Source organism: Apis laboriosa, unplaced genomic scaffold (assembly GCF_014066325.1).
Source record: "Apis laboriosa isolate Shangri-la unplaced genomic scaffold, ASM1406632v1 scaffold18_cov149, whole genome shotgun sequence".
In the NCBI taxonomy this organism is placed as follows: Eukaryota; Metazoa; Arthropoda; class Insecta; order Hymenoptera; family Apidae; genus Apis; species Apis laboriosa.
This window is the reverse complement of record NW_025222233.1, coordinates 1,100,162-1,171,776: the sequence shown is the minus strand read 5'-3', so window position 1 is coordinate 1,171,776 and position 71,615 is coordinate 1,100,162. Positions and strand designations below refer to the sequence as shown.

General features: G+C 51.3%; 1 protein-coding gene across 1 annotated transcript; it reads right to left on the bottom strand.

Moving 5' to 3' along the window:
* Positions 1–44,614: 44,614 nt before the first annotated feature.
* Positions 44,615–69,685, bottom strand: LOC122712006 (POU domain protein CF1A). Its single transcript, XM_043931280.1, has 2 exons — positions 65,138–69,685; positions 44,615–44,802 (listed from the first exon to the last, which is right to left on the bottom strand). The coding sequence occupies exon 1, from the start codon at positions 68,403–68,405 to the stop codon at positions 67,023–67,025; it is 1,383 nt and encodes a 460-aa protein (XP_043787215.1). The 5' UTR covers positions 68,406–69,685; the 3' UTR covers positions 44,615–44,802; positions 65,138–67,022.
* Between the last annotated feature and the right edge of the window lie 1,930 nt (positions 69,686–71,615).

Below are 71,615 nucleotides of genomic sequence, written 5' to 3'. Positions count from 1 at the left end.
CCGCTCCCAGAATCCGGAATTAGCGGCTCGTCATTAGCGGCCACGATTAACAGGATGACAGTTTCTCGCCAACCTTTCGAGTAACGAAAAACTCGTTGCTGATTAATAACCTCGGGGCAAGGAAAAAAGGAAAAGAAAAAAAAAAAAAAAGAAAGACGACGCCGTTCCTCCGAAGAATTCTGTGAATTCCTTTCCTTTTTCTCCTCCCCTTCTTCTTCTTCTTCTTCTTCTTCCTCTTCTTCTTCTTCTAAGATCGATCGAATAATTAAATTTTATGGAACGAATAATTAAACGCGAGAAATATTATAATAATAATAATAATAATAAGAAGCGACAGGGGGCGAGATCCAACATCCCTTTCGGCGAATTTGGCGGAGGAGAATAACCGGAGGCGGGAGCTCGATTATCCCAAGAATCACGTAGAATCCCGAATTACAAGTTGATCAAGTGGGTAACAACGCGTTATCGGGCAAGTTGATCAGCATCGGCAGGGATCCCGTGAAAGCGCGCACAAGGTCGACATACCTACCCACTGGCATAGGAAACGCAGCAGAGAGGGGGTTGGTTCCAGCCGCCCCCGGGATGGGTGTTGCGCGTAGAACGCGGCATAAATATGTAAGAGCTACCCCCCTTCGGGCCGTTAGCCCCCCTTGGTGCCCTCTACCTCCGCTTCCTGTTTCCACCGCTTCCACCACCACCCAGACCTTGCGCAACCCCCGTGAGAGAAGCGTGGGTGACGTCAGAGAGCCCACGTCACCGGCTGCGTGCAACGTCAGTGATCGAAGCCAGCTGAACGGACAACCGCCAACTTCCTTCCCTCCCTCTTTCCCTTTAACTCTCTCCCCTTTTCAAAAGAAAAAAAGCATTTCCTCCAGATATCTGTTTATCTACCGCGACAAAGAATTTTCTCGCGAAACTCCAGCGTCGATTCTTCTCTGCCCGTACGATCTTCTCTCCCTCCCCGATCGATCACCGGCCACGCTCGATGGCCGAGGGAGAGAGATCGATCAGCTGACGGGGATGAGCGGGGATGGTTTCGTGCCATCCACTTGAATGGAGAGCGGAGGAAAGGAACAGGACGAGGCAAGGTGCTCATTGTGATGAAGCATGAGTCTGACCTAGTCGGGTAGTGGGGCAGGTCGCAGCGGATGATACATACATATTTATGTCGTGCACCGCGTACCACCACCACCACCGCCACCGCCGCCGCCGACGTCGCTTCCACCGTACTACCGACAACCCCTCCGTCTCTCTCCCCCTCTACCCCCGCTTCGAACACTCTCACTCTCGCCTCGTTTCGCCTCCTTTTCTCTTTCCACCCCCGTTCTTGGGCCGCGTCTCGGCTCTCCTCTCTCGTTCCTCGTCGCCTCGAGTCGGAGGGCCAGGAAAGGCAGGGGTGCCATTGGCCTTCGTCGCTAATCAGGACGCGAAAGGTGCGCCTTCGTCCCGGGCACGCGCCGTCCCCGCGGCGGCGGCGGTTCAAAAACCGACCACGAGGGGGCGACGAGGGGAGACGACGCGCCACGTGAGACGAAAGCGTGAGGATCCCCCTCGGCGCGAAAGTGGGACGAGTCTCCGCCTCGACCTTTCGCCCAAACTTTCGCCGCGAGACTTGCAACTCCGCGCCCCAACGTTTCGATTTCTTCTCTCCTAGACCGGTTTACCAGCGCTCTCCTAGACCGGTGCACTACCTCCATCCACGCAAGTATGTAACGATAAACGAAATAGGTGTCGAGCCTGGATCCGTGTCATTTGCATACCCTTTCCTTTCGACGCTTTTATTGCATCCCTCACCGCGACACGATCTTCACGGCCGAGATCTTCGATCCGATCGGTGTTTTACGCTTTCTCGGAACGACACCTCGCTCTTACTTCGCGTGCTCTCGTTCGGTGATCCTGTCATTAACCCCCTCTCTCTCTCTCTCTCTCTCTCTCTCGCTTCGTTATAGCAGCCTCGCTCGCTCTTCGTAGAAAAATAATCTTAATCTTCGTCGATGAGGAGAGAGAGAGAGGGAGAGAGCTCGTAACGGAGCATAATAACAGAGTTGTTGAGATCGGTTGCTGGAAGCTTACGAGGAGGATTTGTATGAATTTACGAGGACGGTTGCGCACGAGAAGGAGGAGGAGGAGAAAGAGGGGAGAGGCGCGCGTCGTCACGGATTACCCAGGATGCGCGTGTCTTCCCTTTGCCAGCTCTTGTCCATCCCGATGGAAATCGCCCAAGAAAAAAGAAACACGTCGGTTACGTAAAGGATTGTCGCGTACCTGGCAATGAGATCCCCTGGATTCGTTCCGAGATCGTACGAGATAGGATTCCTCCGCTTCCTTCGATTAACCAAAACGTTGTTATCGTACGTGCGCAAGAGAATAACTGTGGCCAGTGAGAAGATAAATAAGATGTACGAGTTCTAGCCGAATGAATGTATTTTGCGCGTTATGTCTGTTTACGAAACATTCGAAGTGAGCACGTAGCATCGAAGAGAAACGAATAACAATCGTGAAATAGTGGTTGAATGTTGGTGGCGGCATTCGATAATAACGAAACCCGATGACAAAAGGGTTTAAAACAATAAATAATCGAGGGAAAAATTGCGACTCAATTCTCTCTCTTCATCGAAATTCAAACTTGACGCTTCTCTCCGAGGATCGAGTGGAAATTCGAAGAGAAAGGAAAGAAGAGGAGCGAGAAGGGAAGGGAAGGGGACAACATCCTTGGACACGCGGCGCCGCGATGCATTCGAAATATCGTGTCACCGGGTCAAGTGTCGCCGGCGAGTACAAGTTAATTAAGAGCAGCAACGGAGCAAAGGCGGTGAAGAGACGATATAACCGCATTATGCCGCGCAATATACAAGCAATGTACAAGTTCCTTGCATCCCTCTCGTGGCTCGTTGTTAAAAGAAAAGAATAAAAGAAAGGATACGATAAAAATCGTGTGAACGAACGAATTTTCGTCCCTTAAAACTTAACCGTGAGCGATTAGAGAAAAGTGCTGACGCCCGCGAGTCAGCTACCAGATACAACTTGCGACCTTCCACCGACAGGATCTAACAAACGTCCCCCACTCGAAGTTGACTACCCCCGAAAGGAGAAAGAAGAGGTACAAAAACCTCCTCGTCCTTTTTCGAAAAGACGGGGCAACGCTCCATTTGCAGCGATATTCGAACGTTGTACAGCCGATTTCCGGCCGAAATATCCCTCTCCTTCGCCGTAGTCGAAACGAGCGCTCGTTTGTTAACCGACTCTTATCGAGCGACCAAGAAAAACTAACGCGGAGAAGTTTCCCTTCGAGAAGAGAGTGAGCGAGGGAGGGAAGGGGGGGAGTGCAATTTTTCTCGCTACATACGTGACGGGAGTGGAAACGACTGGAGGAGAGAAGAAAGAGAGGGGGGGGGGGGGGAAAAAGAAATTTTCGTCGCGAATATTCGCGGCCATCCGAGAGAGGAGTGTTTCGCGTATTTGCCTCTCGAGATACGAGATTCTCCACGAGCGTTTTAATCGGCGTTGCGGGGAGAAACACCGTTTCTGAGGAGGGGTGAGTCGTAATCTTCGATTCGGGAGAGTAAATCGGAAACTATCGGTTCTATCGGAATTCGCATTAGATCGGTAAAGGCTGATTCGCATTGACACGTATCGTGCCTCTGGGGCGGAAAATATGATCGCTTCTCGTCTGGATGGATAAGCAGCGGGGCTCGGATTAATGCCACCCTCGGGGATTCCCCTGGCTTTTCCACCACCTTCGTTTACTCCAACGCCTCTTCTTTCCCCTTTTTCCTTTCTTTTTAACAAGATTCTCGATAAGCAAGCAACCGTTGGAGAAGAAAAAAAAAAAAAAAATAAGGAAAAAATCGGAGAGAACGATCCTTTAGTAGAGCACGATTCAAAAGTGTACCCCCTAGCGGAGGGAGGGAGAAGGGTTCTGGTTCTAATCCGGTTGGCAAAACAACGAAACAGCATCGGTGGTCGGGCGGAGAGGAGAGAAACACGTGCGATTTATATAAAAGTTGGACGATCGATAGCGGACGTCATGGTCGGGAAGTTATCGTGGGATCGATAAAAAGTCTGGCAATAAGCTATCGATACGGAGGCAGCGTCGTTTTATTGTGTCACGTGCGAGGCCGTGCCCGTGCAACCCCTCCGCGTCTATATATCAGTCGCGTCAGAGGGGAGACGTCGATATCCCTCGATCAATCATTAATAAGGCCTGAAACCCCAAATACATACCGTATAGAGAGAGAGAGAGAGAGAGAGAGAGAGAGAGAGCCGAGAATCCAGAAAAATTGTATATCGGCAACTGTTTTCGTGCCGTGCGCGCCGCGAATTGATGGAATTTTATATCTTCCCGGCGGTGATTTCTTACTTCTCTCCGCATCCCCTTCTCTCGCAACGTTTCCAACCGCCGGGACCGTCACGTTTTCGCTTTTGCCCGCCACTTGCTTTACCTCCACAGGAACCGACTTTCCGCTTACTCGCCGATTTATGGCGGCGAGCATCGCGACACGATTTTCAACTTATCGTCCAACAACGCGCTCCCCCCTCTTCTCCCTCTCTCTCTCTCTCTTTTTTAAAAATAAAGTCGATCGCTTTATTATATCCCCCCTCTTTTCTTTCTCTCTCTCTTCAATTCGCGTCGCGAATTTAACTCGTATGTATATGTATTATACGAAAGAAGGAATTTCTTTGGAGAAGGGGAGAAGTGGAGTCTCGAGAGTTTTAACTCGGAAAGGTTGCTCCCTTCCTTTCGGTCTGATTTTCAAATTTTCGCGTCATCCGAACACGAGTTACTCCCCAGAAACGGCGTTTCCATCCGGAATCCCCGGGGGAAGGGAGGAGGGGGAGGGGATTGGTCGTTACGATCCAGGAACAAGAGGGGAGTGGATACAGAGTTGCGGTTTAAAACTCTCTCTCTCTCTTCCTTTGCTCTCGCCCTCTCTCTCCTCTCCTCTCCTCTCTCGATCGGCAACGACCCCATCAGGAACTCGGGATTCAGCACAGGCTGATCAGCAGAAACGCGCCAGCCCTTGCCTTCACTTGCACTCACGAGAGCGACCCTCGAGTACGAGTCGATGTCTTTACAGTAGATGACTACCCTCCTCTCTCTTGGCTCTGCCGAAAGGGAGGAACGATGACAGAGGAAACAGTGGAATTCGCTTTTTGACATTACGCGCACACACACGCGCGCGTATATACTTCGATTCCACTTGGAGGAAGGGGGGAGGACAAACGGTATTACGAACGATTCGACGCGGGTTAAACTCGTTGGAAAGATACAACGAAGAGAAGATTCGATCGAAGAGATTAAACGGAGATGGTTGGAAACTTGTCGATCTCGGCGTGGCGTCACCTCGTCACGGAAGCAAAGTCGATATAGCACGGCTATAAACTTCCCGAAGGAAGACAAACGCGGCCTCGATGCCGAACGTTGCATCATTGATGCGCGCTATTCCCCAAACGGCGCTGCACGCGGCGCTAAGGTCGTGGTTTATCTGGCAATAACCGTGAAATATCTGCGGCTGAGACGCGCCTCGTCGTGGCCGATTGCCGCCGACCATTTCCATCCCGTTAAATCTCCTTCCCCTCTTCGCTCCCCCCCCGATCTCCACTCTCGAGCCACCACCGACCGAATCGTCATCGTCTGAATCGTCACATCGGCAGATCACATCCTCGATCGAAGCGGGGATCGTATAAATCGAACAGGACGGCGACCGAAGAAAGAAAGAAAGAAAGGAAGAAAGAAAGAAAGAAAGAAAGGAAGAAAGAAAGGAGACCGTGGCGGCCCTTATAGGGGCCAGACGGCGGCTATAAGGCCCTTGGCCAGTAACAATGCGGCCTGGCTTCGCGGTGTGTCTCGTAAATATAAATGATGCCGCGACGCGAGGGTTATATAGCCCTGCTACCGTGCGCTCCTCCGACCACGAATTCCTCCTCGTCTCCGTCCTCCTTCCTCTCCCTCCTCACCCGAGACGAGACGTATAAACGCGATTCCCGTATAAACGCTCGATGCAATTCGCAACTGATCCAAGTGACACGAGGTCAGGAGCGTAGCCTCTCGTTGTCGCTCGACGAATCGAGAGAGAATCGAGAGAGAGAGAGGGATAACGGTCGATCGGTTTCGAAGGGGTCGGTCGAGTTAAAAGGGGCGAAGAGAGGAAAAGGGAGGAGGAGGAGGAGGAGAAGATAAGGTGGAGAGAGAGAGAGAGAGAGAGAGAGAGAGAGAGAGGAGGGCGGGGACGGTCCATTAGGCGGTATCGGGACCATCGCACGGTAGCACCGACGCTCTCTGCATCTCAATGCCCTCGCTCGCCCCCTAACCCCCGAACAGGCGAGCGAGGCGGAGGGCCTCGATTTTTCGCTCCTCGCTTCCCAACCTCCTCGCTTGCCGGCCCCTCGGAACCGGGACACGGCCCATGCCGAATCGACGCGAGGAGGCCGAGGAAAAAGCTGCCGACCCAACACCGGTAGCCTGAAACCGCTCCTATCTCTCTCTCTCTGTCTCCGTCTCCTCCTCGAGTTCGCCGCGATTTCGGATCATAGGAAATGGTGTATCTTGGCGTCTCTGAAAAATTAGTGGAAGGAAGGAAGGAAGGAAGTGCTTGTGTTGGAATAATACGAAACGTTTCTCGAAGTTGGAAGAGGAGGCAAAAAGCGATGGCGTGTAAACTCGCTATCTTTTTACCGGATTCCGAAACGCCTCGAAATGTTAATTCGAGGAGAGGAGGCGCGGTTTTGCGGGGAATAAAAATAAATCTTGCCGCATTCCCGGGGAATAGCCAGACACAGATTCTTACCTCACCGATCACCTTTTTTTCTCCACGTACGATCTTCTCCTCGCTCTCTCTCTCTCTCTCTCTCTCTCTCTCTCTCTCTCTCTCTCGAAGGCATCGCTCGACATCGTCGATTTCGTCGAGCGAAATCGATCTCCCTCTTATCCTTCCTCGTAAACACGAGGGACATATCGTCGCGGATCTCCCTTTTTCTTCGAAGGAACGCCGCGCTCCGCTTCTCGAAAAGTCGACGAACAGAAGCGTACGCTAGATCTCGCGCGAGACTCCTCCCTTCCCTTTCGAAAACGAAAAAAAGGAAAAAGAAAAACGAACGATAGGAAGAACGACTCTCGCACCTTCTTCGTAGTAAAGAATAAAGAATAAAAGATTGTAAGATATTTCGATGATAATTCGAGCGAGGAGAGAGAGAGAGAGAGAGAGAGAGAGAGAGACGTTCCACGGGTGGACGAGAGTCGCACACGCGATCGTGAAAGTGGAATGGGGAGGATAAATAAAGAAAGAGCGCGGTTCGCGAGGGGGTAAATAATCGACGAGCGAACAGTTGGACGGAAGGATCGTGGAGCGCGATGTACGGCGGGGAGATAAAGCGAAACGGCTGCGCCTTTTAATTGGAGCTTCTGACGCGTTTCTGGCATTAAGTATGATGTTGCGTTGACTTCAATTAAAATGGAAATCGGGGATGGCCTCTCCGTCTCCCCTCCTGTCTCCTCCTCCTCTCCTTCTTCTACTTCTTCTTCTTCTTCTTCTTCTTCTTCTTCTTCTTCTTTCGCACACGTATCTCCGGTGCGCGCCGCTACACAACAACAACGAAACCCTCCTCCGCTTTCCGTTTCTCTCCCCGTTCCCCCTCGTCCTCGAGGAGGAGCAGCATTCGTGTGTCCCGATCTGAAAATAGTTCGGTGCTCGTCGGGGCCCCTAATGAACCCGAGATTAGAAGTGAGCCCCGGGTCTCGAACGGTAGATACGGGGCGCAATTAACACTGAAATATCATCGGTGTGGGTCCGTTAGGGACGGTATACGACACGGTGCGCGTCTCAGGTGGGGCTTCCAAGGAGAAAGAGGGATCTGGGCTCGAGACAAGGGACCAAAGGACCGGCCAATTTTATGGACTCCTAAATTAGCCGATCCCCGCTCGCCGATTCGCGCCAACTACCCGTCAAGGAGCTACTCGTTACGCGGCAACGTCCATCGAGCTCCCTCTCTTTCTTCCTTCGATCCTCTTTACTTCCTTCGCTTCTCGCTACGACGCGAAATTCCGCCCGAATTTAATTTTTCCAACGAGGACGCGCCTCATCTTTGGACGATCATCGACGAAAATCGTAAATCGAGCAGGGGGAGGTGGAGGAGGAGGAGGAGGAGGAGGAGGAGGAAAAGGAGGAGGAGGAGGAGGATCGTGAACCCCGGTGGGTGTCTAATAGAAGGTAAAGTGGCCGGGGCCCGCCACCGTGCGTGCTCCACGGATGGTAGAGGCTTAATAAGACATCGTGACTCGGCGTAACGTCAGTCCCTTAAGTGATCGGTTAATTGTACATTAAACCGTGGATAATAGAATTATCGGCACCGAAAGGGGGGAACGGAAGCGAGCGATAAAGAAAAAAAGTCGAAACCTTTTCCTTCCTTTCTTTCTTTCATTCTTTCCTTCTTTTCTTTCATTCCTCTTTCTCTCCCCTTCCGCGAAATTCGAACGCTCCTCCCTCCACGTGATCGTTCAATCGTTCAACGGGGGTAATTGGATTTAGATGCACAAGAAGAGGATGATCATTACGATGATTTCATTCCCCTCTATTAATTATCGGCCGATGCACGATCTAGCCACGCGGATCGAAATAAAAATACCGATACCGATCGCTTAAAAGTTAAAAAAGAAAAAAGAAAGAAGAAGATACATATATATATATATATATATATATATATATATATGGGGCCCGAGTAATTAATGAAGCGATCCGCGATACCATTTTAACGAAACGCGCACGAGGCACGACGACTGGTTCCCCTCCCCCTCCCCCGTCGGATCGCATGCGCCGTGTTTCGCCACCACGATCCGATTTAAATAACCAGAATCCGCCACTGCCTCCGATCGTTTCCTTTCGAAACGTCAACTACGTCCTTCCTCCTCTCGGGGAAGGGTAACGGAAGGAGGATGAAACGAATCAATTGGAGGAACATTGGAGGAGGAGGTTGAAAGCGTGGACACGAAGAATCGTGCGGGCCATCGAACCAAGAACAAGAAGAACAAGAAGAAGAAGAGGAGGAGGAGGTAGTAGTAGACAGGTTGCGAGAGATTGCGCGATTGGTACCCGGAGCTAAATGCGTTAACCACGAAGAGCTCGTTGGGGAAATATGCGGGTCTTGGCCGTAACCCGTGTACCCGATCCCCGGGTAGAAAGAGCACGCGCTTCTTCGCTTCGTTTATTAACCTGGTGGGTTAATTCGCCGTTTAGAGGCCGCGGCGGCCGCCACTGCCGCCGCTTGCATTATAAAGCGAAACGATTCCCCCGCGATAGGGATTCATTAACCATCGTTAATTAAGACATTATCACGTCATAACGATCTCGAGCCGAGATCCTTTAATGAATGAACGAAACACGCCTCATAAATAATTAATCCGCCGATCGGCCAGCTCTACGACCACCGCTCGCGCCTCCTGTTCGACCACGCGAAAACCGCTCCGCTATACCATCCTATACATGTGTATATATATATATATAATCTTTATCTATGTCCTTTTCTCGAAATCTTTTCACTCTTCCATTCGAGAGAAAAGGCGCAACGCGAAGGAAGGGGTCGATCGTTAAAACGCGGCGGTGTCTCGGTCACGTGACGCGAGGAGAAGGATTTATTCACCATCTTCAGTTAATCAAACACCCGATTGCTACCGAATCGTGTACCGCGTGTACCCCAGCCGACAACCGACGGTAGGTCCACGAGAGAGAGAGAGAGAGAGAGAGAGAGAGAGAGAGAGGGGGGGTGGTTTCGATAAAATCGATCGACCAAGTTTTGCAAATTACGGCCGAGCACGGACGTAACAGCAGCGACGACAACGACGACAACAACAACAACAACAACAACAGCAGCAGCAGCAGCAGCGACGAGTCGAGTTCTCGAGATCGTTCTAGGTTGACACTTGCCCCCAGGGGGGAGGGGAGGGGAGCAGGGGCCGGTTGGCGGCGTGTAAAATCGCGCGAGGACAAGAGCCGCTTAATTCAAAACGCGTATCGCGAAAAGTCACGAGCACGTATATACCGTAGCGTAGCTATACCGGCTTCCTGCGCCGTACCTGTTCCCCCGTCCCGGTTCGCTCGAGCACGCTTAGTTACGTCTAGATATACCGGAAAATCCGGTATGTGACACGACCTGCCCTTCCCGTTTCGTTAAGTCTCTCTTCTTTTTTTCCTCTCTCTTTTCTTTTCCTCTCCTCTCCTTTCTTTTCTTTTTCGTCGCTTCGTCCTTTCAACCGCGAGAAACGCCAACGTAAGCAAACCAGTTTCCCCGGGCCCGGTAGTAACGTACTGCCCTCGCCACCGTTGGAGGAAAAAAATCCCGCGAAAATCGTACGTACGCGGTGGAAAAAAATCTTTATTTTTCTTCCATCTTGAAAATTCGCGTTACGATCCATTCTTGGTTTTCTTTCTTTCTTTCTTTTTTTTTTTTTTTGGAACGAAGAGCGATAATCGAGATTTATATTTATATACGCGGTATCGTCGAGTCTCGATTCTCGATCTCGCCGATTATTTACGTTTCATAGGAGAGGCGTGTAGAGAGAGAGAGAGAGAGAGAGAGAACGTTTAACACGAGTCTGATACCTGATCGAGAAAAACACGAGGCGCGTGATAAACGCGAAGCGAGAGAGAGAGAGAGAGAGAGAGAGAGAAACGTCGTAAATCGTATTCTCGTCGGCGGATAACAGGATTATAATCGGTGGCAGTCGGGTCGATGCGGGTGTGCAAATGCTGTTCTTTTTTCTTTTTCTCTTTTTTTCTCATCAAGCGCATTGTTCCCGCGCGTTGGTCATTCTCGTCGAACGAATCGAAAAAAATTCCCATCGTTCGCTTTTCGGATCATTCTTTTTTCAAGATCCCTTTCAATTCCCTTCCCCTCCCTCCTTTTTCTCCGAGGTGCAACGCGACACAAGTTGCGCTCGTCTTGCGGCACGCGATTACCATACGATCTGCATATCCTCCTCCCTCCCCCTCGACTACTACTTCCCTGTAATACCCGCGAATAGTCGTCCCCTAGACCGAGATCGAGAGAGAGAGAAACAAGAGAAAAAAAGAAACGTAAAATTTTCACTTTCTCGTCCTCGTTCCTCTTCAAACACTTTTCGAACAAGAGTATCCCAGATATTACTATACCGTAGAAGGAGATATATATATATATATATATATATACGTTTCTATTTAACGGAGCGTTAATGATATTCGAAACGGCGCGCTGCAATAGAGAGTGGCGAGAGCCGGCGATACCGAGTCTCGAAGCGCGAACGGTGCAATTACGGGCGTGAGCGAGAGCCGTACGTTACATCCAAAGCGCTACCAATTACACGCGTGTCGAAGATACGAAAGTCAAAGGATAAGATATTAACGATACGATAATGGGCGTGCTTAACGTTGGAAATTGCGGCAGGCGTGTATCGCGTACGTACAGCCGCGCTACGATGCTGATCGATGCTCTTAACGTGTCACGTGCGTGTCAAGGTTAAATTGCCGGTTAAATCCACGTACGACGGAGGCGCGACAAAGACGAATTTCGAGAGTTCGTCTCTTCGCCGTTCCGGTCGAAATTTTCTGGAAAATCGGAACGGTTCGACGGCCGATGTTTCGAAAGTTTCTGCGTTTCCCCAGAACGGGGGGGAGGGGGGAAACGGGACACACCTCCCGATTTGACGAATACTGGTTTACCGGTGGCTTACCGGGTGCGCGTAAGTTGCGCGCGGTTAAAGTGAACGGTGTCGCGCGATATTGAACGGCGGTATTGCGCGCGCCTGTGTGCGAGTCCCCGCGATAGGTGAGTTACACAGGTGTCGCGCGAGCCTCGTACGCACGCGTGTATGCACACGGAGCACGCCCAACGCTCACCGTGCCATCGAGGCCTCCTTCGAGCGTGAACTCGTTTCGCCGCCGATAAAACGTGCCATTTAAATTTATGCATTATTTTCCACGTGGTGGTGGTCAAAGGTCGCGTTTATTTATCCCTCGTTGCGATCATGATCCTTCTACTTTTCTTCTTTCTGTAATTCAATCTCGGTTTCCGAACCGAGCGAATTTCACTTCCCTCGAAAGATAGAGAGAGAGAGAGAATACCCTAGGACATTCGAGAGTTTTTTCACATCTATCGCGATTCGTCCAATTTCGTTCCATTCCCGCGCGCTCCATTTGCATCGGCCTTAGAAGGAGAGAGAGAGAGAGAGAGAGAAAAAGGGAAAAAATGCAATCGTGCGACGTATTGCGCCGTTGGAAAAGGAAAAAAAGAAAAAAAAAGAAAGAAAGAGGAAAAAAATGTAACCGGTTCGCGATACGCAAAGCGTATGCAAACATTACGACGAGCGTTTTCGTGGCGTTAAACCGTACGAGGACAGCCTTCGTCGTCGTTTCTTCCACTTTCCGACCCCGCCTCGACCGAATTCGCGTCCCAAATTCGTCCCGAAGCGGCAACTTGGAAACCTTGCGTCGACGCAAGGTCGCGACGCGAGCCTCGTCACCTGCCTCTCCTCCCCCTCCTCGCCACCGATACCTCCTCCTCTCTATCTCATCTTCGATCTCGCGCACTTCGGTACACCGTGTCGGCTAATTAGCCCCTCGGCCAGAAAATATATATATATATATATACATATATATATCGGACACGCGTGTATTCCTCCGACCCCGTCGCTTTTACACGGGCCGCTTCTTCTCCTCTTCCGTTCCCTCCCTCCGCGATGCGGCACCTGGCGCGATAATCGGTGCTCGATTTCGTTTTATCGTATGCGTATACGTATGTACACACATATATATATATATATATATAAACGGGTGGAGGAGAGAAGAGGCACACGGCCGACTAAAAGGTCAACGTCGTCCCCGAGGAACGGGCGATCGCCTCAAATTTTCGACAAGTCGAGTTGGCGACGCGTGGCAAATAATTCCTCTCCTCCCCCTCCTCCTCCTCCTCCTCCTCCTCCTCCTCCGTAGAAAATTAAAAGCGAATCCCGAGGATCGCCCGTCGACGTCCACCACTCGAGCGGGGTCCAATCAGGGTCAGCGAGATCGACTTTCTTGCGAGATTTACTGCCGCCGGTAAGATTCCACTACAAACTCGACGACCCGACGACAACGACGACGACGACGACGACGACGACGACGCTCCCGTTCCTCGCTCAAAACTTGCCTCCGCTCCGACAAATTCCAAATTCGAGATCTCGTCTCGAATATCGTGTATATATGTATATATATATATGTATAAATACAACTTTCTTCCTTAATAAATCGAGTCCACTCGAATCGAAAAATCAGGTGAAAAGATCAGAAGAGAAAGAAGAAAGGAAGGAAAGAAAAGTTATGTATCTGCCCTGTTATCTTCATCTTATTGGTAAATACGAAGAGAGAGAGAGAGAGAGAGAGAAAATGGACGTACGACGATGGTTTTTCCGCGGATGGATGGGTGTTGTTGACGACCCACACGGCAATCCAGCGAAGAGTTAGTCAGAGTCGGTCGGGCGTGTGCGGTCGGAGAGTTTTACCGTGGTTGGAATGAGCCAAGAGCTGTCAAGGATGGCCGCCATCCGTGCGAGCTGCGCAGCTCGTGTCGCAACTTCCATCCGACTACTACATCATCGCACACCTCTGTACGCGAACCTCTCTTTCAGAAAAACCATTCGACGCATTATTATTATTGTTGTTATTATTATTAGTAGTAGTAGTAGTAGTATTAGTATTAATATTAGTATATTAGTATTATTCGTCGATTCGATTCCTCGCCTCGAGACAGCCCGGAAGAAAATACGCTCGTTAACCCGTTTCGCTTTCTAATGGAAGAAAGTATCCATCCAACGACGCTTCTTCTTTTCTCTCTCTCTCTCTCTCTCGCGAAGTTTTCTTTCGCTTTTCCTCTCCTTCTTGCTCCCCCTTTCCCCTTCGTTTCCCCTATCGATCGAAATCGAGAGATACGAAACGATCGAATCGATACTCGGATTTTTCCTTTTTTTTCTTTCTTTCTTTTTCCTCTCGAAACAGTCGCGATCGCTCTTCAACGACGATTCTTTTTTTTCTTTCTTTCTTTTTCTTCTTCTTCTTTTTTCTTCTCTTTTTTTTTTTTTCTTTTTTTCTTCATCCACGGTATGCGCGAGTAGTCAAGGATGTCCAGCACGGTGCAAGTTGTCGCTACGTGTCGCAATGTTCATCCGACGACGTCATCGGTGTCCACGAGAGACGCCTTAACGAGCGTTCTTTCGGAGCGTTCGCAGACGAGCGAAACTGCTCGTACGTTAACGCGCTCGATTGCGTAAATGGACATAGTACGATCGTACGTACATACGTACGTATATACGTACGTACGTAGATAGATAGGTAGCCGGGTAAATAGATTCATGGTTGTAACGAGGAAAGGGGAACGATGGAAGAAAGTTTCTTAAATCTCGATATAGCTGTTTCACGACGACGCTCGTTGACCCCAAGGATCGATGATCTCCTGCTCCTCCTCCTCCTCCTCCTCCTCGGTTGGAAGGATGACGGGTATATTTCGAGTCGCCGAAAATGATGTGAAATCACGCGAAATGGACGAAATGAAAGAGGAGGAGGAGGAGAAGAAGAAGAAGAAGAGGGTACCCTCTCGGAATTCGAGCTTACGAAACGTTGATGAGGAAACGTGCCAGGGACGAAGGAGCGAAGGGAAAGACTCGATGTTCGGATTCCGCCGGAGTCTAGAGGGAACGAATGCCTGGAAGGCCGACGACATTTCGAGCCGTCGTTACATCATCGACAGAACCAGATCGACGTCGTCGTGGATGCTTAGAAGAGAAAATCAGCCGTGACTAAAACCTTCACCGGGCCGAGCGAGTATTCTTCGATCTCCGTGAGCGGAAATCCGAGAAGAGAGAAGGGAAAGAAAAGAGAAAAGAAAGAAGAAGAGTGTTGAAATTTCTCTCCGTTTTTTCTTTCTCCCACGCGTTCGAAATTTGAAGAACAAGAGAAGGAGGAGGAGGAGGAGGAGGAGGAGGAGGAAGGCCGACGATGGCGAATGCATCCTATAAAAGGATCTCGATGGAAGCCTGGCGAATGGATGGATGGATGGATGATCGATCATCTCGACGCGCCATTTTTTTCAACGAGAAAAACGAACGCGGGAGGACGAAGCGCGAAACAACGCGTTTAGAAACCCTATTCCAAGAGGTTAATGATAATTTAGTAGGCTATACGCGGAGGTCGTTTCGAAAAGGTAGGTATAGTTACCGTTAGCCAAGATTTTACGAGGTTTCGTGCGAAACCCGATTCGTAGGAGAGAGGAAAGATCGAAGGAGGATCCAGGGAAAAGAAGGGAGAGGAGAAACTACGGAGGAGGAGAGTAGAGAGAGAGAGAGAGAGAGTGAAAAGGCGCGAGAAGACGAGACGAGACGAGACGAGACGAGACACACGGGGCCAAGGGATATATAGAGACAACGGCGAGGCACGAACGGTGTCCAGCACTCTCGAGATAGTAGCTGTCGATCGTACGTGGAAACCGTCGCCTCGGGGACGGACAGCCTACTTGTATGCAGAATTGCGTCGTACATTGTGTTTGTTTTATTAATGCGGCCCGACCTTGTGGCTTTCGTGCGCCGCGCACCGCCGCGCATAAATACCTTCTCCACCACCCTACCTTCCCCCTCGACGACGAGTTCATTTAAACCGTGGCCACCTTTCGATCGATCCATCGGTCGATCGGAGGGAAAGAAAAGGGAAGAGAGGAGAAAATCGATTCCTCTCCTCAAACGGACGATCCACGGAGGAACCAAGGAGGGACGGATGGGACCATCATCCCCCTTTCGATCCTCCCTCCAATTCCAATTTATCACACGGATATGTAAATATCCGTATTTTCGATAAAATCGCGAAACGACGCCACGCGTGAAACGTGGGAAACGAATAAATTACATCGCGCGTAATGCGCGTTACGTAATCACCTCCACACGAGGAGGGAAAAGAAGAAGAAGAAGGGAAGGAGGAGGAAAAAACACACGACGATAGTATTCGATCGTAATCGTTTCATCCGCGTTTCTCGCCAATTCCAATTCGTTCGAATTTCGTTTAGAAAACTGTGTTATCGGTCCGGTCAAGCATGCGCTTCGTAGAGAGACAGAGAGAGAGAGAGAGTATAGGCGAAAAATCGGCGAAAAGGAAGGTTTTGCAACGAGGCGGTCAGAATCGACGCGTTAACTTTTGCATAATTTGCACGAGCGAAAGAAACATTTATTATCGTTGTCGGCGACAGGGAGGGGGTACGACAGAGCGCGATGCACCGAATTTTCCGCAAAATGCGACGTTTGAACGTTTGAACGTTTGAACGAACGTTTGCGTGCCCGCATCACCGAAGAAGGTCTCACCGTTCAGAGGTCCAGAGAGCCGTTCTCTAAGACCAGTTCTGTCACGGAGAGCCGCTCCCAACTGTTTAACAGCTCGGACCGAAAGCCTGGCCACGAACCAGTGTCGCCTGGCTTCCGTTTACCTCCGCTCTTTATCTCGATCTACGACGATCGCCGATCGAAAATTCAGGTTTCATTTTTTCTCCTTCGTTTTTCCCCCCTCTCGCCCTCCCCTCTCCCTCTCTCTTTCTCTTTCTCTCTCCCGATACGCGATACCGCAACGATCCACCGTACCGGTTTTAGACAACTCCGATACCTTCGAATCCGTGCCTCTCTCGCCTCTCTCTCTCTCTCTCTTCTTTTTTCTTTCTTTCTTTCCTCATCCTCTATTTTTCCCCGTGGTTTCTGGGTCCACGACGGAATAATACCTTAGTTGTTCGACGTTCCACGCGACGTGGAAGAAAAGGGACGACACGATTATTGCGACATATCTTTGGAAGAAATACCGCGCGCGCGAGAGAGAGAGAGAGAGAGTTTCACCGACCGAAGGGGGTAAGTATCGTTCGAGCATTTCGAACTTTGGAAACTTGAGAAAATTTGCGGACGTTTCCACCGCCGGACGCGAAACAAACGACGTCAATTTTATCGATATCGCGAGAGAAATATCGAGAGAGAGAGAGAGAGAGAGAGAGAGAACCGGCCCTGAACAGCTCCACTCCGCTCGGTGGTAGACGAAAGGCCTTAGGTACGTTTAAGCCCCGTTATCTCGATCGTGGCTCGATCGCCCCGGCTACCGCTGCCTACGCTACTCTCTTCTCTCGGTACGAAGGCTCGAGGTCGTGTCGGGCCACGATAATTTACGCCCGGCCGTGGCGATCGAGCTCCATCCGCCGAGAAAAATCCGCCTCTCCGGATATGCCTTCCACGTGCCTCGTGCGCTCTCTCTCTCTCTCTCTCTCTCTCTCTCTCTCCCCCGAAAAATTCGTAGATAGAAAAAAAAAAAAAATCGCGCTCGAACGAGCAAGCAGTCACCTTCGCGAGCGATAGTCGAGTCGGCGCGCGCGTAGGAAATTTCCAAGCGAATCGCGCTTCGTCACGCGTGCTGGAATTCGCGAAAAAGACACAGATCGGGATGACTCGTTTATGAAAAGACGGGAAAAGGAAAACGAGCGTTTTGCCTCTTACCAGGAAAAAAAAAAATGCCTCCGTTGTTTGCACGCTTACGAAGCACCAGCGCACCATCCATCTTACCTGCGCACGTGTGTAAAAGGCCTATGTGTATATAGACACGTGCATGTATCTTTTATATATATAAAAATTTTTATATATATATATATAAATGGTCTAGAGCCGCGTATCCCGCTCGCCTTCGTCACCGCGGAATTACGCAATAAGTAGAAGTCGTTTGGTTGGCTTCGACTGCTCGTTGGACGTTTCCACGGAGCTGGACAGCCTCGCGAAGATATAGAAACGACTTGATCGTTGCTGCGCACAACGCCGGATATATATATATATATATATACACGTATCGTTTCGCGATTAAATACTCGATCGCGGCCAATTCGCACGCGGCCGAGTTATGCGCGAATACCACAATAATAAATATATATATATATATACGCAATAACTGGAGAGATATCTGGCTCGGAGGAAGGAAATCGCTACCGTTTGCGACACGAGTCCAAAGTCGTGGTCGATCGTGGTCGATCGTGGTCGTCGAAAGCGCGTCCAACGTCCACGGCGACGTTGGATCGACAGAGAGAGAGAGAGAGAGAGAGGTGGGCATAATTAATGCCGGTAGATGGTGGTAGAGATAAGACGCGGCGGAGCGGAGTGGTTGGAGGCGACGAGGATAGAAATCGGGCGGCACGCGGGAACACATCGCCTAAAATTGGCTATCTCGGAGTAGGGGAGGCCGGAAGATCGTCCGACCGACCGGTCGACCTTTCGTTAACAGGCATTATCGGCAGGATTTCGTCGGCGGGGAACAAGTCCGTCGTTCTCCTCTGAAACCGAGTCATAAATCGAACTTTCCCCCGGAGTTGACGCGCGCGCGCGCCTAGTCGACCTCGTTCGAAACGACTACGCGCGCTACGTCGCCTCGGATCGCCTCGTCTTCTTCTGCGGGATCGTTCGAGCCACACGTATGTACGTGTATATACGTATATATATATATATATACGTATGTCTTTTGTTTTTACCACGAGATTACGAGAACGGGTGACATTTCGACCGAGTAGGCCAACCTTGATGTTCAAATTCCGCTCCTACCGCGTCTCTTTTCGATTTCACGCGGGAGGTGGCAAAGCATCGGGACCTGCGAATTCTGTTCGAGTATAAATTCTCTCTACGTTGTATATACGTATATATATATATATATATACACGTGTGCGTGTTGTGAAAACCTAGCACACCGAAATAACGAACTCGTGACTAAAATTATAGTGGATAAATAATAGGGATTCGAATGTATCAATGTCGATTCTTTTTCTTTTTTTTCTTTTTCCTTTCCCCTCTCCTTCTCCTCTTTTTCTCTCGAAAAAGAAAAAAAAAAAAAAAAAAAAGGAGAAACAACGTACTTGGACGAACGCGCGCGTCCCAGCAATTACGCCACTCGAAAACAAGCGTCACCTCGGTGAACCGAGCATTTTTTATCGAAACGAATAATTTGCATACGTTACGTTAGCGAGGGAATCGCATCGCCGTTCGTTCGTTCGTTCGGCTCAAGGAGGGGAAGGAGGGAGAGAGAGAGAGAGAGAGAGAAGGGGGCCAACATCGACCCTTCGATCGATCGTTGAAATCTCCAATTTCGAATCGAAAAATCTCTCTCTCTCTCTCTCTTTCGCGGGAGGAAATCGCGAATTCTTTTCCTTACAGGCCGCGCGGATGCACCGCGTGACTCGGCTGAACTTGAGCTGCAAGGTCGAGCGAATCGCGGCTAACGAGACGCAACGCTCACGCGCCGCGTGATTTCGCAACGCGCAACCTCTAAGTTGGAATGCGTTTAACGCTCGACGCCTACGGGACGCCTAGCCTAGCCTGTAACAACACCGCGCGAAAAACCTTGGAGGTGGAAGAAAACGTTGCGACACCACCACAAACGACCGACGACGACAACAAGGATGACGACGATTCCTTCCACGAAATCTCGGCTCGCTGCCAACTTTTCGAACGCTCTTCCTCCTCCTCCTCCTCCTCCTCCTCCTCCTTTTCCTCCTCGTCTCCGTCTCAGTCATGGCGAAGCAACGACTTATCCGTGGAAAAATTGTTTCCTTCGGTCGACAAAGGAAGAGAGAGAGAGAGAGAGAGAGGCGCGCAAGATCCACCCCCGTGAAAGAGGATCGGCAAGGAGGGAATGGTAGCCGATAGTCGGCGGGATCGTAGCGATAAAGGGTGGCGGTTGGCGGATATAATAGATGACGGCGGCGGGCCCTCGGATCGGAAAGGTGGATGGGAGGGGGTACCCTTATCCGAAGGTATCGGGCCCTAGTTAAGCGGGCGGTGGAGCACTAGATCAACGACAAGTTTCGGCTTTTTGGCTTTCATGTGTCCGATTGGGGGCCCCCATCGGGGGCTTATAAGAGGCCGCGGTTACGAGCCGACCCTCTCTCTCTCTCTAACAAATAGACCCTCTCTCTTCTAACAAATAGAAGACGCATGTACGATCGTTTCCCCTCGTTTCGATCCTCTCCTTCCCCTCCTCCTCCTCCTCGAGAGATCTCTCCTCGAAATCCGTTTCTCTCCTCCCTCGTTTCCGAACAGAGAAGAGAAGAGAGGAGCCGCCGCTCGACAGAGAGAGAGAGAGAGAGAGAGATTTCTCTCCTCTCTCGAATCCTCCCCCTCCCTGTTCGAGATAAAACGGCGCGGAAGGAATTTGGCTGCGGAGGGCTGTAAATATTATAAAGTGACGCTATACGCGGAACGCGGGTGCTCAAAGACGGGGGGACAATGGTGGGCCCCTCCACCCCCTCCCTCCTAGTGAATTACGTGCCACCGTTCGGAATGGGGAGTAGCGGAAGGTAGGATAGGTGGGTAGGATAGGTGGGTAGGTAGGTAGGTAGGTAGGTAGGTAGGTAGATAGGTCCTTTGCGACGCCGTTCTCTCCTCGAGGAATCGAACGGCGAGCGTATTTATCTGGTCGCGATTCCTCTCGATCCTGCTCCCCGGATTTCGAAATCGGGCGCGAGGAAAGGCATGCGACACGGAACGACACGGCACGTATACGTATTACATACGTATATAGGAGGAGGAGGATCGAACGAGGATCGGTTCGGTTCGGTTCGGTTGGAAGGTGTGCAGTCGGTCCCCTGTAATACAAGGTTAACGTCTTGGATACTAGGAAACGCACGCAGCCTCTCCGTTCGCCGAGAGGAGAGGAGACCGAGAGAAGCGTGGACCGAGGCTGATGCACGCGTGCTGCCTCGTGGATATGGCAGACCGACCATAACTTATTCACGCGTATGGCTATGGTACCTGACACGTAACACTGTTCCGAGGTCGAGGGCCCCTCTCTCTCTCTCTCTCTCTCTCTCTCTCTCTCTTACTCTCACTCTCTCTCTCCCTGCGCATCGTGCCGACGTAGAAACGCAGCGGACAGATCTCCCTTCGAAGCGCACCAACTTTGGCTCGAGCGTTATCCACCGCCGCTCCTCCGCGTCGAATCGTAATAACAATCTCGCGCGTGTTATTAAACGCGTTGGAACGGGACAGAAAGCTCGGGATAGTGGTAAAAATTTAACCAACGTTTCTCTCTCTCTCTCTCTCTCTCTCGATCTAGCTCGAGAATCTAGATGGACGGGCGGGAGAGTGGGCAGGGCGTGAAACGGAGTAGATCCAGCACTGTCGAAGAAGACGCGTCCGAAGGGAGATCGGTCAAGGGTAAGAGCGAGGGTCTGGTGAGCCCCCGCGGGGCACGTTTAGCTCGTAGCACGCTGAAACGGGCCCGAAGGAGAGTAGGTGCGGACCTCTGAAGGTGCACCGCACAAAAGGGTGGGATGTGCCGTGCGCGGACGAGAAAGGGAAGAGAGAGAGAGAGAGAGAGGAGGGAAAAAAAAAAAGGAAATTAAACGAGTCGGCTTTTAACATTGCCGAGAATAGCTGAACAACACGACGGCACGACGCGACCGGGGGATAAGATGAAACGCTTGCCTCGGACTTTGCTCAAAATTACAGGATTTCGCTCGCTCGTATTCATCCGGTCACGAGCCGAATCTTTGTACCTCTTCTCTGCCCTTCTCCGCCTTCCAATTCAAATCTCCCCTCCGACAAATTCCTCGTCCTACTTAACCACCGTTACTCAGTTTTCGCATCCTTTCCCTTTTTTTTTCTTTTGGAAAATCTCTCTCCGTGGAGAGAACGATCGAGGCGGTGTACGCGCCGCGTTGAGGATGATTCGGATAGCGCGCACGGTAGGCGAGATATATATATATATGTATATATATATAGCGAGAAACGATGATGCCTGTCGTACAAAACCGCAAAACCGCAACCGCTCGCCGGTAAACGCGAGCACGCGCCTCCTGGAAATCCCGGCCCTCCGTTCCGAAACCCTCTTAAACGGCCCATTTCCCCGATAACCGATTCAATCCCCTCGTTTTCAGAAAATTACCATCTCCTTTGAAAAATTGCCCACCATCGAACCCCGTCCGCCTCGTTCTACGCCTCGCGTCCGTTCTGCGTCCCGCGCGTGCGAAAATATAAACGCACGAGATCGAGATCAATACGATTCGTTCGAGAAGAGATGGTCGAGGCGAGTGTAACGCGAGCGTGAATTTCTAAACGAATCGAAAAGAAAAAATTGTTAATAACGATCCCTGCTCCCACTACTACTATTTTAAAGGAAATCGATACCACGATCGATACCTGATGGTCGCAGCGCAGTTCGGAAGGTGGTATCGAACTCGAGCGATCTCGCGGCCAAAGTAAAATCGAAGATCCGAAATCCGAGGCGGATGGTTGTTCCTCCTGTCCGGGAGGAAGAGAAGGTTGTGTTCGGAAGGATTTTTTATTGGGTTGTTTGGAGCGAGGAGGAGGAGGAGGAGGAGGAGGAGGAGGGGGGGAAGAGAAAAGGGAAAGGACGGGACAGGAAAGGAAAGGGGAGAGGGAAGACAGGTGATGCTGGGCCCGAGGCTGGGCACGGGGAGAGAACGCAGGGCAGACGCACGTTTTACGCATCCTACTCAGCCACGCACGCACGCACGCACACGGGCGAGGCAGGCGCACGATTCCCAACACAGAAACCGCGCGAGGCATTTTAACACACGGCATTCCTGTTGTCGGGCCCCGGGATGGTTCAGCTGGCAACGTGGCTGGTGTTAAGTCCGCTTCACAAGAGCCGGTGCCTCGTGGCGACCAGGCCACGTTATCGTTTACGGGGAATTCGATCCAACCCGATATTTGCATCGGTTCGTTTCGCGCGCGGCTAACAGAATATAACCCCCGAAATCTTCTCGATCCTCCATCTTGCCGGATCTTTGCAAACTTCAGATTTCTCGTAAATCGATTTTAACCTTGGCCTTGGAAAGGAGAGTTTCGAGCTCGACGAAAGAGAAGGAAAAAAAAAAAAAAAGGATGAAAGGAAAGGCGAGAGAGGAAAGTTTTGTCACGGGACAAAGGAAAGTCGGCTCGATACGCGAACATCTCGCCTTTAGCGGCCGGATTCGTTTAACGCCTCGTGTAGGGAACACCGGTTGTACGGAACGGAATCTTTGGCGATGGTGGTGGTGTGGCATCGGCAAACACAATACCCGCGTGCATTTACATGTGCATACAAACAACGCGGCGGGAATTATACTTACGGGAATGCAGGTTGTAGAACATTGAGAGAGGGGTTGGAAAGGAGATGGAAAAGGTGGAGGAGGAGGAGGAGGAGGACTCGGTATGGGAGGGCCCCGTTGCCGCGCACCAAGCCTGACAAATACACGATAATATACACGCTCTCCGAGACCTGTATCTCGTACCTCGTACCTCGTCCCCTCCCAATGGACGATCGACGAAAGTAAGGACATAAACAGCTACCGCTCCCGATTATCCGCGACGTTATCAGAAGAATATTCAAAGATCGTCACGAATCTAGCGATAAATCATGTAATCGGGTGTAAAGGAAATTCGCCTTTTCACGGGCGAAATGCCGATCGTGTTTCCATCCATCTCGAGAGATAAAAAACTCGGCCCCGAGTTGGTCCAACCGATGAATAAATTAACACCTCGTTTACCTCCTCCCCTGGCATTTTTTTGTGTTTCGAGCAGCTCGTGCTCGAACAGAAGAATTCGACCGATCCCCGGACCCTAGAACGAGAAAGGATCGCTCCGCGGTGACACGGATCATAGATCCGGCTCTTTCCCTCCCTCGCTCGTCCCCAACATTCGTTCGGCTCGTTCGTCGAGCGATATAATAAATCCACGGGATCGATTACTCTATCTATATCTATAATAATAACAGCTAGGATGGATCGGACCGTACGTGTACGTAGCGTTTTACGCCCAACCTTCCTTTCTCTTTCTCTCTCCCCCACCCCTCCCTCTCTTTCTCTCTCTCTCTCTCACGCTCGAGAGTTTCGCTCCGCTCGAAACATCTCTCGAAGGAGGAGAGAACGGGGGCCGTTTCTTTCTCCTTGTTTTGGTCCGGCAACCGCTCAGCCCGGTCGGTCGCGTTACCGGCGTTATAAAGTCGGCATCGCGCGCGTTCGTCCGTGTTCATTCATAGGGGTCCGGTGAATGGCGCGTTTGGTGAAGCGTGGTAACGTAAAGCCGCGTATATACGTATCCGCGAACGGAACGCGTTCCTTTTTCCTCTTCGTCTTCTTTTGCCTCCTCTTCTTCCTCTTCTCTTTTCCCGAACGCGCATTTTTCGCTTTTCAGGATCGGTTTTGTTCTCGGGAGTTCCTCCGCCGCGGATACTCGCGTCGAGCGGGTGATTCGAGGATATTGGAGTTTTTTTTAGGGGAAAGAGGGGGTCCCTGGCGGGCGGGCGAGGCGCGTGCCCGATCACGCGACGATCGGGAAATCGGCGCCGATTCTCGAAAACGCCGGAGGCGTTTCTCTGCTCCCAGCAGAGAGGACGAGAGATACGCTCGGAGAGATAATTGCAGCCTATTACACTCAGTTCCCGGGATTCGTCGATTCCTCCCGAGAGCCCGGAGGGAGGGAGGAAAAAGAGCGGAACGAGGAGGAGGGGCGCCGCGTAGGAGAAAAGCGCCGTCACGATGATTATGGTTATTATCAACCGGTTACCGCGGTTTTCTTCCCAAACCGATAATTCCGATTGTACAGCTTCGGAAATTATGATAATGGGAACCGCGCGGCGGTGGCCTACTTTTCGCCCAATTCCGGTTCGCGTTTTCACGAGCCACCTCGGAGGTTGCACGCGGTCGGTAATAAGGAGGGAAGGGCCCGCGCCCCTTTCTCGCGCCCTTTTCGAAAAGAGGGGGGTCTGTTCTCCTTACCGGCGGAGGCAGATGGGATCACAGGGTCTTCTCGACCCGAGAGAGGTTACCGATCTCTCCTTTCTCTCTCTCTCTCTCTCTCTTGAGAGAGAGAGAAGGGCCCAAACCGCTCGCGCTCCAATTCTCGCAGTAGATGTCGCAGTAGATGGCGTCGTTTTCTCGGAAAGAGGAAAGAAAAACTCGTTCCTCCTCGAGGCGGCGAAATGAACAGGTTAGAGAGAAGGATCTAATAGTGGGTCAAGGACTCGGGAATAGACGGAGCGAGCATTTTCGGATCGTCGAATTACGTACGAGGATTGTTGCTGAACGCGAGAATTGACCCAGTCTCCCCACAGGTTTCTCGACTTCTCGTGGTCCGCGCTGACCTCGCCCTTGCCGAGTAGGAACGATAAAACTGCTCGTAAGACGGTGGGACCTCCTCAGATTACCCAGATAACTTTAGCGTGGTCGTGGCCAACCGCCCGCGTCATTCATCAACCCCCGCGAGCCACCTCCCTCCCTCTCTCTCGGTTCCCAGCCGAGCGCCACTCCCCTCGCCTCTCCTCGCCTCTATCTCTCCGTTTCGAGTTCGTGACTACCTTGGAGAGCCGACGACCAAGAGAGTTAGGTACACGCACGTACGTCGCGCGCAGATAACGGGCCCGCCCGACCCGAGAGATAAATTCTTCTCCTCTCTCTCTCTCTCTCTCTCTCTCTCCTTGCAGCGGCATGAATGAATCCGCCCCCGCTCCCCTCCCCTTCGCGCCTTACACGAGATCCTTGGACGAGGATCGATAAGGTGGCGAACACCGAAGGACTGGGGCCACCGTTTAGGAAGCCCAGCGCGGATATACGACAGGTATATTCGGTGAAACGAGGGAACAGGGATGTTGCGTTCGGTCGGTTTCACCGTTCCAGAAGGAAAAAGAAAAAAGGATCGTAGAATCGTATCTCGAGACGAGCTACTTCCGGCTACTTTCCGGCCGGAGGAGAGGGGAGAGGAAAGGCGAGGAGGAAAACAACGTCAATCCGACCAATTACCTTCGATATCGTGACGCGGATTAGCGTCACGCCGTTCCGGGATTTGCATAGTATTTGCATAATTTCGGTCGCCGTCTCTTCTCTCCCTCCCTCCCTCTCTCTCTCTCTCTCTCTCTCGTAATCTTTTCGTGTAACGATGACGTCACCGATCTCGGCCGCAAAATCCTCCACCTTCTTCTCGACGTAACGAGAACAAGTTTACCCTCCTCCACCCCTTCTTCTCTACGGGGAGGAGAGAGAGAGAGAGAGAGAGAAAGAGATTCGACGATTACGATACGAGGAGTGGAGATGTATATATATATATATATAGAATAAGCGAGGAAGAAAACGGTGTGGAGTGGAAGGGCTCGAAAGTCCCTTACCGGAGTCCTTATAGGAGTCGGCGCGGCCCACGCGCGCCTTCTCTCCATCGCAGGTTTCCTCGATGGCCCGCCGAGCGCCGTCGCTCGCCTCGCACAACTGGTTTTTTAAACGCAGCCAACGACGACCATGTGCCTATACACACACAGCTCCTCTCTCACTCTCGTCTCTTCGTTTCGGTCGTGTCTCCTCTCTCCTCGTTCCTCTCTTTTTTTTTTTTACCGTTCTTTCTTATAATCGCCAGTCGCCGCACGAGAGTAACTCCTCTACTCTGTGAGAAAGTCTGGCCCTCACCTACGCCTTCCTCCTCGAACTCTTTAAAGACTCGATCGATCGACAATCAATCCTCAAGATCGGCCGAGTTTTCGCGCAATTTTCCCTCTCTTTTCCCCTCCCTTCTTGTTTCGGAGGATTCGTCCGGCCTTGATTCGAGAGGGTGGTGGCTCGTCGCCTCCTAGGCCTCCGATCTCCTCCCCCCCCGATTCTCGGTATTCTCGAGAGCCAGGTGAAATAGTCGAGGTCCAAGGGAGCGAGAGAGGAGAGAAGGAATACTTGGAAGCTGGAACGAATCTCGGCGAGGTAATGGCGAGCGTCGACTTTATCCTCCTCCCTCTGCCGGCCGTTCTTCTTCCTCCTTTTTTTTCCCCTTTTTTTCTTTTTCCTTTTTCCTTTTTTTTCCCCCCTTTCTCCCTCCTTTTTCAGTTTCGCTGCCTCTACAAATATAGCGTCTTCGCAAGCTCACCTTTGCACACGGCTCGCGCGCTCTGTGTGTACCGTGTGCGAGAGAGAGAGAGAGAGAGAGAGAGAGAAAACTACGCAAGGAACTGCGCAACGCGTCTCGGCCTTCTTTGTTTTCCTTTACGTCACCAGACAGGGTCGAGCTTTCCTCGCTCTTTCCAACCGTTTACCGCGCGAATCACGGACGAATCGAGGCAAATTTTTCCGCCGAACGTTTCCGCCTCCGATTAATTTTTATCGCCTTTCGTGGCAATGCCTTTCGTAACGATCCTCCGTAAATGTAATTCGATTCTTCCTTCCGCTATTTTTCGATCGAAATATCTCTCGTTAGAGAGAAAGGGATTCCTCTCGCTCCAGAAGAAAATCCGAACGAGGACGGGCGCCGCCGCGTTTCCCAACCGAGACAAAATGTTTTCGCGCTTAAGTAATATCCTGTTTTGCTTTTAAGCTCGATTTTATCGCGTCGTAATGGGATAATGTCGATACTTGCACAAACAGGTGACATTCCTGGCTCTGCTTTTTTTCTCTCTATCTCTCTCTCTCTCTCTCTCTCACTATACGTAGTTAGCTCGTATATCTATAATACACCGCGCCAGTTGCGTCCGGTTATAAGCAACACCGGTCGCCGAGTGTCGCGAACGCTCTCGAGATAAATCCTTCGGAAATCCTAGCCGCTATTTCAAAACACCATGCTCGCCCGTTCCACATTGCTCCTTCTACGACGCACGAAGGGAAATCTCGCTCGATAAACTCTTTCGCTTTCCCTCCTTCTCCTACTCTCTCGAGAGATCCCGGGGATGGAAAAGACGAGGATAAGGCGACGAAGAGAGGGAGAGGATAGATACTCGTTCGGGGAAATCGAGGGAATTAGCGGTCTATTCAATTATTGTAATTTACTTCTCAAACACAAACAGTAGCCGTCTCCTCTCCTCGGATTCCAGAATCGCTCGCACACGCGTGTCGCGCGCGCGAGAGAGAGAGAGGGAGAATTCGCGAACGCGTAGAATCCGCCTCCCTCTCGATTCTCTCCCTCGCCTTTTGTTTCCCTTCCACTCGTCCCACCCGTGTTTACACGCGTCCGAACGAAGCGAGCAAAGTTCGATGAATAGCCGCTCGTTTAACGCGAACATGAGCGTTTCTCATCAGCCTCGAGACGAACGTTTGGCTGGAAACCAAAATTTTCACGATTTTGCAAAAGAAAGGAGAAAGGAAGGAAGGAAGAAAGGAGAGTTTAAAGGGGGGAAAAAACCGTTGGCGCATTTTCGAGGAGGAGGAGAAGAAGAAGAAGGGATCGAAGAATGATCGATATGCATATATATATATATATATATACACGTATACACGTTGCGACCAGGCATCGCGAGGCGCGTTTTTTTTCGGTTGGACCCTCGTTTGAATAACAGTGGAACGAAATTTCCCTAAACGGTTGCTCGAGGGAGGGAGGAGGAGGGGGGGTTGGCTCGAGTTGCGTGGCGTAATATAAAAGGAACGCGTTAACTCGCGGTCCGCATCCTTCGATCCACCACCGAGAGAGAGAGAGAGAGAGAGAGAGAGAGAGGGGAGCGCGAGGGGTGTTCGCCTCTCGATCGCTTCCTTCTCTACCTGCTCTACCTGCCGCGGCTCCCTCCCCTCCTATCGACACGGGGACGGGGTGCGCTTCGAATCGAATTTCCCCAACCCCCTTTCCGCCTCCTCTCCCCCTTAACCCACCTCTTGGATCATTGAGCCGCGTTCGATCGAAACGTTGGCTCATTTGCATACCGTCGCTTCGCGCCACCACTTTCGAATTTAAAAAAAAAAAAGGAGGAGAAGGAAACTGCTGTTCGACCAACTTTTCCTTCCGACAGCCTGAGCCTCCTCCTCGATCCGTCAAAAAGCTTTTACGAGGCCCCCTTTTATCTGCCCCGGCCTGTCCATTATTATTATTATTATTATTATTATTATTATTATTATTATTATATCCGCCACCGATCGATTCCGTACTCGACTCGCGGCTGAATCCTTTCCTTTCGTTCGAGACGGAGATCGGAGATTTGTCCTTTGGTCGTCGAGTTGGTATCGTGCCCCATTGACAGGCGCCGTAATGGGACAAGGGAGACTCGCACACCTTTCACGAACAGGTCGCGCGCACCTGGAGGAAGTGGTGGTTTCTCGGGTGAACGTCGTCGGCGACCTGGATATCTTCTTCTTCTCCTTTTTCTTTCTCTTGGCGGGGAGGGGAGCTCGGTCGGAGAGGGATCGTCTCTCGTGAGAAATTTCCCGAATTTCCTTAACGAACGGATTTTCGCGGCGAGAAACTGCAAAGTCCACAAAAGCCACGCGAACGCGCGACGACTAAGTCTAATCGTAAACGCACACACGCGCCGCCCCTTCGCGAACAATTTATTAGATAGTCCCGGATAACTGGTAGTGCTAATAAAGGAAGGCACGGGGAAGCTGGAGACGCGATAAGAGGCGGCCGTACGCCGCCGTTTCCGGGTCTAAAACTCGAGTTTAGAATCTATCCTCCCACGCCTCGATGAGCAGCGCCTTCGAAAGAGGAAGATATCCGTCGCGACCGGTTCGCGGCAAGCGTTGCCAATCTTCTCTATTCAATTACTGCCGGTTGGTTAATTATATCCGTATCGAGTTTTTCGATGGAAACTGTGGCAACGGTGGAGACGACGTCGGGCATTCACAATGCGTGAAACGATGGTAAAATGACTTCTCTTATAGGGAAACAGAGAAGATCTGTGTATTATTCTATTATTTGCGAATTAATTTGATCGAGATACGAGTGGTTCGAGCGATATCTCGTGCGATATCAAGAGGGATAATTTATAAGGATTCTATACGCGGAGGATTATTCCCTTGGCGAATAGCCATAACTTCTCCTTTCCTTTTTAATAATAAGCAGTCTCTTCACTTCTTTCCTCTGCATCTGTTTCTTTATTGGAATATCATTTCCAACTCGTTCGTCAAATTCGAAGCGCTTTCTAAGTTAATTGGCTGCTAATAACTTTTTTCTTAACCGCGCATTTGTCATCTGTCGGGTGTCTTTCTTTCTTACTTGCATACCATCTTTTTCCTTAGATAGAATAGATTCGACCGGGTCGAATGAGTACAATACAAACTATCCCACCCTTCTTCCAAGTCATAGGATTCGAATTCGAAACTGGCGCACAATTTTAATCGTAATCTCTTACTCGAATATCCATTCGTTCCTTTTCCATCTACTTTATTTCAAGTTATCATCACTCCCTATATGAACGAATATATAACGAAACAATAAGTAATATCAAGAATCAATATCGTTGTTCTCTCCATGGTTCAAAAATCGAGAATCTCAAGGGAAAAAATAATTTTGCCCAATCACGTCCCACATCATTCGAACGCACGTAATTCTATCTCTTCCCTCCTGGAAGGGAGCGATATTTCACGCGCGGCGTGATCAGCCGCGATTCTCAGCCGATCGGTTATTAATAATAAGTTCGACTCGAGAAGAGTTGTGAGAAAATTCTCGTTGCATCGAGAGGAAAGAAAGAGAAAGGCAGACGAAAGAGAAATAAAGGGAGGGGGGATACGTTCGAAAACTCGATCGAGGAATGCCTTCCTCGGTGGTGTGTAAATCGGTATCGCTCTCGGATCTCGTTACGATACGCACACCGGGTGCCAGCGGGTGACAGCCACGGAAATGGCCGACCAAGTGGAACGCGTTCCACTTAAGCGCGCGTGTGCACGCGCGGCGACGACCACCGTGTCGCGCTCGTCCGAAAATCTTTCTCTCTTTCTCCCTCCCTCCCTCCCTCTCTCTCTCTCTCTCTCCTTTCTCTCTCTCGAATCGAGCGCGCGGTTTCGCGCGTAAATCAAACGAGTCGCTCCCCTTCCCTCCCCGCGTTTGACGATAAGCTGACAGGCTTTTTCCATCGCGCGCGATAAATATCGACTCGACGATCGGGGTCCGAGTGATGCAACTTTAATGGAACGAAAAAGGAATCTGGTCAGGAGGGGAGGGGGTCATCGTGCCAAGGACGGAGAAAAGGGCCCGGTACAGGAGGATAGAGAAGAGAGAGAGAGAGAGAGAGAGAGATGGAGAGGTACGGGAGTGGGTCATCGGTTTCTCACATTTTCAGAATGGAAACCTCTTCTTCCCCCTCGCGCACGCACCTGTCCACCGCGTCCCGTCCAAGTGCGTTTTACTACTTCCGAGAGAGGATATATTTATATTCGAAATAAGGAAGGAAGGAAGGAAGGAAGGAGAAGTTGCAAGTCTCGGCTCGTGTCCCGAGGTTCGAACGTTTCGGTGGACGCGTGCTGAGGATCGCCTACGATTCGCCTGCATCAGTCCATTCAGGCTGTAGTGTGCGCACGGGTAAAGCGGTGGTAACAGGTTCACGTGGATTAGCATAATCGTCATAAAGCATGCAGCCTCGATGAATTATTTATCTGTCGGAAGAGTCGGTATATACGTGTGTATATATAGAAGAAGAAGAAGAAGAAGATACGAAGAGAAAGAAAGGGAAGAGGAGAAAAAAAGGAAAAAAAGAAAAGTTCGAAAAGGAGAAGGAGCACGTACGAGTCTTAAGCCTTTCTTAGAGCCTCTCTCTCTCTCTCTCTCTCTCTCTCTCTCTCTCTGTCCACGTATTCTCGGATGCGTGGACGACGGTCCGGCTCGCGAAAGAACGAAGCGGAAGACGACGACGCGAGGCCGGGCGGAGAGAGGGAAAGGAAGAAAGTGGGGATCTTCCATTCTCTTCCTCGTTTCGTGGAGAGGCGCGAGCCGGCCTCGACATTTGCATATTACGCCTGGGCTGGCGTTAGGTGGCCGGTTCCCCGACCATGCGAATTGTTGCATTAATTCCCCGATTCCGCGACAAGGGGGATAATACGATGACCTTAACCCACCGTTTAAGCTTCGATCGTAGCTCGAATCGACGCGGATGGGGCCACGTGCGTACGCTCTTTCTCTCTCTCTCTCTCTCTCTCTATCTCGCGAATCGAATATATTCTGAATAACCTGTCAGAGGTATTATTGTTACTATTATTATTCTATGACTCGACGAGACGAATCGAGATCGGAGAAAGTTCGTTGGAAAAAAAAGAAAAAAAAAAAAGAAAGGAAGAAAAGTGGAGAGGAGAACGGTCGATCGATCGAACCGTGATCTACGATTAACGGTTTTCCGTGAGAGTTGGTCCAACGCCGGCTCAACGACGATCGAAGGAACCCTTTCGAACGAAACGAGGTGGCGGAGATGGATTTTCGTTTCGAAAGATGCGAACGAACCCCCCTCTCCCCCGAGCGTCAGCGAGCCGATAGGCAAAAGACGAGAGAGGGAGAGGAGCGAGAGAAACGGACGGACGGAGAGACGACACCGTGAGAATCTTCGGGAGAGTCTTCGCTGGTGGCGGCTTTTATTATAAATCTCCGATGATCGGGAGGGAGGGGGTTTACGAGGCAGCAAAGACTGTTTGAATAGGAAGAGCCCAGGTAATGTGCCCATTTGAATATACCTGGTTCCGCAACCTCTTCCTCTTCACCCCTCTGTCTCCAGTTGCCAGTAGCCCGGTCGTTGCATAATTTAAAATTCAAGGGTTGCTCCTCTCTGGGGGAGAGGAGAGAGAGAGAGAGAGAGAGAGAGAGAGGGGAGGGAGTGCGGGCCAGCGCGTACAACCCTTCTCCTGCCTGATCTGGAACAATAAACACCCCGTGGAAAGGGTGACCCCGTGGTATCGGACGGATGTATCCTGGGCTCAGGTACGCGACGATTTTGCATAGATCTCCATACGTTACGTATCCCTTGCTAAACCGCGCGTCGTTTAAAGGTCCAGGTATCGTGTCATCCCTATGGGAAAGTGTATGCAAAACCATTGTGACCCCCGCGTCCGTTTCTGCTTCGGCTACCAAGGAGTGGAGAGGAGAAGGAGGGAGGGAGAGATCACACCCCTGAGATAGATGCTCGTAGTCGCTCGCATCATCATCCTCCCAAGGGTATGCGTGCAAGCCGAAACCCTTTTCCTTCCTTCCTTCCTTCCTTCCTTCTTTCGCGCCCCATTCGACGCCCCTTCCTCCTCTCCCTGCCTATGGATACGAGACAATCGTGCATACGTAAATAGCACGTTTCGTCCGTCTCCATCTTTGCGTATCCGACCGAGGATCGGATCGGCGCGAAAACGTAACGAGAAAACGTGAGGGATGGAAACGGGGGAGAGGGAGAGCTTCCTATTGTCGAGCCTTAAGAAGAAAGTTAACCGTCGGATGGAAATAATCTTTCCACCTAACCGAACGATCGAACCGTTTTCTTTTCTCTCTTTCCTCCCCTCCCTCTCCACTACTGCCGCACGCACTCCATCGCCTCGGTTCGATTATTCCTTCACCCCGGAAAAAAAGAAACGGAAGGATTGGAAACGCGACTTTTCATCGATTCATAAAATAACACGAACGGATATTGGACAGCAAGCACGGATCGGCACGAGTCGAGCAGGTGCAAGGCCGACGTCCTTTGCACCTGATGAAATTAAAATAAACGCAGTCATCTCATTTTCATCCTCATTAGTATACGACGAACAAGTGGGTTAACGGCTTCCTACGACGAGGAGAGAGAGAGAGAGATTCAGGGGCCCCGGACCGTCTCTCCTCGCTCTTTCTCATTCACGGAGTAAGGGAATCCCGCATAACATTAAAACCTTTAAGCCGCTCCTCTCTTTCCATCCATCTCGATATATATATATATATATATATATATTATATATGCAGAGTTTCTTCTCGGAGAGGTTTCCTCGAGAGGAGCGTACGCGACACGCGTCTAATCGGCGGGGCCCTCCACCAACCTTTTGTTTCTCAACTCGTCAGCAAAAAAGCATCGCGTGCTGCTCGAAATCCCTTCTCCTCCGTGGCTACGTCCAACCTCTCACGGTCGCGTGCCAACTACTAACCACCTATGAAACAGAGCCCGTGCCCGAGCAAACCTATGCTAATGTATGCCGCGTAGTATGCAACCTCCTTCCCTCTCCCTCCTCCTCTCCCTCTTTTTCCTTCCCGCACACGTGCGACGCATTCCCGTGCCAAGGAGATCCGAGAGATCCGAATCGCGCCGATTTTCCTTTTTTTTTCTCGCCGCCCTCTCTGATGACGATCTCTCTGAAAATCGCACCGAAAATCGAATCGCGGCCCTCGAGATACGCCTAACGCTCTTCCCTCCCTTTCGAAGAGGAGGGAGAGGGAGGACACGCTTTCTAATCGAGCAAAAAAGAAGGAGGCTTCGGAGGAAAAATCGTGGCGGGCGATAGAATAGGAGAGGACAGGTAGGGCGACAGGACGTAAGGTGTAAGATTACTTACTGATGGTGGATGGAATGCGGCTGCGCGCGCCTCGACGATGCGCATTCTATTATAAAACGGATAATAGGAAAATGATAAAAGCGGCGGTGATTAATGGTGGGCGCGTGGAAGGTGAAGGATTAATGGTAGAGTATAGGCCGCGGCGCGGCGCGACTACCAGATCGGTGGACGGTATATAATGCTAATGCGAATTGACCGATGAATACGAAAGCCCGTTACACGCTGTTGCTCGTACGGCGGCTGGTAACTTCATTAACCGTGACAAAACGAGACGCGCGCGGTTTCGCAGAAGAATGCGGAGCCGAGAGTTGACGTCTCACACTGGGCTGAACGGAGCCACACTCCCCTCCCTCCCCCCCTCCCTCCCTCCTCTATCGACCATCGGCTTTAATGTATGCGAGTGTTTGTCATTACAACCGCTTAATAAATTCCCCTCTTCCCCTCCAATGCGATTTATGCCTTATTCCTCCCGCGAAAATTATTTCGCCCGCTCGGCTATACGTCATTCTCGCGATTCGACTCGCCACTGCGCCTTTTACCTTCTCTACCCCCGCTCCTTCTCTCGAGAAAGAGAGAGAGAGAGAGATCCCCTCTTCAGTTTCGTTCGTACATTCGTTCGTTCTATTCGTTGAAATTACGTGCAAGAAAAAATACACGATGCCTAAAAAAAAAGAAAAAAAAAAAAAAATTGCTCGTCCTTACGTTCTTATGAAAAGAAGGAAACTCGGCTGCGTAGGCGGCAACGTGGATCCAACGTTGCGCGGCGCGGCGTGGCGCGGCGGTTTACCAGGTAAGGTGGCCGTGTGGGTGCGAACGCCAACTACGACGACGACAACGACGACGAAGTTAGGTCACCTAGGTGGAATTCTTGCGCGTGTAACTTGTCGGAAGACGAACATCGGTCGGCCGAGTTGCAAGCCTCCTTTCGAAATAACGGGTTACTCCCTCCTCCCCTCCCCTCCCGTCCCCCTGTACACGGTCGTCCGATATTCGGGCGGAAATTCGAAATGGAGACGTGGCCGGGGCGAGCGTTACGTAAGACACGCCGGTAGGTTATCGAGAGGGAGAGAGAGAGAGAGAGAGAGAGAGAGAAAAGAAAAAAGAAAGGGAAAAAAAGAGAGAAAAGCGAATCATCGATCGGGAAACGATTGCATCGATGCATCTCGCTCGATCTTACTTAATGCCTCCTGTGGTGGAGCGCCGATGCACCACCACCACCACCACCACCACCACCACCACACAGCATCACGATCCCGGTCCGTCATGAATTTTAAACGAAATCGCTTTATTATTTCTCTCGTCCCGATATCCCGGGACCAAAGTCCAGCCCCAGGTTTATTAAATGAAAACAATTACGATCGGCTATCCGCCGATTCCGATTTTAACGAGCGATTCTTTGTACCCGAAGAGGGGAGGGGAGAGGGAGAAGAGAGAGAGAGGAGGATGGGGGGGGGGTTGAAATTGAATTTGTTTTTGTTGTGGAAGGTGGCGACGTCGTTCGAGGGAAAAAAAAATAAAAAAAGGAAGGAAGGAAGGAAGGAAGGAAGGAAGGAACGAGAGGAACGCAGAGGAAGGCCTCTACGAGATCTAAATGAAATTATTGGAAACGCCACGCGTACACTCCCTCTCCCCTCCCTCGTTTTTTTCCTTCCCCACAACTGCGGCGTGTATCGGCTATAATCGTTTCGCCTCGATCGTTGCCGCTTAATACGCGAAATTAATCGAAACGCTCCGATTCGCGACAAACGAGTTCCACCAACGACCTCGAAGGTGTATTACATCCACGACTCGTTCTCTCGGAAAGTGGACACGTGGATTTCTTTTTCTTTTTTTTTTTTTCCTACTTTTCCTTTTTTTTTTTTTTTTTTTTTTTTTTTTTTTTCCTATTTTTTCTTTTTTTTTTTTTTTTTTTTTTTTTTTTTTCGCAACCACGGTTATCGCGGTGTGACGGATCGAGGCGTCGCGTCGTCGTTGACGTTTCGATCTCGCGCGCTCGACGGGCCGTGAAACGGTCACGGATAACGAGAAAACGGGAAAGGACGTTTCGATAGGCTTTCCAACGATAGGCGAGAATTTACGACGCAAGGTTTTACCATTTGTTGAAAAGTCAAAGTCGAAGCGATAAGTCGATCTTTGATCGTTCCCGCGGAGAGGTGGACGAGAGAGGCGCATATGCGTGTGCGTGCGCGCGTGTATTCGTCGTTTGAAATTGAAAAGACTCGATGCAACATGTTACAAGTATATATGTATATATATATATATATATATATATGTATATGTATATGTATATATATATACACTTTTTTTTAAATTTAATTTAATACCCACGTTGAATTCCGCAAAACGCGTGAAACGAACTGAAAGAAGAAACGACGCGAGCGACGGTGAAAAAAAGAAAAAAAATACGGAGGACCTTTAAACCGGCTAAAAAAAAATCGCGCAAGCGTGCTGCTCGCCGCTGAACCTCGTGCGTGCCGCGGCGATTCACGTGGCCTACGTACGTACGTATATACCTATATATATATAATATACCGCGACGAGTTTGCGTTAAAAATTATATTAAATTAACGGTGGACAAATTAAACAAATTTCACCGATGCTCGTACGCTTCTCGCCGCTTCTCGGAGCAAATATTACGTCGATAAACATTCGACCGAACGCTTCTGAAAGGATCCGCTGTTTCTCTCGATCGTATCGCGCGTAACACACATCCTTGACTCCTCCTTGCGCGCTCCTTCCTTCTTCGTTTCTCTCTCTAACTCTCTCTCTCTCTCTCTCTCATATTTTTCTTCCTCCTCTTCTTCCTCTTCTTCCTCTTCTTCTTCCGCCTCGATTCTCGAGTGTAGAGAGAGAGAGAGAGAGAGAGAGAGAGAGAAAGAATGTGTGTGTTACGCACAGCCTCGAAACGTTCTGCGAACGGAAAATTAGCGTCAGCGTCGATGCAACGACGACGACGACGATGCTGGGACGACGATGATCGGGACGATGACGAGAAGGGCGGCGAGCGAGGATAAATATCTTTCTCACCGTGATAAAAAAGAGTCGAGTCGAGTTGTGGTATGCGTGCGTACGTACGTACGTATGCAGTACGTACGTACGAGACGAGGAGGTTGGCGAGGTGCGAGCGTTCGTCGCATAGGCGACGACGATCAACGTGAGTCGGCCTCTATAAATAGTCGACCGCTGTGCTGCGAAAAATCACTGTTTTTACGATAATTACCGTCACTTAGTGGCCCTGCTCCTTTCATCACACGTCTCGCCACACGTCCACGCGCATTCCCGTGCTACCCGTGTCGCGCAAGATACGCCTCTATCGTAGAGTAGAGTCACTCTATCCGCTCTCCGCAATTAACGCGCTCGACCTTTTGTTCCGCTTGCTCAACACCGGCAGCGACACGCCACCTATACGCTATAAAAGTTGACGAAGCTAGGTGCGCGACGAGACTTATTACGGAACTCTCTCTCTCTCTCTCTCTCCCTCTCTCTCTCTCTTTCTCCACAGTTCTACGCGAATCGATTTATCTTTCAATTATCTCCTCTCACGGCTTTGTCCACGTTTTCTTTCCTCGCGACAATAGAGAGAAAGAGAGATAGAGAGATAGAGAGAGAGAGAGAGAGAATCGAGAACTCGAACGAACGAAAGAAAGAAAAGAAAAGAAAATAAAAGAGAAGAGAAGGAAAAGGAAAAAAATTACGCTCGAGGCTCGAGACTACTGGATTCCAATCAATCCTCCTCGAAACACGAGGATTGCGTAATTGCTCGTAACGTAACGTGTTCGAGTCCGAATCGTGATTCGTGGTTCGGCCAACCGATAGGCCCGCAAACAACAACCGACGTGTGTGGGCACGCGTGCTCGGATCGCAAAGGTCGAGCGATATAGCGGTAGTAGTATATATTCGGTCACCGCTTCTGCGCCTGCCCGTGTTGTTCCCGTGGTCCACCTCGTGGTCTCGCGGCCGGCCAGATCTTCCCTGGGCCTCTCCTCTCTCCGCCTCGGTGTAGACCCTGACCGGTCGTCCCCCCTCTCTCTCTCTCTCTCTCTCTCTCTCTCTCTCTCCTTCCGTCCCGGTGGTGGTTCAAATAAGTCAAGCCGCTTTTATTCTCCGTCTCTCGGATATTCTTTATAGCCTATCCCTCCTAGGCCCCCCTCTCCTCGATACTCGTGTGCCGTACGTTATGAAACGCGGCCCAGCACCGTGTCGAGATGCGCTACAAGAAGCGAACGGGATACGAGAAGGGCCTCGTGTTCCGTCCCTTACTTATTGGACAGTTTACACGCCGTGCGTTTTCATGGCTCCCGATACGTGTCTCTCTCTTTCTCTCTCTCTTTCACGAGATATATATATATATCGTATATCAAGCAATGCACATCGAACGCGATGCTCCCACCATCAAACGGGGATAAACCTAAACGCTGCAACCCGTACGAGGCTCGTGATACGAATAATACGAAGCGAAGGGAGCGCATCTCGGGATTGATACTCCTCGAGTCGAGTCGAGATTTTCCGCGAGGATTCCGTTTATTTCGCGACACAGAGGGGGATTATTTTCCATCGCGTGGAATCGTATCGGGGAGGGGAGGGGAGGGGAGGGAGGGGGGGTTACAAGGGTCTCTCAGGTATATGGCACGGCGTGAGCCGTGTGAGAGGGAGATGGCGGTTAATAATATGCGTGCTTATAAAGTTTATAGTCGCCTGTAGATTTCGTACGTCACCGGGACCGTTTATTGTGACGGCCACGGCCGACACAACGGATCCTTCTCCCGAGACGTTTGCATAAAAATACGCAATAGGGGTACGATCGGGCGCCCACTTTAGAAAATTTAAGGCCCTATAGATCACGAATCGGAGAAGGAGACAATGGTTTCGCCGTCCCGGGTTGGTGGTGGCCGATCCTTCTCGAATCCTTCTTCCCTCGTTCTCGTGACCGTTGCGCGGCCAATTCTCTTCGACCGAATTTCACCCGCCATTTCCGCATCCATCCCATTTCTCCCGCTCTCTCGGCTCGGGTCCTGCGCGTTATTTATCGTAGCCCAGGCCGCTAATATTCTCGTTTCGGTCTTCGTATCGGCCGCCTTAATCTCGATACTTCCAATTATGTCCGGTCGAGAAGATGTCCTCGATAGGCCAGCTCCTCGAGAACGAAAGGATCGAAAAGGATGAATGGACGAAAGGGAGAAGCGTGGAGGGGGGATAAGGGAGGATAAGAGAAGAAAGGAAAAAAGATGGTGGAGGAGGAGGAGGAGGAGGAGGTTCGACCCCGCGGTGAGATCCGGTCGAGAGGAGATGATTATCGGGCATATAGGAAATTGAAAGGGTGTCTAAGGAGGTGTCTAGCGAGCAGTCCGCGGGGGCGGTTTTCTCGGCAGGGTGGCACTCGACTTATGGGGTCTTAAGGGTATTCGGACACCCACACGGAAAGATGCTGCCCGCCGATAGCCGCTCTGCCTACCTCGGATAATAGGTTCCACGAGGTTTTCGAACCTCGTCGTCGGCAGAAGCCACCACCACCACCACCATCACCGTCTTCGGTATCTCTTCGAGAGTGTGTTTTCGATCGTACGAGCCGAGCCGAGCCGAGAGAGAGACGAGGGCCTCGAGAGACAGGGGCCCTTCTCTCTCTCTCTCTCTCTCTCGAGCGCGCGCGCGCACCGTCAGGTGCACACCTCTTCGCGTTCCCCGCGATCGCTATCTGCCAAATCACTATCAATCACTCGCCGATCCAGACACCGGCCGCTGCTCAATGAACCGATCCCCGCTAAGCCTCCTTTCCTTCTCGCGATAAATAAATCGGACTAGCGACTTTAACGAGCCGTCTTCTCTCTCTCTCTCTCTCCTTCTCTCCTCTCCCTTTCTCTTTTCTTCTGGGAGGGGGAAGGGGGCCGATCTTTCGAGGAGGGGATGGAGAGAATCGAATGGAATCGAACGGAACGGGGAAAGGACAAAATAACCGTCGAGAAATTTTGTTTGCTGCCGCGATTTGCCGCCGCGGGTGATGGTGTTTCTCTTCAAAACTCTTCCCTCTCGTTAAGCTCCGCTCCGTGAAATTTTCGCCAGGCTCCTCTCCTCTTCGGAGGATCATCGATCATCCCGTTGATGGGCCTTGAAACAACAACGCGGGGCCACGGAAGCCCCCGGCGGCGTGTCTCGAGGGCGAGAGAGAGAGAGAGAGAGAGACCTCGTCAAATCGCAATTAGACGGACGATTTAAAAGAAATTTTTCATCGGTTGGCCGACTGACGTTTCTCCTCCTTTGGCGAGGAGTTTGTACAGCGCCGTCGGCGTGGTACGCGACCACGATCGGTGCCCAATGGGCCGAGACCGGGGCCTTTATTATCGTCGCCCCGATACCATCTCGCCTCCTCGCAACGCGCCATTTATTAAACCCATCCGAGTAATAAACGGGGGCCAAGGTTCGCCGATAGATACAACGCTTACCGTTAGAGGGGCGCGTTACGCTCCCGATTAAATCGTTTCAACGCGAGAAAGTTGAATCCCATGGAATATGTTTCAACTCCTTTCAACTCTCTCTCTTCTCTCGAATCGATCGTGTCGAATCATTCCAATCGTGTCATCCAGGGAGAAGGAAACGCGCGCGTTTGACAAACGCGATTATCGTCCATTCACCTCGGGACAAGGATCGCGGGTTTAGAAGAGACGATCAGTGGAGTGGGAAATTCTGTTGGGAAGAGAGAGAAAGTCGAAAAGAAGGCGAGTCGAGGGCCTCAAAGTTATTCCCTAAATCCGAGGTCTCCGAGAACACGACCGGCTCTCGACGATACTCGGTCCCTTTCTCTCGGCCTCTCCCCTGATATGGAGCCTCGTATCGGTCGGTTCGGTTACCAAACTGGACATAAATTAATCCCATCAAACGTCCTCGTTCGTTAACCGGTCTCTCGCTTCTCTCCACGCCGCTAAGCAAGGTTAATCTTAACTTATAGTCGTGTATATGGGGCTTGCGCAAGGGCCTCTCCCTCTCTCTCTCTCTCTCTCTTCTTTCGACCCCCTTTCTCTCCCTCCAAATTCGACCGCGAGATACTTCGCGGTTTCCATCGCAAAGGGAAGAATCGAAAGCATTCTCGATATCGATGAAACTTGCGACTAAGATTTAACGCCTCCGACGCGAAAGTGATGCAACGTATTCATTTGAACCACTGCGTGTAAGGATGTTCCACAGCAAGCCTCATCGATCCATCGATCGACCGATGACGATCCTGCGGGGATCCTTTCGAAAAGAAAAACTCTCTCGAGTATTTCCTACGCCAAGGGCACGCGTCCCGCCTCTCTCCTCTCCCTCCACTCCTCGTCACCCCTCGCTCTTACGCATCCCTCGTGCGCCACCGCTCTCAAACTTGCCGCCACACACCGGCCATAAAACGATACCGCTCCCGCTTAACCGCGAGAGAAAGCATATTGCCTTTATTGTCGAATTAAGCCTCGACCCCCCTCCCCCTTCTCGGGGAGGCTGTCCAGCGTCCACGAGCTTTGGAGAGCGAAAAGCGCGGCGTATCGAAAGGAGAATTCGTCGGCGAGTTTCTCTGGCTTTGTCTCGAAGAGCGGGGAGAGAAAGAAGGAGAAAGAGGGGAGGGAAAGGAAAGGAAATATCCTCAGAAGCTCGCTCAGCCACTTTCATCCCTTGGCTGATCGCTGCGCCGGATTCGAGCTATTCCGCCAACTCCCCGAGGTTTCGGTGGGGCGGGGTGTCTCGCGATTTATGCAAAATGGTACGCAGCTCCCCGGGGACGAGCAACGCCGTTCGACCCTACCGTATAACGCGTGCGAGGCCCCTCGACGCCGCCACCCCCTCGCCCCTTCTTTCTCCTCCTCCGCGTGAACCTCTATCGGCCCCGGAAAGGGGGCCCTCCGTGTATATATATATATGTATATATATATATATGCGAATGTATCCTCGAACAATCTCGATCTTCGAGGCCACTGCTACGCTTCTTCTTCTTCTTCTTCTTCTTTCTCTCTCGAAGAAGAAAATGGTTTCGTTGGATTCGGCGAGCTACGAGGCTCGATTGGAATTTTCTAGGGAGGGGTGGTTGATTCGCGCGGCGCAAGATTTCGTATAACGTTTTGAAGGGTGTCGGGATAAATAGGCACTTACGAGCCGGATGATCGAGGGACCGTGGATCATTTAATTTAATTACTTGGCGGAAGGGGGGGGGGGGGTTAATAGCGGAGATAAAGGTGACTGCGCTCGTGCTGGATATTATTATTATTATTATTATTATTATTAGAGAGTGGTCGAGCTACTCTCTCTCTCTCTCTTCCCCTCTCGTCCCCTTTCTCGTAAATATATAAATCGTCCCTGCGCCACCACTCGCGACAAATACGGGGGAACGCTTTATCCTCGGTTGGAAAAATTGCCGTTCTACTTAATCTTTTTTCTTTTCACACAAGTGACACGCTTCTTCACGAGGATAAGAAAAGAGAGGATGGAAAATATCTTTTCGACTAAGCGTCTCCTCGAGCTGGATTCAATTTCATAAACCGCAACTGTTGCCACTTGTTTCGGTTGAAAAGGGAGCAGCGCGCGACGTCAAAGCAAGCACGTCTGCTTTACGTCGCTAAGGCTCGAGACCTCCGTCTTCCTCTTTCCTTCCGATCTCCGCCATTGTCCATCAAGCATCATCGGATATATGGATAAGGATATATGGAGGAGGAAAAATTGGAGGGAACGGGAGTTCCCTCTGTTCGCCCGTTCGCTCGTCCGTAATTTCGATGGGCGGCCATGTTAAACGACATTCGGATGATCGAAGGGCGGGATCCGGAGGGGAGGAGGGCTATCCCCGGAACGGGGATGGTACGGAGATGTCTCTACGTTGCATTGTATGCAGATGAAGAAGGCAGGGCGACAATGACTCGGGAGGATGATCGTCGGGACCTTCGTTCCCTCCTTTCCTTTCTTTTTCTTCCTTTCGAAAGAACGAAAGAAACTCGTCGAAAGGGAAGGGCGTTTGGCTCGTGCTCGCCACCATCCTCCTCCTCCTCTCCAGACGCGGCTGTATCCATACATTAACATGTCATCATCGCGTCACTCCTCCTCCTCCTCTCCTTGACGTAACGAACGCGTGGGCGCGTCGTGGAAAAATTTGGGGAGAAATGCGCGAGGAAATTAAGGAATGAAGGAATTCGAAAAGGAAGGTGAAACTTCTCTTTGGAGAAACGCGGAAGGGGAGAGAGAGAGATATATATATAGGGAGGATAGATTGGTGAAGCGACCCGGTCGATATGACTTCTCGAGAAAGGAAGGAAGGAAGGAAGGAAGGAAGGAGGGTTGTCTGGCGGCGTGTAGTAGACGCGTACGCGAAGGTAGCGCGGGCCTTTGGTGGCAGGCGAGAAAGGTGGAGGCAGGGAGGGAGAGAGAGAGAGAGAGAGAGGGGGGGTGTTGATGTAGGAAGAGGTGGATTGGTAAACCGGTCACGTAGTGCTCGGCGATGAATGGACCCGGCGAGTCGAGGCCAGAGCCGGGAATTGGCTACTGGGCATACCTCTCGACCACCTACCCCACTGCGTCAGCTTTAGCCACCCCACGGCAACGTAAAATTACAAAGAGGTGCTCAAACCCGGCCCCCCTCCCTCTCTCTCTCCCCCTCGCCAGCGCTCGCGCCGATTTTCGTTCCGTTTCCAAGCGAAATTGAAGAGCGTTGGAGACGCTCCTTTAACTGAGTCTGATTCTCTTCTCGAGATTAATATATATATATATATATATACCATTGTTATCTTTATCGATTATCGAGGAATTTTTCGAATTCTTCCCAATTCCTCGCTCGTTGTCCTCGGACGATCCTTGGATCCACCCCTTGTCGTAAAGTCATTTCGTAACCCGTCCCGAGGGTTGAATACTCGCAGGGACTTCGCCCCGAATTAAACCTTCGAGGACGAAGGTTTTTCTCCTCGCGAAGGAGGAAAAGGACGGCTTTCAAAATCTTTCGCTTCCGTTCGCGAAATCGTCGCCCCGCAATTTCTTTCTCGTTCAAGTGGCGAGTTCGCCTCGACTCGGGGCGGCAAATTGAACGATAAATTTCCGAAAAGAAGGTTGGAAACGGAGGGTGGAGAGCGAGAAGGGTGACAGTTGGGCAGGGATTAAAAAATAAAAGCTCGTTATAAATCAAACGGCTTGTCAACGAGCGGGGGGATGGTGAAACGGGTGGAGGGTGGAGGACGGCCAGGCGAAAACCCTTCCGTTAATTGCTCATCCCAGATGCCGACCAGTTGCACTCCTCTTTACGAGCCTTTTCTTTTCCCTCGGCGACGTGGAACGATCGTGGAGAGAAAAAAAAGAAGAAGAAGAAGAAGAAGAAGAAGGCGAACTCGAGGCTCATCATCCCTCTCTCTCTCTCTCTCTCTCCCATTTCTACCCTAGGATAGAGAAAACAAAACGAAATAGCGGAATAAAAAGAAAGAAAGACACTTTACATAAAATAATGTATTTATTGTAATACCCCACTTCGCTACAGCGATTAACATTGATTTAACACAACTTATACCGTAAATTCTATTGTAATTATGCATTTCCACACTGACACGATGCCTGGCTGCGACAGGGCACTGGAACGATCGCTTGCAGCAGGACGATACGAGACGAATCTGTAAGCTGCAACATCACAAAGCAAAAACCCTCTTAATGTCACATTTCCCAAATTTCTCTCCTCTCTTCAAACACTCTCTGCAAACGCACTCTCTCTCTCTCTCTCTCTCTCTCTTCGCTCGTCTCGTCGAAGGTGGCGCGGGGCGCAAAGTGGAGCGGGTACGAGGCTGGCCTCGGCTTTCCGGGGGTCCCCGGGAACGGAGCCCGGGTATCTTTGAGCGAAGATCTCTTCTTCCCGGCGAAAGCGGGCCGGGAGAGGTGGGAAGGGAAACGTTATTAATTGGCTACACGATAAAACAGTGTTAGTCCCCATTCGCCGTCCTTCGCCGGACCCCCCTTGGCTACTTCTTAAGATATGGGGCCACGCGACTCGATGGGGACACACGCACACCAACGCGCCCGCTTCCTTTCTCTTAACGTCGGCGTCGCGTCGAAGACGTCCCGCGAGAGACTCGGCGAGGGTGACGCATTCGCTTCCACATTCCGCAATTCCTCTTACCTCGTCGCCCACCCCTGAGATCCTCCCCTCTTTTTCTCTCTCTCTCTCTCTCTCTTTCTATCGCGAGAAGGAATAAAAAAATATGTATCAGGAGGGATGGTAATTAAGTGGTAGCAGAGCGAGGTAATTAAATTAAAGCGCGGTTAAAGAGAGAGAGAGGAGCGAAAATACGGATCGCTCCTCCCTCGGTCCGTGGTTCCACCACCCTTCTCCTCTTCCTGGACGCCTCTGTTTCCGTCCCCGCGTGTATTGGCTTCCTTCGCTTTTTGCTCGTTTCTCGGTCGTACAACGCTCTCTCTCTCTCTCTCTCTCTCTCTCTCTTTCGATTTCTCTCCACTACCTGAGCAGGATCGGCGGGTCCTTTGCGTCGCTCGTTACACAGGCGTTCGGTGTCGATGGGGTACACACATATATATGTATATATATATATATATATCGCGTGTGTTTCGCGTTTCATACCCCTATCGTTTCTCTCTCCGGGCCGCATCCTCGACCGACCGACCCTTCCTTCTTCTTCTTCTTCTTCTTTTCCCCTCTCTCCTCTTTTTTCCTTTCTTTTTCTTCTTTTGCAATCGGTGTGCGTGCATGTCTCGACCGTTGCCGTTGTTGTTGTTGTTGTTGTTGTTGTTGCCGTTGCCGTTGTCCCTCCCATGGACAACAAGGGAAGGAGAGAGGGGGGGGGGAGAGCGAGCGTATGAGCGCTATAGGCCATAAGGGCTAACAAGGCGATTACTCATGCCTCCCATAAGAAGAAGTTACAAGCGGGTTCGAAGGTTTATTGCGGCAAATGGCGAAATTTGTACCTTGCTAACGATCGACCGTCTTTTTTGCTCCCCCGTGTCCTCCTCCTTCGCAACCACCCACCCCCTCCCCCCACAAACGATCCGGTCGGATACACGGACTCCGGGTGTCTAGTCACGGAGCGGACGGTAATAATTAACGAATCGCAACGAGTTGATCCACGAGCTCGCGGACTCCCCCGATTACCCTTTCGCGTTCCAATCGTAAATCCCCCCGCGGCGTCGTTGCTTCGACTACCGCTCTTTCTCTCTTTCTCTCTTTCTTTCTTTTTTTCTATATTTCTCAACCCATCCCATCCTCTCCTCTCCTCTCCTCTCCTCTCGACGACGACGAGAATTTTCATTTCGCGAGGAAGAAGAAAAAGGAAAAAAAGGAAAAGACGGAAGGGGGCGAGGAACAACAGGTGGGGAAAATGGTTGAGGAGGAGGAGGATGAGGGCGGTCCGAGGGCCTCCTGGATCGGGCAGGGGCAATCGAAGGGCCGCTCGTTCCAATTGCGCTGCGAGGAGAAAAATCCCTTTCGGAGGAAGAGGGAGGAGGGGGAAGGGGGGTGAACTGCGATCGACGAACGGCGATCCGACGAAGGGGCAGGAAACTGCAATTTGGCAAAGTGGTGGCTTAGCTCCGTCCGTTCGTGGGATACGTGGGCTCGCGGGGCCCCCCTCCCCCTCCTCCTCCTTTCTCGTGGCCCACGGCAGCAGAAGAAGCTCGTGGAAGAAGAAGAAGAACTCGGCCGGAGCTCTAATTAGATTTTAAGTGAGAAATTGAGCCTGCCGGCAATTTTAAGGAAGCCGAACGCGCCGCCTTGATTAATATCATTATGCGTGTTCACTCGTTATACGGGGTCGGGGTGGGCCCGGCTGGAATTCGCGGATCCAAAAACCGGCCGGCAAGAAATTTCGTCCCGTCACTTCCCGATGACGCGATTAACCGCGTCGTTCTTCTCTTTTCTTTTTTTTTCTCTCTCTCTCTCCCTCTTTCTTCGTACGAAGAAGAATTCTCGTAGGAGGCGATGTAATTTTTTCGATTCGTTCTACGATTTGACTTTTACTGATATTGATTACTTATATGATATATTATGATATGGGGGATGGAGAGATACGCGCCGTTTTTTCGTCTAAGAGGCTTACGCAGCACCGGTCACAATTAACAATCGATTTCGCACGGGTGGATAACAAGCACGATTCGAATTATTAGCGACGCGTAAGTAGACGAGGCGATAACGATATGCCGGCATTAATCTGCATCGGTGGAAGCTAATTTTCATAATGGCGATTCCGGAAATTTTCGATCACCTTGGAAAAATTTTACGAAATATGTTACGCAAATAAACTAGATAAGGATATACAAATATAGAACATAACATAAATAATCTAAACAAACAAGGCAAATAAACGCCTCGGAACAAATTGGTCGCAAAATGCAAATTTCATTTCTCTTTTCATCACCGATCGATTCGAACCGGCGCACGCGGTGCGAATAATTCTCCGCCGCGTTATCAAGATGACTCGAGTATCTCGAGGGAGGAGAGGGGAAAGTCAACCCTCCTCCTCCTCCTCCTCCTCTCGACTCGTCCGCTCGTAGTTTTTCGTTAACCTGTTATTAATCTCTGCGAGAGGGAAACGCGACGTTATTAATTTAAATCGCCGCGACGAAGAACGCCGTCGTAAATAAAGGAAACCACCATCGCGGTAGAGTAGATGAAAAATTTTCTCTCGAAAATCCTGCCCCTCCTCGAAGATATCGAAATGAGAGATAAACTACGACGGTTGGAAACTACGACGTTGCGCTCCTCTTCAACGGTCAATCCAGGATTTCGAGAGAGGATAAACTCGATTCGAAAACTGGATCCCTGCCTCACCGAAACAGGCCAGACCTAGGACGAAGGGTGGTTAACCGGCGCTAAAACCGATCCCCTTCCACTGAAAACACTGGAAACTGGAACGGGGGGAGGGGTAAAGCGCGGGGATAAATATAGAAGGACGAGCATATATACGGGCCGGTCGCGAAATCTCGAATCGATAACGAGACAAATTGCGTAGGTACCGGTATAATTAAAGTCGCGGTAGGCAGCCAGCCAGCCAGCGGCTAATATCTTCGATCGACCGAAGAATCCTCGAGAGAGAGAGAGAGAGAGAGAGTCGTACGTATCCGCGAACGAAACGGATGATACGAGCGGTGTCGCGAGGTCCTCCCTCGTCCTATCGAGTCGTCATCTTCGAAGGGGAGGAGCGTGGTTGCTCGCGCGCCCGATGATAAATGATACGTTGAAATACCGGTGTCTAGTAGCGGCGACGACGACGAGGACGACGACGAGGGCGATGGTGGATACGAGCGGCCGATACTCGGAGCGAAGCTTCCTCCTCGGGGTGAAGCGAAGGTAAGCAGGTAAAGGGACGAGAGGAAGGAAGGAGGAGGAAAAAAGCGGAGCGAGACGGCATAACTGGCCAAAGAGTGGTCCTCGTCCCTGGTCTCGGTAGCGAGCCGGGGTGATCAGAGGAGAGGCTGGTACGGTGAGAATCCTGCGAGCGGGCTCTCGCGGAGTCCCGAAGGCTAGAACTCCTAGGGAATTCAAGCAAAACCGGTCCAGTCGGATCCGGAGCACCCGCTGGTCAGTCCAGGCTGTCTACTATCCGCTCTACTACCTGGTCTCTCTCTCTCTCTCTCTCTCTCTCTCTGAGCGAGGAAACACGCTTCGTCCAATCTTCTTTCCACTCCTTGTCTCTCTCTCTCTCTCTGGATTCCTCTCTCGAAAAATTCTTCTTCGAACCGCGAAACTGCGCAAACACGAGATCGCTCGGAGATGGAACGAAATCGAGGCAGAGGAAGGGAGGGGGAGGAGGAGGAGGAGGAGCGAGGTTCGCGTTGGAGTATCGAACGGTATGCGTGTAACGTAACGCGCGAGATATCTATCTGTCTATCTATCTATCTATGAAGGAGGAGGAAGAAGAAGAAGAAGAAGAAGAAAAAAGTCGAGCGTCGTGAACGACGATGACGCGATTGAGATGGAACGTCGCATCGTGAGTCGTGGTGGTTGTTGGGTCACGCCTATGACGAATCACGCCATCGGCCACCTAAGCACACCTGCTGCCTCTCTCTCTCTCTCTCTCTCTCTCTCTTCCTCGCTCTCCCCCATTTTTACACGTTACGTGTTCCCGTCTCGTTGAACGAGGAGAGAGGAGAGAGGAGAGAGGAGAGAGATCGGGTGGCTGTCGACGCGATGACAAAAGGCAACGGCGGCGGCTACCGGCTTCCACGGCGTTGACCCCCGTCACCCTTCGAACATCGATTTCCTAGTCGATCCGTCACCGTTAAACACCGCACAGCCTGAAAAGGTGGCCGGCTCTCTCGGCTCGGCTCGGCTCGCGTGGGGCCCCTTCCCCTCCTTGCTAACGACTCCAACGAGGAAACCTTCGATCGCCTCGAAGGAAATCCTACGGCAATATTGCTTTTTCCCCGCGTAAATGCCACGAGGATCGTTTGTACGCCGATCGTTTTACGATGTAATCCGCGATGCCCGTGTTAAAACTTTGTATCGTTTTATAGCGTCCCGCCTTTTCCAAGGGGGAAGAGAAAGACGCGATCGTCCCGATCGGGCAAATCCTCCTCCTCCTCCTCCTCGTCATCGTCGCGTCTTAATAAAGGCTTCCTTTTTACTTTCCAACTACCAAGCGCTTCACCGCGCTTTAAACTGGCGCGCGTCCAATCTCGTCGCCGATTCGATCGAAATCGGTTGAGGGTTAACGAACTTTACTTTAAGGTTGTGTAGGATCGGTCCGAAAAAGGATCGTGCCCGACCAACACGCTCCAAGGATTACGCGCGTATCCCTCCTCCCATCCAGCGCATTCTCTATGGCCTCTCCACTTCTTCTTCTTCTTCTTCTTCTTCTTCCTACTCTCGTTCCGTGGGCTTCGTCACGGGCGTTCACAGAAATTCTCGCGCCTCGGTGTCTCGGCCGCGCCCTTCGAATCTTCGAAAACTTTCGAGAAAGATATTCGAAAGAGAGAGAGAGAGAGAGAGATTCTCGAGAGAAAGAGAGAGAGAATCCATCCGCTTTCCTCTTCCTTTTTTTTTTTTCTTCTTTTTGGATAAAAGGACCGAGAGATCCGATCGATCGGGAAAACTAAAACTTCGTTCGCGAGAGAGAGAGAGAGAGAAACGAGAAAGAAGCGACGACGAGAGGGGGGAAAAAAAAAAAAAGAACAAGTAGCGCGGTGGCGTGCACACGCCGCCGGTTTTCCAGTTTCGTCCGCGAGCCGGATTACATTCCCGAGGTCTTAACGAGACGTAATTACACGGCGAAAGGTACGAAGCGACGGATGCCTTCGGAATATAGCTACTAACACGATAATTGCCGCTATTACGGCTCTCTGAAACGTCGTATTTAACGGGCTAAACGCCGTTCGCCTGCTAATCTCGCGCGGAGGAGCGGACCACCCTCCCCTCCTCCCCCGATTGATCGATCGAAATCGATACTCCCTCGCTAATTCCCTTCTCTCCCCACCCCCCATTCCCCTCGCGTCGATCGTCACTAAACCAAACGAATCGGTTCCTCCATTGCCGCGGAGCGGGGAAAAAGAAGAAAATCATCCCTCTTCTGGATCCGGAATCATCGTAGCGTGGTTATCATAGCACGCGTGCGAGCGCGTACATCACAAAAAAGGATGTCGTGTTATCTCCGCGTAAATAATAATTATAATAGCAATAATAAATAAAAATAATCAAGTCTCGATCGATCGTAGAGATGTGCATCCTCGAGGCAGCTTTCGCTGCAACGTTCGGCATTACAATTCCTCTTCCATTATTTCCCGCGTGGTGCATTAATAATTTAACAACAAGCGCCGCTTTTTACGTTGGTAATTTACGTTTACACGTCGATCGTTCATTATTAACGGCGCGAGTAACACGCGAGCTGTCGGCGCGCAAGAAGGAGAGGAGGAAGAAGAAGGAGTGGAAGGGTCTCGGCGGGCAGGCAGGCAAAGACGAGCAGCAGTTGGAAAACCGTGGGGCACCTCTCCTCGGCCCTCGTCGACTTTTTATCCCGAAAAAGGGGATGGGGCGTTGAATGAGGTGACGCGAGAAGGGGGAGGGGAGGTAAATGCGTTTACCTGCGCGTAATCCCGGTTTAGCGGCCCCCCCCCACCCTCCCTCCTTATCACGCATCGAGTGGCCCATTGTCGCGCTCCTTCTTAACTTCTGAGCACGTTCGTGAAACGTCCCGTTTCGGGCGTTAATTTTTAATTTTTTTTTTTCCTTTTCTTCCGAGCTTTCCATCCGAGCTTTCCCCGTCGTCTCCTCTCCTCTCCTCTCTGCGTCGGCTCGGAGCCCGGATCTCCCGCTGAGCGCGGCCTCGCTCCCGTTTCGCTCCAGATCGCGCGTCTGAAACCTTCGACGAACGCGAAAAACGCTCCCTGCTCTAATCCTTTTCCTAGATGGAAAACCGAATGGAAAACCCCTTCCATTCCAGATAATTGGATAAAGTTCGCGGAGCGGAGTCGGCCAACCGGAAAAGTGAAAAATAATGGTTACCTCACGATTTTCTCGTTTGGTATAAATAAAATTGGTATAATTATTCCCGATTATTGTTGTATCTTGGACGATAAACGATATCGAAGTAGGAAGTTTATCCAATTCGTCGCGGATCGCGTTCGATTCCTCCTCGTCGAATGAAGAAAATTTCATCGACGAGGTTGAGAAGGAACCTTCTCTTTTCACTTTCGACGATTACGAACACGAATACGAAGGAGGTCGAAGCGGTAGCAGGTTCGAAAGAATTTCGAGGATAATAAATAATCGGGCGGTCAGGCTTATCGGGGGACGTCGCGAGAAAAATACCGCGAACCGGTATATCTTACGGTTTGGAGAGCGCGAGAGTGGTGGCTCGATCCACGGATAAAGGCGGATCCATAATTCCTCTCTCTCTCTCTTTCTCTCTCTTCTCTCTTTTCCCCATGCTCGCCATCCGTAATTAATGAACACCGCGTAGAATAGGGAGAATTATTGCACGGTTACACGGGGCGTGCGCGACTTCTTTTATGAAAGGACCCCGAGATTGAAATCGTGACCACGCGGACGCCGCCACTCCCTCCTCCTCCTCCTCCTCCTCCTCCCCGGAAAGGAATTTATGCCCGTTCCACAAAAACAGGAGAAAGGGACGCGAGTCAGTGGACACATGTCGCGCCACCGGTCTTCCTCGATTCGACGCGACAATGTCGCGGGCCCCTCCTCCTCTCTTCCCTCGTTTATCAACCGAAAGCGAGCCGCGAAAATTAATAATGTCGTTTCCTTAGAAAAAAAAAAAAAAAAAAAAAAAAGAAGAAGAGAGTGAAAAGAGGACGACGCGTTCGAAAAGTATCGTCGTTTATTCCCCGTATCGCGGGAAGAATCGACGACGCTCGAAAAGGCGAAAACGTACAGCTTATCGTATTTAGCCGGCACGTGGAAAACACGTTTAAGTGCGCAATCACCTTACCCGTACTCGAATACTTAATTTTATAGTAAATACACCGCCGTAACGTTCCTCGTTCGAGTGATAAAGTTCAAGGCGAGCTTTGTCAATAACTTTGACAAAGACGTCCCTCCCCCTCCCACTCCGGATGAAAAGAAGAAGAGGAGGAGGAGGAGGAGGAGGAAGAGGAAGGCGAAAAACTCGAGAGGTTTTTTTTCCCCCCCTCCTTAATTTTACCTTAAAAATAATCGGTGGAAATCGAAACGAGGCGACACGTGTAAGAAGGAATACTCGTGAGGAGGAAAGGAGGAGGTCGTTTTTCGGACAATTTGAACGGACAAAAGAGAAAAAAAAACCAAGGGGGTTCAGGAATCTCTCTTGCTCCCGTTTCTCTCCTCTTCTCTCTCTCTCTCTCTCTTTCTCTCGTCTCTCTCTCTCTCTCTTTCTCTCGTCTCTCGGCCACCGCTAATACGACCGGACAACAATGCCGCCGACCCATCTCGTCCGCATTGCACGCGTCCGTCCGCTAATTCCGCGCGTTTTTTCCCCTCCTTTTTTCCTCATCCTCCTCTTCACCCTCAACCCCCGTCGCGTTGCTCTTACCACCACCCCTGCTGGCTTCCTTCGGACGGAGCGCGCTCTGGCCGAGAGCGAATTGGATTTCAGGAAGGAAGGAAGGAAGGAAGGTTTTTTGCGAGATTCTTAGCATCTGCTCGATCCATCGCTTCCTTTCACGAGGGACGGGAAAAAATAGGGAGAGGAAGAAAATCGGATTCCTCTCGATCGCGATTGTGTTGAGAAAAAAAAAAAAAAAAAAGGAAAAAGTCGCATCGAGACACGTAGGAACGGAGAAAGGATTTTGTCACGTCTGTTGGGATCGGTTCGTGACGACAACAACAACAACAACAACAACAACAACTCCGTGGTTATCGGAACGGGAAGGAGAATTCGCGCGAACGTAAATCAATTGTACGGGGAGAGAGGACTTCCTCCTCGGGAGAGTTGGGCGGAGAAGGGAGAGACGAGACGATTACGAGGCGACACGCGGATCCGAATTACATGGAGGACGGGGTAAAAACGGTGGTACCGGTTTTTCGAGATGGGAGTAGCGAGGGGGGGGGGCTCGAGGGCATCCGCTCGATGCTTTTTCGCCGCCAATTCCGCAGGCCGAGGAACGATAATCGTCCCCGATAACGATCTAATTCGGGCGTCGTCGACCAGCCCTCGGTCACGAACCCCTTTCTTCTTCCTCTTCTTCTTCTTCTCCTCCTTCCACCCGGAAGAAAGGTGGATCGATCTCTCTCCCTTTCGAAGAAACGAAAGAAAAGAAAAGAAACGAGAAAAGGGAAGGGGGGAAGGTGTCGATTCCGATTAAAGAGGGGGTGGCGACATCGACGCGATTCTGCATCCTCTTCTGAACGCACGCGGAGGAGGGGATATTTCGTCGTCGGCGTTGGTTAAATTTGCGGGGCCCTTTCTAGAGCTCTAGTTTATCGCGCCACCCGGTACATTCGAGCTCCACCCTCTTTCGCGCCCCCTCCAAATTTGCATCGCATTTACATCCGATTGCGGCGCGACGCGGGGCTCAAAGTGGCCTCCGAGAGAGAGAGAGAGAGAGAGGGAGAGAGAGAGTCTCTATCGCGAATCGAACGCGACCCCTTCGAGGGTCAGGGGCGCTCGCTGCGTCATTCGTCTAGGCTAGCTCGACTTTCGATCGATCGAGATTGTACACGTCGATTGAAGAGAGAAAGAATAAGAGGTCCCCCTTTCCCCCTTCCCGATTTCGATTATATTTCTTCCAGATATTTTCGAATCGCGTTTTTTTTCCACGCTCGCCGTTTCCTCGTTTCTCTCGCGTAGCAAATTGGACGGCGAATCGCAAGGAGTGTCGCACCACGTACGCCCACGTCGACCCGGCCACGGCATTCCTCGGGATTTCCGAATGAGCGCTCAAGGTAAGCCGAGAAGAGTCAGGGTCATAGGTGCAGTTACGTCGGAATTGAACATTATTTTCAGCGACGAGTGCCGGCCACTTAACTTGGCCGGCCGCGCGCGAGCGCGAGCGCGCGCGTGTGTGGCCGCGTACGTGCGTGTCATAGGTCCTATTATCGCGGCCACTTGGTGCACGAGTCTGCCTGCTGCTAATGTTCGCGCCGGCCAACCGTTCGACCCATTTCGCCTTCCACCGGATAAGCTAGAACGAGCTTCGCGGACCAAAAGTGTGTCGGCGGCGCGTTATAAAACCGGCCTTCGAAGAGTTCGTCGATCCTCGCTCCGTGGAATCGCGCTCCCTTCTCCCGCCCTACGAAATTCTCCCCAATTTTTCCCTTCCTCCTCCTCTCGATCCTCTCGATCGATCGGCCTTGCCTCTCCGCTCCGAAAGACGAACGCGAGACCGATCGAATCGTTTTTAGAGATTAGAAATTCTCGAAACTTCTATGTGTATATATATATATGTGTGTGTATACATACGTATACATTGACGAGTGGTTGGAGATTTTTACGAGGCGTCCGAGAGGCAGAGGGACGAACGAGCTCGCGATTTCTATCGCTTTCGATAGGCGACACCTTCTCCTTGACATTTTCCCTCGACACCTACGGACCTCGAGGAATTCGCTTCGCGGGCGACGAACGAGAACCCGATGCTTTTCACGATCCGAAAAGATCCAAAAACACCGATCCAGGAGGGGATTCTGGAAAATCGAGAGCGTCGAAATAGAAGAAAAGAGGAGGAGGAGAAGAAGGAAGGAAGCGAAAGCGCCTCTCTCTTTTTCCTCCTCCTCCTCCTCCTCCTCCTCCTCCTCGATCGCAGCGTCGATAAAATTGAGAATGCACGCGGTCTCCTCCCGGTTTTAATGAATGAACGTCTCGTGGATGCGGCGTAAGGGGCTGGAGAGGGGGCAAGGGGTGCGGTTGGCGAAGAAGGGGCCAGCGGAGGGAGGGGAACGGACAGAAACAAGACTGAAACGCGCGCGCGCGCCTCTTCCATAGAGGAGAGGAACACGTTTAAACACACGGGCGTTTGTGTAACGGGAGGGCGGCGGCGGGACGTACGTAGCCGGAACGGATAGCTCGCCGCTGCCGTACAGATCTACATAATGTTTATTATGCTAACCTAGGCCAACGCGCTTGCATCAACAAGTGTTATATTATCATTCAAATAAAATGTTTTAATCTGCATACGTTTTATCGGCCTCCCGGCGGGCATGCGGGGAATGTGGCCACGGCACGAGACACGCGTTCCACGCGCGGCTCTCTCCAACCCTCTCCCCCCCCCTCAGACGTAAACCACCACGACCACCGTCACCTTTTTTTCCACCTTTTGCAAACTTATTTACCGCTCCTCTTCCGCTCGCGCCGCCCACCGATACGATTATTTCCACGAGCTCCGCCAGATCGACTCGTTATTATAAATTCATTCTACCCTCCCCCCTCCATCTCTCCCTGATCCGACGCGAATTCTCGCCCCGAAAGCTCCATCGAATTACCATCCTCCCCCCATTCGCCGCCCCCCCCCCCCTCGGTCCGCGAATACGCGCCGCACCAGATTCGATTCCGCTGCAAATGTCGCGCGCGAGTACGAGGCAACGCCATCGATAAATATATAGCAAGCGCCGATCCAATTACCTGTCCGCGCTCGCTCGAAATGGATCGAGAGGCCTCGCTCGATCTATCGGAGGGATGGATCTTTCGACTTTCGTCGAAGGGGGGTGGTTTCCACTAGCTTCCAGGTGAGGGGGGGGAGGGAGGATCGGTTGTTACGGAGGCCGGCAATGAAAAAGATGGAGGAACGCTACGAATTCCAATACCGATCGATTATCTCTCTCGTCAGCTATGATGAATCGTAGCGTTTCTAGGGAAGGAGGGGAGAAAAGGCGGAACACTTGGCGTTGATGCGTCGAAATTTGGAGGGAACGACCGTGAACGATTCGATCGGATCTCGCCGATTAAAGATCGAGAGGAGAGGACGGGGGTCAGCCGCGCATCTTATCCCGACCGGAATCTTTCCGCGCCACCTGTGTCTTCGAGCAACGAGTAAATAGATTACGCCGCATTACCATAATTACATTCGATATTTATGATTCGTCACATCGTATATGTCGAATTCGTTCCCTTAGATCGGACGAAGTATCGATTTATCGGAAAGAAAAAGGAGAGGAAAAGAGGGAAAGAAATAAATCTTTTTCGAGTGAAAGTAGTAGTAGTAGTAGTAGTAGTAGTAGTAGCGGACGAGAGAGAAGACGATGAAAGGAGCCGTACTCCGTAACCGATTCGTCAGGGATGACCTATGGCAAAGGCGATATCCATCCACGTGGATCTAAGGTCAGGGACGACGGGATCCGGCCGAGGCGTTTTCCGCGAAAACTCTTCCACGCAATCGTGACCGCGTGTCGGCGGTCGCGCCAACAATTACGCGAGCGTTCGCGAGTTGCCGACCGGTTGCCGATGTTTTCGGCTCGGTCAGTATTTCAACGGTGGTGGCGGTGGTGGACGTTTGCCCTCAATTAACTTCATAAGCGAGTAAGGAGGCGTGCGTGCGTGAGTGCGCGCTGCCGATCGACCGTCGTCGTCGTCGTCGTCGTTCCACGTCCGCGTTTCGCATACGATCGCGCGAACCCATCGTCGTAGGCGATCGAGTAGAGGAACCGCCTTCTTCGACCTTTTCACTTGGGAATCCGAATCCCAAGATCGCCCTCGCCTCACCCGAGAATTATTACCGCCGGATCGAGGCTGAAAATCTTCCTAGATACGTTTCTTCCCCTTTCTTCCCCTCTCCCTCCCCCTCGTTTGTAAGAACGGGTGTAAGAACGGCGTCGTCCGTAGGATCCGTGGCCGGAGACACTCTCGCGAGTCACGCCTACGCGCGTGTTTGCCGCTCGCGACTAAGGCGAACGAGAGAAAGCGAATACCTCGGACCTCGGAGGAGCGCGAGAGAGAGAGAGAGAGAGAGGGAGAGGGAGAGGGAGAGACGAGGAGGACAAGACGCGTTTTACGCGCGGCTAAACGTGTAGGTACTCGGGCGCATACGAGCTCGAGAGTGTACGGCGGCCGTGGTCGTACAGGTGTACGTTTCGCGAATGCGCGCGTAGGCTCGTTTACTTAGCCAATGCCATACCTGAGTTATTTATCTGTCTTTTGCCCAGCAGCGCCAACCGAGAATGCCTCTATACACGGGAGAGCCAACACTCCTAGAGAGACCCGTGCGCGTGGGTCCCGAGCTGTTCAAGGCCTACCTGCTTGCGTCGTCGCTTCGACAAACCGCGATCGCGCTCCTTCCCTCCCTCCGCCTCTCCTCTCCCTTCCTCCCTCCCTTTCCTCTCCCGCTTTCGTTACAGCTCGCGATATCTATCCTACCCGCGATATACGCACACATACACACACACATATATATATATGTGTGTGTGTATGTGTGTATACGGTGACAGAAGGAATAAAAAAAGTCGGCAAGATGTTTCGGAAACGAGATTCCTCGATCGAAGAAATCGATTGCTCCCGAACTGGTCCCGAATCGAAAGGAAGAAGGAGGGAGAAAGACGGAGACGAAACGAAAGGAAACGAAACGAAACGAAACGCGTTGGGCGTCGATCGGAGGCCACGTCGAGAGAGGAAATCGTAGCCGCCTCGGTGAAACGTCGTCGGCCGCGCGAGAGGTGTGGGTTATACCTAAAGGATGGACGAGGCTCGGTCGTACGTACGTACGTACGTGGCTCGACGAGCTGTCCGTAGCCGGATTGTCAAGTGACGTCAGCGCACCGGAAATGGAATGTAGGTAGCTGTGCTTATTAAGCTTGGCTGGCAGGGGCCAGTGAGGAAGGGGGAGAAAGAGAAAGAAGAGAGGAGGAAGAGGCGACGACGCGAGTATCCCGCGAAAGAGAAAGAGAGAGGAAAGGACGAGGTTCAATTGTTTCCTCCGCACACGCGTGCCGCCGCCGCCGCCGCCGCGAGTGCACCGCGCGTTATCGTCCACGTATTCGTTCCTGCACAACCCAATATATATATATATATGTATATATATATATATACGTAAGTTTCGTGCGTTTCCGCCCGTTCGACGCGGCCACGAGATACGATTCCCCTCCGAGGTGTGGGCATCTCGGCTATTAAATCAATGCGCCACTGTCTTCAGGATTCGCGTTCACGCCTCGCTAACGCGTTCCTGGAATGTCAACGAGCTCTCCGACAAAACTCTCCTCCCGGAGATCCACTCCGCGCCGACTGCAACGATGTCGTAAATTAGACGCGCGTACGCGCCCGCTTCTTCTTCTTCTTCTCTCAAAACCTTCTCCCGTGATACTCGCTTCTTTCCGCGAAACGAAACGACGGATTAGCGAGAGGACGAAGAAAGATTCGTGAAAGGTGTTTCCCTATGTATATGTACATATGCATATACATATATATATATATATATATATAATTAACCGGGTGTTCCGGTTAAGGTCGCGCGAGGCATACTTTTGTATCTCTGGTTCTGGACTATTAAAACGGGCGCGATGCAGTGCACGCGTTGGCAATGCGCGCGAGCCGAGGAATGCGAACCGGCCGATTGGTCTGGCGCCGTAAGTCATCCGGGCGAAAAAACCTGTCGGGAAGGACGCGTTTGCTGCTCGATTTTTCAGACTACGACGACGACGACGGAAACGACGTCGCGGACGCGAGGTTGGTAAACAGCTTGGGAATATCGCGTAAGAAGAAGAAGAAGAAGAGGAGGAATCGAACGATATCGGGGACGAAACTCCGTTCGAGAAACTCGGGGGAGGGGGGTTGGACGAAGCGAATCGCGAGCGCGTCGTGCACGTACACGATACGCCTATAACGATAATTTCGGTGGATGTGAACGGAACGAGCGTGGCGGATCCGGGAGGAGGAGGAGGGAGGGGAAGAGGGAGGAAGAAGGAGAAAGCGCAGGTCCCGAGAGCGCATGTCTTCTTCCCGTTTCGAAAGGGGGTGGTGGGTAGTGGTAGGTTGGCGCCTGCGCCTATCTATCTATCTATCTATCTCTCTCTCTCTCTCTCTCTCTGTGTGTTCCTCCACTTTCCATTTCTCCACCGATTTCCAATTCTTTTCCACCCGTTTCTTCTCGCACCTCTTTCCACCCTCTCTCTTTATCGCCTTCTCTCTTCTCCCACCCTCCCCCTCCTCTCATTTTGAACGGGGAACTCGTTAGTCGCGCGTGTCACGCACCGACCGAGGTGAAAACCGTCCGATTTTCGAGTCGGCTCTTCCTCGCGATTTTTTTCAACAGGAAGGGGAGGAGATTATTAATCGGGCGCGTTAGAGTATCGGAGGAAAAGGACGGAGGCGCGACCGGTCGGTCGAGTCTCCGCGCGTTACGTCGTTATGTCACCGCGTCCCGAAGAAAAATTCTGTCGCCTCGTTTCTCGCGCTTAGCTTTACTCTCCCGAGGAGATCCTAGGAATCGATAGGGAAGCGCGCTCGCCGGATCGAAACCTGTTCTTAAAATTGATTTAACGGTTGTCCGTTCCAGCCTGCCCCTGCCGTCCATTCCCCCCTGCGAAACGCGACCCCTCCAAACAAAGAATTCCCGCCTTTTGCCCGAGAAAAGAAACAATCACCCCCCTCGTGCCTGCTATATCTTTGCCGCGCGCGTGCGCCTCGCCGTGCATAATTAAAGGCAATTCGCGCTTCCACGTAATAATCGTTGGATACGCTTCGAACCCGGAGAGAAGGCACCGCTCGCAGGAACCGGAAGCTCCCTCGTGTCCGTCGGAACACGTCCAACACGCGCGATTCTATTCTCCTTTTCTCGGAACGAAGAAAATGCGTCGAGTCGAGGCGAGTCGAGGCGAGTCGAGGCGAGTCGAGTCGCCGTCGCGCCGTTCCAAGTATCGATATTTCATCGATCGATCCCTCGTTTTCCTAACCTCGCTTTCGTAACCAATCGTACGGGATTCTTCTTCTTCTTCTTCTTCTTCTTCTTCTCGTTCGAGCAGAGAAGTCAGGATTATCCCGTGTTATTAATATTACCAAGACGCCCCTCGTCGAGTAGATCGTAACGCGACACCACCTTTCGGCAACACCTTTCTCTCTCTCTCTCTCTCTCTCTCTGATTTATTTCTCTCTTAAGAAAGAATTCGAACGAAAATTTTCGAAAGCCGATTATTAAACTCGACGACGTATATATATATATAACGTTATCGAACGCTCTCTCGAACAGCGTCTCGAGGAATATTTCTATCGTAGTGTCGACACATCGAGATCCCAGCTGTGCAAAGTGGATTAAACGTCGATTAATCTTGGACGAAACGTATTTGCGCAAGCTGGAGGAACGGAGGAGTTGTTTCGCCACGATTCCAAATCGAGGCGAAAGGGAAAATTGGACCAGCCAGAATCTACCTCCAATTATTTCGCGGCCGATTGGAACCATGTGGCGTTTCGCGTCTCCGTGGAAAAGCGTTCGAAAAGCGGGCCCGCGCAATTATGGAATCTCGTTTCGTCTGCGTGGTCGCAATCGAGAACGCTTAGGTTAGGGGGACGCGGATTAATTGGAACGCGGATCCGATTCGACGACGAGAGCGCGTTTAACGTAATTGGAACGATTTCGGTGTCCCTTCCTCGAGGGGAGGAGGAGGAAAAAAAAAAAAAAAAAAAAAAGGGAGAAACGCGAGGAAAGATCGATGTTTCCAGCTTGAAGATATCCATCGTCGAGAGAAGTAGGAATTCGAATTTGGAAATCGATCCGATATTTTTCGCGTTACGTCGCTCGAAGGAATGAAAATCGAGGGGCGAGATCGAACCTTCTTCCCGGTTAATTATCCACTTGTCGCATCGCCTATCACGATGATTAACGGTTACGAGCACTCGTCCCATTATCGCGGCCGGTGATTGAAACGGGAAGGAATTGTGCTCGCCTCGAAATCGAGGTGGATCCGCCGTTTCGAAAGTGCCTCGCCGTGCTCTGGCACGCGAGTTCTCCAGGCCAAACCGTATCCTTCGATTCGTTCGAAGATTCGACGAGATCGACGAAAATATACAACGGACGATACGTGGAAGAATCTATCCCAAAGGATATTCTCCGTCGAAGGTTTCGGTGCGATTCTTGGCAAGCGAAGCAGAAAAAGAAAAAAAAGAAACGTGAAATACGTTGTTGTATTACTTTCATGTCGTTTATTAATTAAAATTCAGTAGTAATTTAGCTTCTGCCATTCTAACAAAACGTCACCACCATTCGCCAGATCTTTATTTTACGTTAATAATAATTAATGTTTAATTATAATAATATACAGGGAGAAGGAGGAGCTGTGTACAGTGTTTCTCAAAACGCATTCGTGGTTCGTTTCCGCGGTTTCTTATTTCCGTGTTCGTTATTTTTCTTCGAGTTTTTTCCAGTCGCCAACGCGCGTGCGATTTCCAACACGTTCTCCAATTTTTCATCTTTACATTCCTCTTTATTATTTTCTTTCTTTCCTTTTTTTCCCGTTTCATATCATCCTTTCTTCACCTTTCTCTCGCATCCCCGTCTCTCTTTCCTCGACACCCGCGTCTCTTCCCTTCAACCTCTCCGTTATTATTCGCGTTATCACTCTCTTTCTCTCTCTCTTTCCTTCCTCGCACCGATTTTAAAAAATTTCCTCCACGCATGGCGGTTGAGAAGAAATCGGTCGAAGGAATCGAAGAGCTCGATCGAGCCGAAACTTTCCAAGAGCTCTCGAACGAAATTTCCATCTTTCGATCTTTCTTCAAAAAAATAAGGAAAATAGAAAAATTATCTCTTATAGATCTTCGATTCCCTCTTCGATTCGATCTCCCCCGTTCGTTGGCAAGAGACAATCCTTCGCATCCATACGTTTCTTTTTCTTCTTCTTCTTCTTCTTCTTCGCCCATTCTTCGTTTCTCTCTATTTACAAAAAAAAAAAAAAAAAAAAGAAAAGAAACGCGGCGATTGAACGCAGCAACAACGCCCTCGCGTATCCTGTCGCGTATCCGGTCTCTCGTCAACCGAATCGAACGAAACTCGACCGCCAATAAAAATCGCTCCCGATCCCTGATTCTTCCCTCCCTCCCTCCCTCCTTCTCGAGGGAAAAAACGGGAGCAACGACGACTACTCTAGATCCTCCAAGTGACTTGAATCGCGAAAGGATACGCGATATTAAAACGTGAGAACGGACGATAATTAACGAACAAAAAAAAAAAAANAAAAAAAGAAAAAGAAGAAAGAATCCTTACAAACATTCGATTCTTCGTCGTCCCAACAAATCGCACTCTCTCTTTCTTTCTCTCTCTCTCTTTCACTCCCTTTATACAATTTACAAGTTGGCGCGCACTAAATGAAAAGTTTTTCCCTTCCCTTCCTCTTCTTCTCCCCCGATCGCCCCCCTCCCCGAGCGCGTCTCGTTAAAATAACAAAAACCAAAGAAAACCGGATGATAATTCGTTCGATCCAATCCACGCGATCTATTTGTGTCGATAATATCGTAAGGCGCGTTATCTCTCTATCGGTTCTCGTTCGTTTCGCCGCCAAAAAATCGCGGATAGGGTGTGACGATTCGGTTCGAACAGGTACGCACGATCTCTCTCTCTCTCTCTCTCTCTCTCTCTCTCTCTCGTACGAATAAAACAGGGGAATCGTTTCTCTTCGCAGGTTCGGTTCTCGATCGAAATCCACGCGAGAGTACCACAGTTGAGCAAATAACAATCACAGAATGTTGTGTGTCGACGATAACGCGCGTCTAATCTCGACGCGAAGAACGTCGAAACGAAACGTTTCTCTATTAATACGAAGCGGTAATAATCCGAGAAGGAAAGGGAGAGAAGAGACGAGACCGTCTCTCTTTCTCTCTTTCCATCTTTTTCATTTCTCCCGAGAGAAACGAGCACAGAAGCGGAGAAGAAGCGGTGAGGCTTTAACGAGGGGAAAAGAGAATTCGAGGTATATCGAACGTATCATTAAGCGGGGACCGATCACGGAAACTATCCGAGCGTTTCGAAGCCTTTAAACGCCTTTTAACGAGCGATCATCGCCATCGAATCGTCCCGTCGGCCGACAACATCTGTCTCCGAGAGCTTACACTGGCCGAGTTTACACTCGAGGATCTCCGTGTGTATCTGAATACAGTCGAAACCGATGATTCGCCTATATACGGATCTATGAATCTGTTTACGGATGGGATGTGGAGGAGGATATTTCGACGGTCTTGATTTTGAAAGCGAAGAAAATTCTCGATCGATAAATTTCGGCGAGCGAAACGAATTCGAAGGGCGATTTGATCGAATAGTTTGACAGTTAAATAAGAGAGAGAGAGAGAGAGAGAGAGAGAGTGAGAGAGAGAGAGAGAGAGAGAGAGATACGATGTATTGGAATTTCCAACGAGATTTGTAACGAGAGAGAGAGAGAGAGAAAGAGAGAGATCGTTCGATCGTTCGAATCGAGATCTCGAGGCGAGAGAGAAACGAAGAGGACCGAGTGTGTTTTTGACCGAGAATGGAAAAGCGAAAGTGGAAAACGGGGGGATTTTATCGATCGGGGAATCGAGAGTCGGAGCGAGTTGGATCTCTGGAAATCTTTTCACCTTGAATCCCCGCGCCGCCACGTGGCCGAATTTCCCCCGACTCGATATCGTTCGAACGATCGGTTCTAATCCTTTGGATGCGCGTTAGTACGATGTGCGAGAGCGCCGATGTTCGAGAGAATGGAATGAAAAAAGTATGGCCGACCGTTTCCATCACGGAAACGCGTAATGCCGATAATAAACGGGTCCCGTGGCCAATCGTAGAGCGAGAACAATCGAATTCCACGTGGCTGAGAGGGGGAGGGAGAGAGGGAGGTGGGAGTGGGGGTGGAGGGGAAGGTGGAGTGATCTATCGATGGACGAATCCTCGAAATTAAAAACGGGTTCACGGATTTTTTACGGTTGCGAGACGAACGATCGGAAGCGGCGAGACATCGACGAGACGCAGGAAGCAGAGAGCGAGCGAGAGAGAGAGAGAGAGAGAGGGAGGAAAAAATTAAGAGACAAAGAGAGACGATAATCGCGAAAAATGTAACGAACGAGAAGAGAAGAAGAGAGAGAAGAGAGAGAAGAAAAGAAAAAGACGAGAGTGAGAGAGAGAGAGAGAGAGAGAGAGAGAGAGAGAGAGAGAGAGAAGAGCCCGGCCAATGCCCGGCGGCGACGAAAAACGCAAAAATTCTCGCTCTGTGATTAGCCTCCGGGCAACGGAATGGTAATGATAACATTAATAATAATTGCGATGTTAATAATAATCATAATAATAAAGAATAATAATAAATGACAATAAAGACGACTAATAATATAATAGCAATAATAATAAAATCATCGTAATAATGATAAATAATAATGACAGATTCTATTGTCGTTTACAATAGTTAATTTTTTTTTTTCTTTTTTTTTTTTTTTTTTTTTTTCTCTCTCCGCGAAACGATGCCTTGACGATAATGTCGCAATAATATATATATAATATAGCTCTACAACCTCTCGACGTCGCCATAGATTTCTCTCTTATATACATAGATTCGTTTTTTTCTTTCTCTCGTATTTATATATATATATATAGAGCTTTTCATTTATATATATATATATATTTATACGTGTTTTATATATATATATATACTTACTCTTTATACACAGAAGGGGTTTTTTCATTGCAAGGGAGTTCTGTCTGGTTGTCGCTAGGATTCTTTCTCAGCACACGTCTTTCCCGACACGCGTGTTTCTTTTCCCCGTTCTTTTCACGCGTGTCCTGTCCCTCTCAGGATTGCAATCAATCGGTTTGTCTTTACTTTTTTTTTTCTTTTCCTTTTTTTTTTTTTTTCTCCTCTCATGTACTTGGTCGCGCCGCATCATTATTCCCTCGCTCCACACACGCTCCTCCTTTTCTTTTTTTTTTTTTTTTTGTCTTCGTCTCCGATCGAATCGAAAATATCCGACTCGTCCGAGATCGGCGACGGCGACGGCGACGACGAGGAGGACGATGACGATGACGATGACGACGATGATGACGACGATGACGACGATGACCACGACGACCATCACCACCATCACGACGACGGCGACGGCGACGACGAAGACGACGACGAAGACGACGACGACGACGACGACGGCGGCAACGACGATAACGATGACGACGATGGCGACGACGATGGCGACGACGACGACGACGACGACGACGACGACGACGGCGACGACGACGACGACGACGACGACGACGACGACGACGAAGAAGAAGACGACGATGCGCGCTCTCACTTAACTTACTAGCTTTATCTAGTACATTATTTACAGTCCATATTTACTTATGTTACATCATCCGGCGGGTTTGCTTCGAACAAATCCCACGCGAACGTACACCGCTCTTCGCCTCTGGCTGCGTTTCCTTTAATTTTCCTCGGGCATGTAGCCACATATCCGTCCGTCGGTCTCCGCGACGCGGGATCGCGTTCGTAGATGCAACATGTACGCACAACAGCGTTCCTCGCACCATTTTCTCTTTTCTCTTTTTTTGCACCGTCGTAAACGAGAACAACAACGACGACGATCACGGCGAATTTTACACGATTAGACGCTCAGCGTCCCTCTTTATCCTCCTCCTTCCTCTTCCTCCTCCTCCTCTTCTTCTTCTTCCTCTTCTTCTTCCTCCTCTTCTTCTTCTTCTTCTTCTTCTTCTTCTTCTTCTTTCGAACAATCAATCAACAAAACGAACGAACGAACCGGAGCGAACAGACGGACGGATCGAAGCAACCGAAGAAACTGTACGCACTTTCAAACACCGGGATATCGCGCGATCGTAATAACTCGGCGACGAAACAAGAACGAAACAAGACGATCGCGGCCGCGAGATTTCGTTTCCCGATCGAACAATTGGCCGATCAATTAAAGGTAAAGAGGTAAAGAGAAAGGTAAAGGAAGAGAGAAAGAGAGAGAGAGAGTGAATTCGATCGACGAACAGACGATGATCGGCAGCGGCGGTGGCGGCTGCGGCTGCGGCTGCGGCGTTGGCGTATCCCTGAGATTCGTAGCCGATCGGCGAATTTCGAAGAGCGTTTTTTCTTTCTTTACTTATTTATTATTTATTTATTTATCTTTTTCTTTTTTTGGGCGGGCGCGTTTCGCGATCGCGCCACCACGAGCCTCCCCGTTGATCGGCTTCTCTCGTGCGACTCGGCCTCGTTGTGTAATCCCCGTTGTAGAAGCACGTCCAAGAGACGGAAAGAGAGCCTTCGGCAAGGGCGGCACGATCACGACGACGACGACGACGACGTGCGAAGTAGTCGGTTGGACTAGGGAGCGAAACAACACGACGGCTGTGATCCTTTCTTTTCCTTCTTTTCTCTCTCTTGTTCCCGGCCACGTCTACTACGAGGTGGTCGAGTAGCTGCCGGTGCGCGCCTGCAGGTAATGATGATAAAACGGAGGGAGCGTTTCCGGTGGCGAGGAAACCGGATTGTTCGCCGAGTTTTGGGAAGTTATCGAAAGGCCCAACGGGGGAGGCCCGGGCGAACGCTAGTGAGCCGCCAACGAGTGCGCGGTGAGGCCCTGGGGGCTGAGCATGGGGGGGCTGTGGCTGTGGCCCATGGGCGATCCGTGAAGGTGGTCCTGGGGATGGTAGCCCTGGTGGAGGCCAGGCTGGCTTTGGTGGCCAGGCGGCACGCCCTCTATGATCCCGTCGCCGAGCGTGTTCGGCGGCGTCATCCTCTTCTCCTTTTGCCGTCGGTTGCAGAACCACACTCTGACCACCTCCTTCTCCAACTGGAGGCTGTCCGCGAGGGTGGTGATCTCCTGCGCGGAGGGTTTCGGCTGTTTGTGGAAATGTTGCTCGAGGGCCCCCTTCACCGAAACCTCGATCGAGGTCCTCTTCTTCCGTTTCCTCCCCTGGGCGGCTATCTTGTCTATACTCGTCGGCGAGCCGGTCGTCGAGTCCGCCTCCTCGAGCCACTTCTGAAGAAGCGGCTTCAACTTGCACATGTTCTTGAAGCTCAACTGGAGGGCCTCGAACCTGCATATCGTCGTCTGGGAGAACACGTTCCCGTAAAGGGTGCCGAGCGCGAGGCCCACGTCCGCCTGGGTGAAACCGAGCTTGATCCGGCGTTGCTTGAACTGTCTCGCGAACGCCTCGAGGTCGTCCGAGGTCGGGGTGTCCTCCTCCCCGGCGCTCTGATCCCTGTCGTGCGCGTGGCCCGGGTGAAGCGAGTGGCCGACCGGCGAGCCCGGATCCCTCAGGTTCGGGTGCAGTCCCGTCTGGTGATTGTGAAGTTGGGGATGGTGTTGGGGATGGTGCGGGTGCAGCATCCCGTTCATCGCCGCGTGGTACTGTTGGAGGGTGGTGGGCGAGGCCGCGCCACCGCTCGGGTTGTAATGGGCCGAGGGTACGACGGGCGCGTGCCAACTCGAGTGCGGAGAGGCCATCCCGGGCGATTGGTGAGGCCCTCCGCGGTGATGCATCGACTGATCGTTGGCGGCGGCCGCCGCCGCCGCCGCGGTCGCCGCCGCGGCCGCGATCGACGGTTTCACGTCCAGCCCGGCCACGTTCGCCTGGTGCGGATGGTGATGCGGATGGTGGCTGGTGTGGTGCATACCCATCGAGGCCGCCCAATGGTCGCTGCTCGGCTGCAGGCTCACCCAGGGATTCGCCGACGAGAGGCTCGCTGGCGACGGGTGCGAGAGGCCGTTCGGCGACGGGGACGACGTCACCTGGTGATGATGATGATGATGGTGATGATGTTGCGGCGCCGGCATGTATTTCATCTCCCCGGCGTCGGCGGCGCTGCGAGGCGAGCCCGAGGAGTAGCCACCCACAGCGATATTCATCCCGATCGCGGTACCCGAACCACCATCCAGCTCGGACGACACTGCGCTACTAATCGGCATGTACGTGGTAGCGGCCATCTACTTCCGCTCGTCCACACCTCGATTTTCCTTCCTATCTCCGATCCCCTTTCGGGCTGCCCTCTAAGGGCACCCTTTTCCCCGCTTCCTTTCCACTTCTCCCTTTTTCCACTTTCGCGCTTTCTCTCCTTTTCCTTTCTCCCTCCGCCTCCTCCTCTTCTTCCTCTTCTTCTTCCTCCTCTTCTTCCTCCTCTTCTTCCTCCTCTTCTTCTTCCTCCTCCTCCTCTTCCTTCCTTACTATTCCTCTTCCCGTGTATCTCGACCGCGAATACTCTCGTTCGAACGCGAAGAAAGCGTCCGTTCAACTTGGAACACCGACTCGCCCTCGCCGTTCGCGACTTGCCCGCGATCTGTATAATCCGTAATCGGTATCACACCGATCTCGCACCGATTTCAGATCGGATCCCGGTTTAACGCACAGTCCATCGTTCGCGGCTACGCACCAAATCGCACCGAGCGAGAGGCATCGTGGAACGCGCGGCGACCGATTCGTCCATACTTTTCGAGGGCCGCGGAGGATGGATCGACGATGGAGGGACGACGATCGAAACGACGCTGTATTCTTTTCTTCCACAGGGGAGGGAATAATATCCTCCCTCCGTCCACTCAAGCGTTTCAACGCTTTCGACACAACCGCGTCCAAGATCGGTTGCTCCGCACGAGCATCCGAATCCGTCGTCGTTCAACTTGCCACACCGTTCAACTGAAGCCACCGTTCAACTGAGGCCGGTGCTCCTCGATCCGCCGACGAGGCAACAGGAGGATCTTGTATCACTCGCGACCGATCACTGAACGCCGTGACACGGTATCGTCGTTCGCGTACATCGAACGCACGACCACGAAGGCGACGACGACCACGATCACGAAGACGACACTCGCGACCGAGAACTCGAGGGTATCCCGTCGTTCCGCAAAGACGGGAGTACGATGACGACGCGGACGAGCACGATCACGGGAGGAGAGTATGAAGCCGATTCACGGCGAGGTGTCTTCTTGCTTGTGCGCGCGCGTGTGCGTGTGTGTCTTGTGTATGTGTGTACGTGTACGTGTGTCTCGTGTGTGTTGCGCGTGTGCGTGTTTTCCTCGCGCGATGTCTCTCGTGCGAGTGTGCGGCGCGAGAGAGGATGAGAGAGAGAGAGAGAGAGAGAGAGAGGAGACTGTGTGTACGTGCGCGCGCGCGCGCGAGAGAGTAGAGACGAAAACGGCTCGGAAAGATCTCGCTCAGGCTCTCTCATGCGTTATGCATGTCGTAGCTGAGAGCGACTGACTGCCTCGCCTCGCAGCTCGCTCGAGGTTCCCGAGGCTCCCGGAGCGCTCGGTGGAACCGAGTCATGCGCGCCACGCTCCTGCACATCCCCACCCAGCCTTCCCGCTCGCGCTACCATTGGCCCCGGCCGCAAGGTGGCCGTCGACGAACGTCACCGTCGGGCGGAACCTGGACCGACCGCGCCTCCGAGGCAGCCTACGCACCCCAGGCGCCACTGCTCTCACCCCGGCCTACCCCTCGCCCCTCTAACTAGTCCAACCTTCCAGCGACCGCCGCCGCCGCCACCGAGCTCCGCTATCCAAACCTACTCTACTAGCTGCCGTTTTCACGCCGCGACCGCCGCACCAACCACCGCCGACGACGAGGACGCTTCTTCCAAACCGAAACCGAAACCCTATCCATCGATTTTTCCTTTTCCTCGAAAAGGAAGGAATTCGGATAAAACGAGGGATACGTATTCTTCCTCTCGTTCTCTCATTTCTTCCCTTTCTCCGTGTCCATCCTCTTTCTATCCTCTTCCCATTTTTCGTTCGATTAGAGGAGTTGTCTTTCGCGCCCAAGTTCCAAATGGTAAAAAGCGCAACAGGTTTTTAATTTTCGAGACGACCGAATAGCCTCGGCCCCGTTGTTTCGTTTCAAGAGGAGCGAGCGTTGAAAAGGCTTTCGGTGACGATCGAATGGCCTCACGCACCCACGGAACTCTCTCGCGTTCGCGTATAGCAGCGCAACAGGTGCAACGGTGGACGAGCGTCGGCACCGATCGCACTCTCCTCCTCCTCGTGTCCTCCTCCTTCTCAGAGGAGGAGGAGGAGGCGACGAGAAGGTGGACGTTGCGACTCGCTACTACGGTAGATAATAGAAACGGAAACGCTGTCTCGCAACAGGTTCACGGAGGGGTGTGATTAATTAGCTTAAAAGAAAATCGGAGGGGGTGGTGTATCGGTGCAGAAACGGTCGAATAAAAAAGCCTCCGTCTCGCTGTGGGCGAGGCGATGGAATGGCACAAGGGAGGGAGAGAGAGAGAGGACGAGGTTTAGTACATTTAAATGAGAGCCACAGGTAGCAGCATTATGCAGTACGTGCCAGCCACCCCTCGGGAGGGGTGAGTTAGATCATCGTGCGCCCGAGATCTCTCCCCGCGTCGTACCGTTTCGACTATCCCAGCTGGCTTTGCGCCTTCGCACCTGTGGCCGCCGTACACATCCAAGGGTCGAACCGAAACGTTTCTCGTTTTCCTCCTCCTCCTTCTCTTCCTCTTCTCTTCTCCTCGAGAGAAAATAATCGTGGAACGAAGAGAAGAACGAAGCGGATCTTCTTCCCCCGGGCGTCGTCGTGTAATATCGGCTGACATCGCGGAAAAAGAGGAAGAAGCGCGCAGGGGACGATGTCGTGATTCCCTCTCCTCTGAGCTAAGTATAGCTAAGGGGCCCCTCTACCCGAACCTAGGAATTTCGTGGGCACCGCCGATGCCAATTATTCCCCCGGCTCTCTGTCATTTACGCGGCCCGTTTATTACACGCCCGAGAGGCCCGTTTCCCTCGGAATTACGAGCGTTTTTAATGCGGGGGCCCGACATTATCGCTTCTTTGCCAACTTTATTACACGCCCTGCTACCCGATCTCGCCCGTTTTTCGCGCCACTTCAATTTTTCTTCCTTTCTTCCTTCCTTTCTTCATTTCTTCCTTCCTTCCTTCCTTTCTTCCTTTCGAGCGATCGAGAATTCGATGTTGAAATATATTTGCTTAGGATCACGTGGACAGGTGGGGCAAGCACTGTTTTCCTCGCCTAGGGCAAAGGGTGAAGAAGGAAAGCGAGCACTGCGAATCCGCCCATCGGGCCCCGCACGTCCGAGGAGGGACAAGGGAAGGAAGAATGCGAACAACCGCTACGTGAAAACGCACCGCTGCCGCTACCTGAACGCTCGCTCGCTCGCTTGCATAATT

Bases quoted from the DNA above. Each gene is read 5' to 3' on its own strand.
- LOC122712006 (XM_043931280.1), bottom strand. From the start codon at position 68,405: ATGGCCGCTACCACGTACATGCCGATTAGTAGCGCAGTGTCGTCCGAG.